The 72,089-nt window shown below is 47.2% G+C and overlaps 1 protein-coding gene across 3 annotated transcripts; it reads right to left on the bottom strand.

Annotated features, from left to right (window-relative positions):
- Positions 1-37,438: 37,438 nt before the first annotated feature.
- IVNS1ABP (influenza virus NS1A binding protein) lies at positions 37,439-63,621 on the bottom strand. 3 transcript variants are annotated; one of them, XM_075616920.1, is made up of 15 exons: positions 63,463-63,621; positions 56,570-56,753; positions 55,637-55,760; positions 54,949-55,118; positions 54,795-54,870; positions 52,796-52,969; positions 49,228-49,353; positions 47,087-47,194; positions 43,357-43,486; positions 42,594-42,818; positions 41,817-41,938; positions 40,894-41,020; positions 39,989-40,120; positions 39,707-39,880; positions 37,439-38,696 (listed from the first exon to the last, which is right to left on the bottom strand). In XM_075616920.1, the coding sequence occupies exons 3-15, from the start codon at positions 55,745-55,747 to the stop codon at positions 38,443-38,445; spliced, it is 1,929 nt and encodes a 642-aa protein (XP_075473035.1). In that variant the 5' UTR covers positions 55,748-55,760; positions 56,570-56,753; positions 63,463-63,621; the 3' UTR covers positions 37,439-38,442. The 3 variants fall into 3 exon arrangements, with proteins under 3 accessions (XP_075473035.1, XP_075473036.1, XP_075473037.1); XM_075616921.1 differs by lacking the exon at positions 63,463-63,621 and adding an exon at positions 63,287-63,408; XM_075616922.1 differs by lacking the exon at positions 63,463-63,621 and adding an exon at positions 58,639-58,805.
- Positions 63,622-72,089: the final 8,468 nt, after the last annotated feature.

Here is a 72,089-nt window from a genome sequence, read left to right as displayed (position 1 = left end):
TAGTCTGTCTGTGTTCCACTCTATATCCTCTATTGGTTTCAGGATTAATACTGTGTCCATGTTCCAAGGGCAGTTTAGTCCCGTTATTTTCCTTACTAACTTTTTAATTTCCCCCCAGAATTGTACAATCTTAGGACAGGTCCACCAAATGTGCTTAAACGAACTAATTAAATAGAATTAAACTACTTTTAATTGCATTAATCAGAGTGCCGCCCTGTAACATTATCCCTTAGGCTGACACAAGGCAGGCTGACTACCTGTGAGCCGCAGTTCTTGCCCAATGGAGGTGTACACAAATGTTATGTTGTGACTGTAAATTACCAAAGGCATTGAATATTTGTACTCTGGGTCAACAATAACAAAGGGTAAATCTAATCATTATATATATATATATATATATATATATATATATATATATATATATATATATATATATATATATATTTATATATATAATGGTTTTTGAAGCAAAAAGTGGCACTGTGTGCTCATTTGCATGTCATTTCCCAGAATCCCTTGCTGCAGTGGAAGTGCTGTGTGCTGGGCGATAATGGGGAAAGGCGGGGTTGCAGACCTGCCTAAGACATGCAGATGAGCATACAGTTGTATTTACATTTGCATGTATATATATATATATATATATATATATATATATATATATACACACACACACATTGAGGTTGTGAATATTTTTCTAGTGTACGCACTAACAACAGTTTCCAGCAGAGGGCAGCTTAGAACCATTCAACAGCAGCAGATGCATTTAACTGTTGACTGGGACATTTGGTCGGTTTTGCCGCGACCAAGACGCCCGCCGACATTTAGCTGCCACTCACCTCACCACAGGGTCATCTTTTCGCTGGCCGTTTCACCCCCAAGATAAGTCACTAACATTACCCCTCAAAACTCCTAATCTTAACCCAAAATATGAACGCCACGGCCTACCCTAAAAATCAAACGCTTTACCCTAAACCCCTATCCTTAACCCCCTTACCCCAACTGCTAAAAGCCCTTAATTGACCTTATTGGCGAAACGACCGGTGGCCGAGCGTCCAGCGTCTGCGGTGAAGGGTTCCTCGGTGGCCAAACGCCGGCTTAGTCGCAGCAAAATGACCGCAGCCAAATATCCAATTCCGTGCACTTAAGGGTTCAATAACAGTTGCAGTGCAAGCGCTATATGCTGTGTGATTCTGGGGTAACAGGTTATCACTAGACAGTCTCAGCGAGCTCAAAACCCAGACTAACAGCATTATATATGTATATATTTATTTGTGCCAACTGAAGCGCTGCTGGGAAAGTGACCTCAAATATACAAATATATCATCAAATATACATATAAACAGTAACAACAAAGCTCGAACACAACTAGTTATTTTATTCATTTCTATGGGGTTTTTTGTCTGATAAATGTGGGTCATGTAGTTCAATCTTTTGGCCAAAAATGTTTCAGCTACCGCCACGTCAAGGTAACCATCAGCAGGTGCCTACACTACTCATTGTATAGCACTGTATGTGGAGCTACAGCGCTGTTAAATAAAGTACTTCCGAGAGAGACTTCCTGTGACGTCGACCCGCATGGTTGCCTAAGGGGTTAGCTCCCGAGTTCCCCCACAAAAAGCTGTTAGAAGAGCACACTTGCCAAGCCTTGGAAACATCAAAAATAGCACCAACAGAAAGCGGTGCAAATGGAGATGGCCAACAAGTTAAATAAAAGGAACCCGCCGAGCGTTTCTACCTACTTCTCCCCGGGACCGCGGCTTCCCCCGCTCAGTGAGCACTCACAAGATGGCGCCGCTGCGAGCGCCCCGGAGTTGCTTGAAACAGAACTGACGCCGGAGCAGGGAGCAGAGAGGGGCTCCATAAACAAAGAGTATATGGAGCAGCTCTTTACCCGCATGCGGATGGGATTTCAAGAGGACCTCGCTGCAGCTCTGAGGGACCTGAAAGCTGAAACGCAATCCCTAACAGAACGAACAGATACCGTGGAGGGCAGGATGGAGGAGGTGGCGGGCGCGCAAGCCTTGATGGAAGATGAAATGAGCTCAGGACCCTTAAAGATCAAGTCGAGGACCAAGAAAACAGGGATAGGAGGCAAAACCTCCGTATTCGTAATATCCCTGAATCAATCCCTGCAGAGTCACTAGAGTCCTATCTGAAAGATCTTTTCATTGACCTGGTCCCCGAGCTGAAGGAAAAACCCATCGAAATTGACAGGGCACATAGGGCTCCGGGGCCAAAATCGTCGGACCCCAAAAGAATAAGGGACACCCTGGTAAAATTCCACTCATACCGCACTAAAGAAACAATATACACAGCTAGCCGGAAAAAAAACGATATTACCTTCCGTGGAGCTCAGATTCAGATTTACAGCGATCTCTCCAGGGTCACAATGGAACGCAGAAGAGAAATGAGGCCAATCACCGAAATTCTGAGAAGCAAGAACATCCGGTACAGATGGGGATTCCCCTTTAAACTTGTTGTAGTTTTAAACGGCAAATTCCTCTCAATCACATACCCAGAAGACACACCGAGATTCCTAAGAGACCTGGGCCTCTCCTTACCTGAAGAAGAGATGGAGGAGCAGGAGGAGGGAGGTCCCCGAGCACACAGCAGACAACGTCGTGCCTCTGAAAGAATCGCAGGCAAGAATACCTCCAGACTGGGAAGATAGAAGAACGGGGTCCAGCTGTGGAGGACCACCCCACGGGTGCTAGAGGAACCCGCAAGTACATTGGGGCTCAAATAAATCTTCTATTTAGGGGGGTGGGCTGTGGTTGCGCTCCAGGGGAGACCCTGGTGGAGGGCGTACCACTGTGGTTATCCGGTGTTCCCGGGGGGGGGCTGACTGCTGCATCCTCCTCGGATCAGTTCGCGACCGATGCTCGCCCCCGCTCTCGTTGATTTGTCTCAGATCTCTGGTCCTCCTGCAGGCTTGGATGTCATGCCCTGCCTGCGGGGTCTGGGGGATTGTTGTTGGTGGCCCCCCCCCCGGCGGGTGTGGAGGAAACTGCGGAGCTGGCTGAGCCCGTTTCGGGGGGGATTGAGATCCGGAGAGCTGGGACCTGCCTCGATTGCACTTAGCTCTGTTCTTGGTCCGGGAGCTGGGGGGTGGAGGCAGCCCGATAAGATGACTCACCTGCCTGCGAGCTGTTTTGTGGGGGGGGGGGAGATCCGGGGAGCTAGGACATGCCTCGCTTGTCCTGCACTTGGCTCTGTTCTTGGACCGGGGGCTCGGGGGTGGAGGCAGCCCGATAAGACGACTCACCTGCCTGCGAGCTGTTGTGGGGGGGGGAGTGGGAGGGGGGGGGTTTCAGAGAGAATTAAATAATTCGAGGAGATAACTAGCCTACACATCACCACCATAATAAGATAACAGCCAGAACAGAGCTGAGTTAATGAGTTAGGTAATAATATATAAACTCAGTTGGAGTATACAGAAGAAAAGGAACCTAATATATTAGCACTCAGTCAAACTAAATGTATAATGCTATTGATAATGATATTGTTAAAATACTTTATTGGCAAACAATGAATAAAAAAATGGGCTTTAAAATAAAAATGTGGAGGCTTCCGGTGACGTCATCGCACATACCAGCCTAAAAGCGGAGCTCCCGATACCCCTCCACTAAAAAGGTGATAAAACGAGCAAACCCCAACCCAAAAAACACCAGGGAAACGCTCAGACAGCACCAGCTACAAGCCAGGATGGCAAAGCAGCAGAAAAGAATAGCCACACAAAGCGTTTCAACCTACTTTACCCCCACAAAGCGCCAGACAGACCAGGAGGAGGAGAGCCAAGATGGCGCCGGCACCAGCGTGGTGAGCGCTCCCGCCCGCGAGCAGCCACTGCAGGAAAATATCAGCGCAAGCCACCTCATTACAAAAGATTTCCTCGAGGATTACACGAATCAGCTGTTTGCCAAAATGAGGAAAGGCTTCAATGAAGACCTAAATAGCGCGATCAACAAGCTAAAGATAGACCTCAATGGACTAACTGAGAGAACGGAGTCTCTGGAGGGCAGGGTGGAGGAAATTGAGGCGGTCCAATCCTCTGCTGAGGACGAAATTAACAGACTCAACCAAGAAATTGCACTGTTAAAAGACGGTCTTGAAGACCAAGAAAATCGAGACCGTCACCAAAATCTAAGGTTCAGAAACATACCTGAAACCATATCAGCAGAGGCCCTCACACCCTACCTACAAGACCTCTTCCACTACCTGGCCCCAGACATGAAGAAAGAGGACATGGAGCTAGATGGAGCCCATAGGGCCCTGGGTCCCAGACAAGAAGACCCCAAAAGGCGCAGGGACGTGATTGCACGTTTTCACTCTTATAACTCAAAAGAGAAAATCCTATCTAATAGCAGAGAGCTGAACCAGATACCATTCCAGGGAGAATAGATCCAGATATACATCGATCTGCCAAGAACAACTATCCTCCGCCGAAAAGACTTAAAGCCCCTCACCCAGCATCTACAAGATCGCAGCGTGCGCTATAGATGGGGATTTCCATTCAAGCTCAGCGACCACGCTAAAGGAAAGTTTTTCATGGTTACACATGTAACCATGCTGTAAAATGGTTGCAGTCATCTCTCCAGCTGACAGTAAGGCCTGGTAAGTTATGGGCATGCCAGCAGTAATCATGGAGGTTTGCCCTCACACCCTGGTGAGGTGCCCTATGTATGGATGGGAGTGGTCACAGGTTCTGACTCCATGGTTAGTGATGTCAGAGTTGTGCCAGCCCCCAGAGGATACATAAGGCACAGCACTGATCAAAAGTTAGTGGTAGAGGAGGAGTTGCCAAATTGTTAGAGGAGGAGAAGGAGTAGTTTGCGAAGTGGTTATGTTATAGTAGCTGAAGAAGGAGACTGTGACCAGGGACCTGGCACAGAATAGATATCCCTGCGGGGATAGGGAATCCCTAATCAAGGAGGACAATACCTTTCAAAGGGAAGTACGGTGAACAATGGAGGGCTAAATACACCCCATTGTGGAGGGCAACATGGCCCGCCATACCAATAAAGATGATTCTGATAAAAGATACCCTCGTGTGTAAGTGTGGAGTGATTACACAGGGGGCTGCACCAGAGAGGAGTTCCTCACCAGGACCATCCACAAGCTCACGCTGGGATCCTGATGAGGTGGAGGCGCTGCACTGGATCTAGGTAGGACTCAGCACACTACCTCAGCTGCCTGTCTGGGTTGGCAAATGCCCACACACCATCATGCGGGAGACTCAGGAGTCCTGTTGCCAACAGGTGCATCACCAGACACTACACCGTAATGGGGACTGGTTAGACCACAGGGGCCAATATGAGATTGGGGGGGGTCAGACCTGTTCAGAAAACCCGTTACACACATATGGAAGAAGCCCCCAGATTCCTGTGACTGCTGGGACTCCCTGCCTTACCGGGACAAAGACAAGAGGGGGAGGAAGAAGACACCAACTTACCCCAAAGACAACGAGGTCCCAGATCATCGGAACGCCTGGCCCAGCAGAGAACCACCAGAGCAGCCCCAGAAACCTAAGGACCCAGAAACCTAAGGACCCAGAAAAGAAAGCGTTGCGACGTTCCCTAGAAGGTTGAGATGCCCACCCTTCTCCCGCAGCGAAACCAACCCTCTCCCTCCCCCCCCCCTCACATACCTGAGTTGCACCAGCCGCTGAGACATCTACACCGAGACCTATGCCTACCTGCAAAGCCGCTCTCAGGGGTTCCCTACACCCCCCCTTTCCCTTACCTCCCCCCCAGCAGATACTCACACTGCAAGCACTCGCCCCCCGCATGTCTCACCCTTTTACACTGGCCCTCCCTCCGCCCGAGCACAAAGAGAGGAGTCCCAGACTGAGGGCAACTCTGGCCTTCCAACTTACCTGCGGGCGGCAGAGAGGGGGGTCGGGTGAGCGGAGCTGCGAGGAGATCCAGTGGAGCTGTGAGGAGATCCAGCGGAGCTGCGAGGAGATCCAGCGGAGCTGCGAGGAGATCCAGCGGAGCCAGTCAACAGACGCCACAACAGGAGGGTAGAGGTTAAAAAAAAAAAAAAAAAAACTGAAGGGGAAGAGATTTCCCAGAAACGGCCACAGGAGGTCGCTGTTCCATAGGAGATAGGAGCCATATTCTCCATTTAAAGGAAGGGATTGATTCTAGTTGTTTGCAATGGACAATGAACACCGATCACCTCAGTGACTGTAGATATTTCAGATGCCATAGATATATCCCCTGTCCCCCCATCCCCCCTCCCCCCCACCTCTGCCTCCCCCCCGCCCTCACACGTATAACCCCAGTCATTACCCTGTGCAACTGAAATGTATAGAATAAATTAGGAATGTGGAACAAATAAACGGTGATACCTCGCACCCCCCCCCTCCCACTTCCCTCCCTAGTCCCGTTCCCCAACCCCCTTCCCCCCTCTGAAAGATCTTACTTAGTTTAAACTTCTTCAGGTGAAAAATATATGATAGAGTACCCATGTTCAATTGAAATGTATTTGACAACCTATGAATGTGCAGCAAGTATGTGAGAATAAACTACCTTCCCCCCTTTCCCTGCCCTCCCCCCCCCTACCCCCCTCTATCCTCCCTTCCCCAGCCCCCATACCACCCCCCCTCTCTCAGGTCCCCTCCCTCAGGTCCCATCCCTAACCTCCCCCCCCGCCCCCTCCCCCCCCCCGTAAAAGACCTTATTTAGCACATATAGTTGAAATATATGCACTAGATTATTCATGTCCAATTGAAATGTAGTAGATAACCTAGGAATATGTAACAAACATGTGAGATTAAACTACCTTCCCCTGCCCCCTCCCCCCTCTCCATCTCCCCCCCCCCCCATACCTCTCCCTCCATCCTCCCTCCTCCTGTCCCGTCCCCCCCTCCTCCCTGTCCCTTCCCCCCACCCCTCCCCCCGTAAAATACCTTACTTAGCATACCTGGTACAGTTGAAATATACGCAATAGATTACTCATGTTCAATTGAAATGTATTAGACAACATAAGAATGTGTAACAAACATGTGAGATCAAGCTACCTTTCCCTGTCCCCCCTCCATAACATGGCTAATACATCGGCCATAAAGATAATATCACTACATGTAAAGGGCCTCAACTCTAACAAAAAAAGAAGATTAGCTCTCCAGGAGTTTAAAAAATCAGAAGGGGACATAGTGTTTCTTCAAGAAACTCACTTCAACACCAACTCCCCCCCCTAACACATTTAAGCAAACCTATCCCCAAGCATACTTTGCGTCCTCTAAAACAAAGAAAAGAGGAGTAGCTATTCTGTTTAAAAATAATACGCCATTTGCAGTAGACGAGGTTATCTCGGATTCAGAGGGCAGATATCTGTTGGTGAAAGGGTCTCTATTGGTAGTTAAAGTCTCCCTTCTCAATATCTATGCCCCCAATGAAGCTCAAGCCGAATTCTTGAAAGGGGTTTTAGAGACGCTAGATCAACAAACATTAGCCTCCTTGCTGATAGCAGGAGATATGAATGTGGTCTTCAACCCAGGCATAGACAAAACTACAATAGCAGGAAAAAAACCAATCTAGCCGAACCCGTGCAAGTTCCACAAAATTTAGAGAGACAATCAAAGAGTTTTCACTAACAGATATATGGAGGGCCCAACATCAGGGACAAAGAGATTATACATTCTACTCAGCCCCACATCAGACCTACTCGAGGATTGATTGTTTCTTGGGTACCAAAAATATTCACCAGGCATCCTCCCAGTCCAACATAGGGTCTATATCTTGGTCTGACCACGCTCCGGTTGAGTTGATGCTCTCTTTACCATTCGGGAAAAACAACAGCTACACGTGGAAACTGAACGACTCTCTACTAAATTCGAAAGAGATAGAGAGGACTGTTAAGCAAAAGCTGAGGGAATATTTCCAATTGAATAAAGGCTCTGTGTCATCCCCATCAATTCTGTGGGAGGCACATAAAGCAGCGATTAGAGGAGAATTGATCTCCATAGCATCTCACAAGAAAAAAGAGAAACTTAAAAGATACAAAGAATTATCCATCCAACTAGCCTCACTAGAAAGGCAACACAAAGATACCCCGTGTAAGAAAATTATTAAAAAACTGGAAAAAGCCAGAATGGATCTTAAGGAAACCCAAATTGATGAAGTGGAGAGAGCATTACGATGGACAAACCAAAGATATTATGATAAAGGAAATAAAGCAGATAGGTTGTTGGCCAGTAAATTAAGAGGTCTGAGAGTTAAATCTCAAATCCCAGTAATCCGCACACAAGCTGGGCCGACTACGTACAATGACAAAGAGATAGCTAAGGAATTCTCAAATTTCTACACTAAACTATATAATCTTCACCCCAATCAAGGGAATAGTACAGGGTCCGAGGCAATAACAGAGTACTTAAATAATTGTAAACTACCGAGCCTTACAGAGGAGGAATCCCAAATGTTAAACAAAAGCATCTCTAAAGAAGAACTGATAGAGGCCATAAGTTCATTAAAAACAAATAAAACCCCAGGCCCGGACGGTTTTTCCAACCTGTACTACAAAAAATTCCAAGAAGTGCTCTCCCCGTATATTCTCGAGACATTCAATTCTTTTCTGGAGGGGGAGCCCGTCCCGGCCTCGATGTCTATGGCCAATTTAGCCATCATCCATAAGGAGGGACGGGACCCTCTCCAATGTGGAAGCTATAGGCCCATCTCGCTATTGAATACAGACCTGAAAATATATAGTAAAATTTTAGCGGACAGGTTGTCTCCGATCCTACCGAGACTCATTCATATAGATCAGGTGGGCTTTATTCAGAACAGACAGGCCTCCGATAACACCCGAAAAGTCATAAATATAGTGGACTGCGTACACCTGACCGATACAAAGGCTATTCTATTAAGCTTAGACGCGGAAAAAGCGTTTGATAGAATCAAGTGGGCTTTTTTGGATAAAACATTGTTAAAGTTCGGATTCTCGGGACCGTACCTAGAGTGCGTTAGAGCCCTGTATAGGTCGCCCACTGCCTATGTCAAACTTCCGGGGGGGGATTCGACTCCTATCATAATTAAGAATGGCACCAGACAAGGATGCCCCCTGTCCCCACTCCTCTTTGCATTAACAATTGAGCCACTGGCATCTACAATTAGAGAAGATCAAAATATCCAAGGTATCAAGATAGGGGAGGTGGACTATAAGTTATCCCTCTTTGCAGATGACATTATACTATCTATAGCAAACCCATTGATATCCTTGCCCAATCTCCAGCTACAATTAAATCAATTTGGCAAAATATCCGGGTACAAAATTATCAACGATAAATCAGAAATATTAAACTTAAACTTACCAAACACAGAAATGGCAATCTTACAATCAAAATTATAATACAAATGGGCTGCTAATAATATTAAATACCTGGGAATCAAAATAACAAAATCATTCCGGGAACTCTATAAGAGTAACTACCCTGCGCTGTTTGATAAAATAAAAAAAGACTTACAGCGTTGGAACGGTCTACAGATCTCCTGGATGGGACGGATAGCTACAGTAAAAATAAATGTAGTCCCAAGATTACTGTACCTATTCCAAACAATCCCGGTAAAAGTCCCGTTGACGGAACTTAAAAATATCCAAAATAGAGTGTTCCAATTTATATGTAAAAATAAAAGACAGAGAGTGGCGAGATCAGTAATGCTGGCGCCCAAAGAGGGAGGAGGCATGGGGGTACCTGATATAACCAAATACTATCAAGCGTCCCAGTTAAAACAAGTGGTGTCATGGAATAACGACCCCCTCATCCGCAAACTGGTTGGAGATGGAGTCTGTCTTTGTGTCCCCTCGCTCCCTGACCTCGACCCTCTGGGGTGGGGCGGGAAGTGAGGGACCCACCGGAAAGTTTGAGTTGGGATCGATGAGGTGTACGTGGGAGATCTGGTCCAAAACCAAAAAAAAATACTCAATTCGAATCCCTCACTGTTAACTCCTATATATAATAACCCCGAGTTCCCCCCGGGGTGTATAAAAAACTCCTTTAAGAAATTAAGGGAGCTCAATATCGTAAGATTGGAGGACCTCGTGAACGGAGGCAAACCAATGACATTCCAAGAGGTGCAAGCAAAATACCAAGCACGGGATATCCCAATCTTTGGCTTCCTACAGATTAGACACTTTCTGCAGTCAGTATCGCAGAACAAGAGCTTTCCGAATTTAACAAAATTTGAAAGACTATGCACAGTAGGGGTGCACCAGAAGGGACTGATCTCGAGGATATACACGGGACTGGTTTCGACATCCGCCCCACAAAATCATAACTATATGTTGAAATGGGCCGAAGACCTCAAGATAGAAATAGATAGGGAAGACTGGGAGGATATCTGGGAATCGGCAGCTAAAACATCAATCTGTACGACCACGAAAGAAAATATATATAACATTCTATTCCAGTGGTACCTAACCCCGAGTAGGCTGAGCCAGATCTTCCCAGGCACACCTGACCTCTGCTGGAGAGGGTGTGACCCGAGAGGAGATATGGCACATATATGGTGGTTCTGCCCAAAAATACAACGATTTTGGACACATATCCAAAATATGCTGCAGGAAACCACGGAGCTGAGAATCCCTTTGGACCCGATGATATATTTACTAGGAAAGTCCATTGAGGAGGTCCCCTCCCCAGGGGGCAAAATGATAAGATTCATTCTCACGGCCGCGCGCTGCTCCATAGCAGCTGCCTGGAAGAACATCAATGCGCCTTCCAAACAAACGGTAAACAAAAGGCTGAAGGAAGTTAAAGTAATGGAACTTCTCTCGGCCCAACTCTCTCAAAAAGTGGAGAAATTCCACAAAGTTTGGGACATATGGTCTCCATCCTAGCCTAAAACCTAGACCAAATCCAGAGTAGGAGGAAAATAAAAATAAAAAGGGAACTAGCGAAAATAGGAAAACTAGTGGTCTACACGCTCAATTTCTCCCCTCCACCCCCTCCCCCCTCCTCTTTCTCTTTCTCTATTCTTCTCTCTTATTCTATCCCTCAACATCAAATTGACGAACCCTAAGCGTGGTCAAAACCATAGACATATATATGCCCGAGGTCACCCTCATTCAACCCACAAAGGTATGGGGAGCCATACAGTTAAAACGGATGTATAAATTACGACAAGTTAAATGTTATTAGTTATGTGACTTTATGTCACTACATGTGTGTTTGTATTTCCACTCTTACTGGAATAGACCGAAATGTACATTGTGATATTATATGTGAAAAAAACAATAAAAAAATTGAAACAAAAAAAATAAAAATGTGTCAAACAGCACGTGACTGTGATCATTTGTAACTTAACTAAAGGTAGTTAAGTAGTGTGTACATATGGAGATCCTTGATAGATATTTAGGATCTGATGCTATGTATATAGCCTCCTATAGGTATGGAGATAAGTCCGTGGTGTAACCACCACACATGAGATGTTAGTCCTAATGTAAATTCTCAGAGCGTGTGTTGATAAACGCTCTGAATCAAGGTGACATATATATGATGTATAGGTATAACATCTAAGCTAAGCAGGAATCTATGTGTAACCATCTGTTAATGTGTGACTGCCGTATAAGTCCCATTCAAACACTAGAAGCTGCTTAATATTGAGGAGGCAATCTATAAGTATAACCCCTAAATCCTGATGAAACAAGAGTCTATAGGGATGTACTCAGTATGAGAATTGATGCAAACCCCCTTGATAGGAAACCTAAGACAATGTTTTAGTCCTGGTAGTGTAGACAAAAAAGTGACTTGGCTACGGGACTAGTGACGGGAATACTGTGCATCCACAATGAGGTCATAGGCAGCTAATCGTGTATATCCTCTGTACAAGATATATATTGGCTGCAATGGTACAGAAAGTGTATACCATTAAGCAACACAGGGAAATGCTGGTAGGTAAATGCATACACCCATACGCAGCCAGACTGTGCTGGAGGAATGAACAGGTAATGATATAGATCTTTAACATGCGGTGGATATAGTTGCAGTGGTAAGTATAGTGTATACCAATACCCATATACACCCACCCAGTCAGGGAAGTGTTAAAGGGTAGTCTGCAATAGAAACACTCATGGATGGCTGATCCGTGAAGTTATTCACGGACAGAGATCCTTGAAAAGGGATGTAACCCCTTTAAATCCCGTCAGCCCAAATAGCACATAGAGATAATGTTTATCCAGTAGAACTTCCTCAATAGGATAATAGTTCCAAATGAAATGGGCTAATTGTGCTTAAGGGTCACTTAGAGGATCAGTAAACTAGTGCTTCTAACAAACCGGCATGCAACAGCTGATTGAGGCAGAGCCCCGGCAGCAGGTAGGTATCATATGGTGAGGTTTGGTGTAGACCGATAGCCCCCATGGACCCCCTAATCAGCAGGTAAGTGCTAGATCATACATTTAAAACAGATGGAACATATGTATAACATCTGACAATGCATTGTCCCCTACATCAGCGCTGATATGCTCGAGGACAAGCCTAACTGTGTGGTGGATCGATAATGGCCCCTGTTTTTCAGAGAGATCCTACAGTGTAATTCTCACACGTAGGAGCAAAGTTTCAAACCACGCGCGGGCGCTGAGAGTACCGCAGCTTAGAACAGTGCCAATAATGCTGCATTCAAATGAAAAGGCTTCCCGCGTGTTAGAATAGGTGAGTTGCTGACGCGCGCGTTTCACGAGTGAACGCTTCTTCAGGGCGCGTAGGGGGAGGTCCCTGTGTGTGACTGATAGATTATATAGTCACCGTAGGTATGGCTGTTATAACAGTTAACCCTACAGTTGCTGGATCAGAGCAGAGGGTATGTCCCATTGCAAGAAATGCACAAGTGGTGGTCTGATACATTTAGCAACTAATAGTAGCCAGACCCAGTTGCCCCCACTGCACTTGGTACTGTATATGTCAGTCAAAAGAGCATCAGGGACTGGGTATCATTGGAGGAGGTTTAATGATATGCAAATGAGCAGATGCAATAGCAAGTGCTCACATAGTCAGGGTTAAGCGTTTTTTTTTCCCCACAAAAAGGTTTTTATTGGGTTATGGTACAGCTCAAACATTGTCTAACAACCCACTGTCTTCCCTTAGTGTACACATTCCCCAATTTTTCCGTTTTTTCCTCCTTCATACAATTAAAGACATACAAGACAAACCGACTCACAGACCAGACGAACTACACCAACAAGCAGAGGGGGGTAGGGGCAGGGAGGGAGGGGGGGGTGGGAGGAAGCACAGAGCATTCCAATCATTCACATCTTCTGCACGTGTCACACCCTTCCAGTGCGGATCTACCCAGAGGAGCGCTAGCGCTGTTTACCGTCGTCCCTACCTGTGCCCCGTCGGCTTCTTGTCGGTACTGTCACTTCGAAGGAGAATGCATCTCGATTTATTAAGGCAGTATGGTGGCAACATTCACCCCGGGGATGTCTGATTGGTCTAGCCACGGGGCCCAGACTTTTAGGAAGTTTGTGCCGGTGTCGTTGACCAGACTCGTCAACTGTTCCATCCGGCAAATATACCAAATTCTGTTCCGAATTTTCGTAATTGTGGGCAAATCTGGTAGCTTCCACAGTGCTGCGATTTTGCACCTCATGGCTGTTGCAAAATGTGCAATTAATTTCTGTGCTGGTCTGCCTAACCCCCGGATGCGCCTGCCCAGCAGGAACAGCCAGGGGTCCAGGGGGACCGCCAGTCCGAGAATACTCTGTAGCCAATCTTGGAGTTTCTCCCACAAAGGAGCCACTTTGGTGCAACCCCACAGCATGTGAAGTAAGTCAGCATGTTCCCCACATTGTTTGGGGCACAATGGGGGGTAATCCTTTACAAACTTTGCCAATCTCTTTGGGGTAAGGTACTACCTCATTAGGACTTTATATGCATTCTCCTTCAAGGTGGTGCATATAGAGCTCTTAGCTGCTGCCAGTACTATTGTAGACCAGTCTTCGTCATCTAACGTCTCCCCTAAGTCCGATTGCCATTTGTTCCTGTAGCTAAGTTTGATATCGTCGTCAGTTCCCGGACAGACCACCTCCCTGTAAATCCTAGATGTAAGTCCCGTGGTGTCCGTACCTCTGGAATGCAGCTGCTCAAAATTTGTTCGCTGGGGGCGTTTTGGAATTTTTGTGTAGAATGCTCTTATCTGGAGGTATCTAAAAAATTCAGAGTTTGGCATCTCTGTTTCTGATTTAATTTGTTCAAAAGTTTTTATTGATTGGCTTCCCTCCAGGTGTAGTAGCCTCGTAAGGCCCTTTGTTTTCCAGACGGCTAGATTCTTGCTCAACAGGCCCAGAGCGAAATCAGGGTTCCCCATAACCGGGGTCATGAGGGTGTGCTGGGTTGTAAGGGCACACCTAATCCTAGTGTTCTCCCAAGTTGCCAACGAGCTACTCAATGCGGCCAGTTGCTCTCCCATGGTCTTATGTACCTTTTTTGGTAGCCAAATTAGATCTTGTAGATCCACTGGGGCGCAGAATGTTGTTTCTAGCTCCACCCATCTACGCAAGCTAGGATGCATGTGCACTGAATAATTTGGGTTAATTGTGCCGCTTTAAAATACGATATCAAGCAAGGTACCCCTAGTCCTCCTCTAACTGTTGGCCTGGTTAGAATGCTAGATTTGATGCGTGGTTTTTTATTACCCCAGACGAATTTCACCATGGAGGACTGTAAGCGGAGGATGTCGTCTCTGACCACTTGTATCGGAAGGGTCTGGAAGAGATACAAGATTCTGGGAAGGAAATTCATCTTAAGGCTCTGGATCCTGCCGATCCATGAAATTGCGTAGCCCGACCAAATCCGAAGATCCTCCCTCAGAGTCCTAATGAGTCTTGGGTAATTGGCTTTATATAGGGCGTTATAATCTTTGGTTATATTAACCCCTAGGTATTTAATGGAGGAGGCTTGCCATTTAAAGTTAAAATTTAGCTCAATTAGTTTTTCGGTGACCTTTGGCAGGTTTATATTTAAAGCTTCTGATTTGGTTTGATTAATCTTGAATCCCGAGATCTTGTTAAATTCACCCAGCAGGCTGAAAACATTCGGCAGGGAGGTAAGGGGCTTTGATAACATTAGGATAATGTCATCCGCATACAGGGCCACCTTGTGTGACTGTTCTTTTTTTTCAACTTATATTTTTTATTGTTTTGTTCAGTACATAATATGCATACAGTAAAAAGGCTCGTAAGAACAAACATTATCAGCTTACTGCATGTGTCATTCAACTTTGTAATTGGGTAGAAGGTTTTGGACATACGGGGTAGACAGACAGACAGGGGGGGGGACTCCGGCCAGCAGTCGGAGGGGAGAGACAGACAAAAAGAGGGGGAGAGAAAGGGAGGGAAGGAGGGGGGGGGGGGGAGTTCGGGGGGTCTCCTTCCATGATTCCGCCTCTGCCTCTCTCATGCTGGTTCTCTGCGTCTGAGGACTTTGTGCATACCCCGTAGGACCTCTAACTTTTGACTAGTGTGTCTCTCTCATTTTCTTTTAGGTCCCTCTTGGGGCCGGTGGGGTTTTGGAGTGGGGGGGGGGGGGGGGGGGGGGGCGGGGGCGCTGCTGCGTGTGTCTAAGTGTGGTGCGGGTTTTACCGTTAAGCACTTCCTCACGGGAGAACGCATTTGTTTCTATCAAAGCCAAATAGAGGTCCTCTCCACTCCCTGAATTTCTTTCTGGGCTAACCATGGTGCCCAGACTTTTTCAAAATTTTCGCCAGTGTCGTTGACCAGGCTTGTCAGCATCTCCAACTGGCATACCGTCCAAATTCTATGTCTAATATTTGGGAGTGAGGGAATTATGTTCTGTTTCCAGCGTGCTGCAGTCTCCCCCCTCATCGCCATAGCAAAGTGAGCTATCAACTTATTTTCTCCTTTAGTGAACCCAATTGCTGGTCTGTTCAGGAGGAACAGCCAAGGATCTAATGGGACGGGTTTACCCGTGATAATGTTTAACCAGTCCTTAATTGAGTCCCAGACTGGGACGATTTTGGGGCAGGACCACAGCATGTGCAACAAATCTGCCTGCTGTCCACACTGTCTTGGACACAATGGGGAGTAACTGGGCAGAAATTTAGCTAATTTTGTGGGAGTGTGATACCAGCGCATCATTACTTTATATGCGTTCTCCCTTAAGGTCGTGCACATAGAGCTTTTGGAGGTCGCCGTCACTATCCTTGTCCAGTCCTCTACCTCCAACTCCTCTCCTAGGTCTGTTTCCCATTGGGTCATATATCTGGTTTTGTCCTTTACTGTCGTGCTAGAACCGGTCACTTCTTTATACATCTGCGATGTGAGTCTCACCGTGGATGTCCCTGATCGACAGAGCTTTTCGAAATTTGTCATAGGGGATTTTGGCTGCACTTTTTGATAGAACGCCCTGATCTGGAGGTACCTAAAGATCTCGGCATTAGGGATATGGTAGTCTGATTTGACTATTTCGAAGATTTTTATTCCTTGTCTTCCCTCCAGATCAATCAATCGCTTTATGTTATTTTGTTTCCAGATAGAGAAATCTGTGCTGGACTGGCCCGGAGCAAAGAGGGGGTTATTCCAGATTGGTGTCATGCCCGATGCCCTGCTGGTCAGGCCATATTTGAGCCTTGTGCTTTCCCAGATTGACAGCGAGTTGGTCATTGAGGATAGCGGCAATTTGGTGCTATTGCGCACCTTCTTAGGGTACCAAATCAGGTGCTCTAGTTCCAATGGGGAGCAGGCCTCTCTTTCCAACGCGACCCACCTTTTAGAGTCGGGGTTAGTGTGCCATTGCACAATTTGACATAATTGGGCCGCTCGATAGTATGACATCAAACAAGGTACCGCTAGCCCTCCCGCCCCCGTTTGTGTGCGCATTATCTGTTTGCTCACCCTCGCCTTCTTACCTCCCCAGATAAACTTATCTATCTCAGTTTGGAGGGAGAGAGTTTCCTTCAAGCTTAGCGGCACTGGGAGTGTTTGAAAGAGATATAAGAGGCGAGGGAGCAAGTTCATCTTTACGCAGTGGATTTTGCCAATCCATGAAATTTTATTTTTGGCCCACCTATGGAGATCCTCTCTCAGGGTCCGTATCAGCCGCGGGTAGTTAGCTTGGCCAATTGTATTATATGTCCGCGTGATGTTGACCCCCAGATACTTAATTTGCTGTTTTTGCCAGCGGAAATTGAAGTTAAGGGCAATTAGTTTTTCTACATGTTTGGGGAGGTTTATATTAATAGCCTCCGATTTGCTCTGATTAATTTTGAACCCGGAGACCCTATTGAACCGTCCCAGCAGATCGAGCAGGTTTGGCAAGGAGGTGAGGGGCCTGGATACTGTCAGGAATACGTCATCCGCATAGAGTGCCACCTTATGCGTCTGGTTTCCGATGGCAATACCTGAGATGTCTTTGCTGTCTCGTATCTGAGCCGCCAGCGGCTCCATACACAGTGCAAAGAGGAGAGGAGAGAGCGGGCATCCCTGTCTCGTACCACTCTTAATTTGGAAGGGTTCTGAAGCGAATCCCTGGTGGGTAACCCTAGCCGACGGGGTCGAATATAGCGCCAATATAGCCTTTATTAATTTGTCGCCCATTCCGAACGCTCCAAGCGTGGCTTCTAAGTATGGCCAGTCTATCCTATCAAACGCTTTTTCCGCATCCAGACTGAGCGCCATAACTGGTATATCTTTACGATTGGCTATTTCTATCAGATCAATAATCCGTCGGGTGTTATCTGATGCTTGCCGACCCTGGATAAACCCGACTTGATCTGGGTGCACCAGTCTGGGTAGGATAAGACTCAATCTATTGGCCAACAATTTAGAGTAAATTTTGATGTCCGAATTAATTAGGGATATAGGTCTGTAACTTTTACAGTCCTTTGGGTCTTTCCCTGTCTTGTGTATTACTGAGATGGACGCTTGGAGCATTTGGCTAGGGAACTGGGAGCCGTTCAGCACTTGGTTGAACATACGAAGTAGATAGGGGGCTAGTTGTTTTCTAAATTTTTTGTAGTAAAGGTTCGAGTACCCGTCGGGGCCCGGGGCTTTAGAGGGTTTCAAGTTTTTCATAACCTCCGATAGTTCCTCCATTGTAAAGTCTCTACCCATCACCTCTCTGTCCACCCCGCTCAAACAGGGTATGCTCGAGCTATCTAGAAAATTCACCAGGGCCTCCTTGTTCGCTGGAGATCTAGCTACTTTATCTCCATCGTATAGCTTAGCGTAGAAGTCTTTGAATTCCCTTACGATTTGCTTGGGGTTGGCGGTAATTTCCCCTGTTTCTCGCCTTATCGCTTGGATATTATAATTGCGTGTTTTGGAATTAATCATATTGGCTAGTAAGGTATCTGGTTTGTTTGCTTTCTCGAAAAATCTTCTCTTTGACCAACTTAACGCTTTCTCAGCCTGGGAAGTGAGCAGAAGGTTTAGTTTAATCTGGGTGTCCTTTATTTGTTGCAGGGTCGCTGCATTGGGTAACCTTCTATGTTGTTCCCAGTGCTGTTTTAGCTCTGTTTGCACCTTAATAATTTTTGCGTTGCGTTCTTTTTTCTTGCGAGCTCCTATGCTAATCAAAACCCCCCTCAGTGTTGCTTTATGTGCCTCCCAGAGGGTTATATGTGAGTCAACGCTGTCTTTATTTTCCCTGAAGAAGTATTTAATCTCCTCTTTGATCTTTCTCTCAAGGTCTGGGATCTTTAGAAGGGAGTCGTTTAGTTTCCAGTTTGCTCTAGGTCTTTCCAGCCCTATCTGCTTGCACCTTAGCTCGATCGGTGCATGGTCTGACCATGAAATATCATGGATCTCCGTATGGGTGACCGTGGAGACCAGTCTACTAGACACAAAGAAGTAATCGATTCTACTAAATGAGTCGTGTGGGTGTGAGTAGAAGGTGTAAAGTTTGTCAAGTGGGTGGGTTTCTCGCCATGCATCCACTAATTGGAGGTCTTTTAATTCTTGCTCTAATGCGGAAGATCCGGGGTTGGCTCTGTGTTTGTGAGGCCCTGAACGATCCAGAGTTATGTTCATAGCCACGTTGAAGTCCCCTCCCAGGATTAGGGCTCCTTCGCTGAATTTTTTTATGACGCCGAATGTCTTCTTAAAGAATTCTGCCTCATGGGTATTAGGGGCATACAGCGTGGCTATTGTTATGGGTAGTGCATTTATGGATCCTACGAGCATCAGGAACCTGCCCTCTCGGTCCTTTTTTACATTATTTACTATTAGGCCTACCCTATTGTGAACTAGGATTGCTACACCCCGCTTCTTTTCTAGGGCGGAGGATAGGAATACTTGGTTATATTGTTTGTCAAAATATTTGGGGGCGCTAGTGGTACTGAAGTGTGTTTCCTGGAGAAGGATGAAATCTGCTCCCTTTTTTTTGTAATCAGTAAGAGCTATCTTTCGTTTGCATGGGGAGTTTAGTCCCTTAGTGTTGTGGGATATAAATGTTAGAGGCATGTTGGTGCGGAGTACTGACCTTGTATTCTTAGTGTTGCTCTTGGGTGTATCGAGCCGCTACGGTGCTGCTTCTGTACCTCTGCAGTACTCAGCTCTGTGCGGGGCTTCGGCGGTGGACCACTTGTGTGGGAGACAGTGTGGGGGGGGGTAGACACAGTAGGTACGGGGGATACATGAGGGCAGGAAAAAAACACATATAAAACACATATCAACTTGGGAGAGTGGTCAGCGGCATAGTACCACTTTCTCTCCCTTGCCTGTGGGTCGGTGGGTCTCTGGGGCACTCCCTCCCTCTCCTTTCTTCTCCAGAGGGCCGTGTCACCCCACCTCTTCCCCAGGACTTCCTCAGGTTCTAGGGCAGCTGCCCCAGCCCGAGGGTAGACACACATGGCGACTGTAGGACCGCCGTCCCAGCCGTCTAACCATCAACTTTATTAGTCCGAACTTGGATCTCGTCAAAGTTCGTATGTGAGATAGTCTGCGCAAAACCTCAAATGTGAGAATAACCTCAAAACTGGCCATTTAATCTTAACTTTCCACAACTTGACCCATTTTCCTCTGTATTTGTGACGCCCCTCATATTGCCTGCTGAACTCCAGCTATCTACTACATCTTGTAGATATGGTCTCTTCCCTTTTAGCCCCAAGCTTTGATTTAGCTCAATTTGGCTGCACCTAGCTTCATTGCCTTCCCCGGGGTACTTGTCAGTCTGGACCTATCTCTGACCCTCCCCATCTCCTCTCTCTTGCCTATGTTGTCACTCCCTTTGCAGGTTTCCTCATTAATATCTCCCCTTCCTAGCTTACAGGTATTTCTTTGAGTTCTGTTGCTGCTATGTGCACTCCAGCTTCTACCTCCCTCCCCCTCTGCCCCCTTCCTCCTCCTCCTCCTCCCCTCGGCATGCTCCTACCGCTTTCCCCTGCGGCCTTCCGCTCTTGTTCCCTGCTTTACCCCGTAAAGGAGCGGGGCCCCGTATCCTACTCCCCCTGCGCTGCTCTGTTAGTGTGTGCTATGTTATTACTGTTCGCAATCTCCCTTCGGTGCGTTGTGCTGCTGGATTGCTGGGCCGCTTCCGGGATCCTATTCGTGCTCCCGCCTCTTCCGGTTTGTCACGACCGCCGCCATCTTGGATGTGGCGCCTCGATCGCGTATCTGTCGCGTGTGGTGCCGCCTCCTTCCTGCTGACGTCATCTGCTGCCGCCCCTTCTCAGTCGGGCTCCGGAGCTGGTCCAAGATGGCCGCTATTCCTCTTCTGCTGCCGTCGGGGATACAGGTGAGTGGTGTAGTGATGCGATGGGAGATCAGGACCTTGTCTCTGCCGGGTGTCGATGTGATTGCCGGGGGGGGGGGGGGGGTGCCGCAGCCGTGAGAGGGCTCCTGGTGGGGTTTTCAAGGGCGTCTGTGGATAACGGAGAGGTAGGGTCAACTGTAACTGTGGAGGAACATTAATTCTTTGTTTGACCCTTTACCGTGGGCTGCGGGCTTGGTTGTTTTTGTTGGTTCTTCCTGCCTCCCGCCATGTTGGATCCGGGGCTGCTCTGTTTCCCGCCACTTCCTCCGTAATTTTATCTTGCAAGCCCAGTTTTGTAAGGAAGGCTCCTCCATCTTCAGCTTTCTTTATTGTGGTGGATGCCCCATTTCTGGACACCAGGAGCCCGAAAGGGAAGATCCAGCGGTATTTAACCCCTTCGTCCCTGAGGATCCTGGTGATTGGGGTAAGTTGCTTTCTTTTCAGCAACGTGGTGGGGGAGATGTCTTGGAAAACTTGAATCTTATGTGACTCAAAGGACGGGTTATTACGGGTCAGCTGGGCAAACAGTTCTTTTATTCTGAAGTAGTGGAAGCGGGCGATGATATCCCGCGGGGGGTCTCCCGGTTGTGGCCTGGATCTCAGGGCCCTATGGCAGCGATCTAAATGCATCTCCTGGGACGTTTTGTCTGGCATCAGCTGGGTCAGCCACCGGGCCATGAAATCCTCTGGGTCTGTCTCTTCTTCTGGGACCCCCCTTATCCTCATATTATTTCTTCTCTCCCGATTTTCGGAGTCTTCCTGCTTATCTAGGATGTCTTGAATAGTGTCCTTTACTTGGGCCAATTGTTTGTCTGTTCTATGAAGTGCTTTCACAGTAGTGTCCAGTTTCCTTTCCAAGGAGTCAGTTCTGGACCCTATACTGCTTATGTCTGCTCGTAGGGACGCCACTTCGGCTTGCAGGCATCTTTTAATGTCCGCGCAGAACTCCTGCATATCGCGTCTCCGCATGATTCTGTTGCCATTATCATTCTCCCCCTCTCCCTCTGATTCGGAGCAACTTAGCGGGAGGCCCTCTTGGCTGCGGGCGCGTGGCTGGTCCCCCTTACTATAATAGTCCGTCATCACTGTGGAGGGGCGCTTTGATCGCGTTCCTTTTGACATCTTGGGGGTATCTGCGGGCTATGTGGGCCGTTTTCAGTAGATTTGGTGAGGTTTTAGCGCATTTATTGATCTTTTAGTGCCGGCTGGGAACGGAGCTGAAGGTTCAAGCAGCCATTCAGTCCGTTGTCGCGCATGCGCCTTCGTGTGACTGTTCTTTAATTTGTATACCTGCTATGTTGGGGCTGTTGCGGATATGCGCCGCCAGGGGCTCTATACATAATGCGAAAATAAGTGGGGACAGGGGACATCCCTGCCTGGTGCCACTCCTTATCGGGAAGTCTTCCGAAGGGAAGCCCTGGTGTCTGACCCCCGCCCTCGGCTCCCGATAAAGAGCTAGAATGGCGCCCAACATTCTCCCCCCTATGCTAAACTCTCCCAGCGTCTCTTTAAGGTAGGGCCAATCAATTCGGTCAAAGGCCTTCTCAGCGTTCAGACTCAATGCCATAGCCGGAATATGTTTTCGTTGTGCCAAATTAATTAAGTCTATGATCCGTCTAGTATTGTCTGCCGCCTGCCTCCCGCATATGAACCCTACTTGATCGGGGTGGACCAGCTTAGGCATAACTGTGTTTAGGCGGTTAGCCAATAATTTGGAGAAAATGTTGGTGTCCGAGTTGATAAGGGATATCGGACGGTAGCTTTTGCAATCAGCTGGGTCCTTCCCAGGTTTGGGGATCACTGATATAGACGCTTAAAGCATCTGGCCAGGTATAGGGGCACCTTCTAGGAATGAGTTAAACAGTCGAACCAGGTGAGGCACTAGAATTTTTCGGAATTTTTTGTAATAGAGATTAGAGAAACCATCCGGGCCTGGGGCTTTGGATGGCTTCAGTGCTTTGATTACCTCCGTTATCTCCTCACCCGAGAAATCTTCCTGTAATGCCTCCCTTTCCAACCTGCCTAGTCTGGGTAGCTTTGCTCCCTTTAAAAATACCTTCAGCTGCCGATGAGTGTTCTCACAATGGGAGACCTTTGCCCCGTCGTAGAGGGTCTCATAGTAGTTTTTAAATTCTTCTACAATTTGTTTGGGATCAGAAGTGAGGTCACCTTTTTTGTTTCGAATTACCTGAATGTGAAAGTTACGGTTAATGTTCTTTAGTTTATTGGCAAGAGGGGTATCTGGCTTGTTCGCTTTTTCGTAAAATTGCCGCCTGGACCAGGTCAGCTCCTTCTCAGCTCGGGAGGACATCAGTAAATTTAGTTTTGTTTTGTTATCACGCCAGGCCTGAAGGGTCTGTGCGTGTTTGTTATTTTTATGGAGGGCAGATAGGGCTGTAAATTCGGATTGGAGAGTCTTAATCTTATGTTCCCTGTCTTTTTTCCGCCTGCTCGCTATCCCTATGAGCTCACCACGTAGAGTCGCCTTATGGGCCTCCCATAGGGTGGATTGAGATGCCACGCTACCAACATTCTCAGTGAAATAGTCCCTGATTTTATCCCCTACTGTTGTTTCAATCTCGGGGATTTTCAATAGTAACTCATTGAGTTTCCACGTCGCTCTTGGCCTGTCTAGTCTGAAGTCTGTGAACCGCAGCTCCACAGGTGCATGATCAGACCATGAAATATCATGGATACCCGTGTGGGAGATCTGCGAAACCATTCTATTGGACACAAAGAGGTAGTCTATCCTGCTGAATCGGTCGTGCGGGTGTGAGTAAAATGTATACTCTTTGTCTCCGGGGTGCTGCTCGCGCTATATGTCCACTAATCTATTTGCTTTAAGGCCACTGGTCCACGCTGCTCTGCTTTGTGGATGTTTCCCCCCGCTAGGCGGGCATCTATCGGCCTGAGGGTCCAGCGTTAGGTTAAAATCCCCTCCTAGCACTATGCCGCCCTGCGCTACTTTGTGGAGGGTCGTGAAGAATCTAACGAAAAAGGTGTCAGCACGCTCGTTAGGCGCGTAAACATTTGCTACTGTGAGAAGTTGCCCTCGGATGACACCCACCATTATTATAAATCGCCCATTTTTATCTCGCTTCGTAAGTTTTATGTCGAACGCAAGGCGGTTATGTAGCAGGATCGCAACCCCTCTTTTCTTTTTGTTAGCCGCCGCTGAGACCCAAGTTCTCTATCTACCGTCAATGTATTTTGGGGAACTGGACTTAGAGAAATGTGTCTCTGTGACAGGGTAAATAAAAGCCACCAGTTATATGCCTGGAAAACCTATGTCTAGTCTGCAGTGCAGCACTGACTAGGTTAAACTTCAGCTGGGAACCTCAGGACAATTAGTTGGATCCCAGCTGCCTAATCAAGGTGTGTTAAAACCCAGGTTGTAGACACATGGAGCTGGCTGTTGATGAGAGAGGAGTAAGCTGCTAAAGTGATTCCTGAAAACAAGGTCTGAGTAGCAAAGTAGTGAAACTGTGAACTGTCTGTCCCCTGCATAGAAAAAGGGAAGCTGCATATATATATAAACTGTCTGCTAAAGAGAAACTGTTTTGTTCGGTTTGCTGAAGGAAAAGCCATTTTTGTTTGTTGCTGAAAAAGAGCTATTTTTGTTTTGTGTGCTGTATATTTTTCAAGGCAAAATAAAACAGCCTTGTCAAGAAAACCACGTGTGTAGTTGCATGTACCCTGCAACATATGGTTGTCAAGAAGTGAGATTTGATTTTTTTTTCAAAAGGCTCCTGCAGTTAAAGGGCCACACACACACACACACACACAAGAATGGAAGAAATGTTGAAAGCGTTTCTGTGTGAGCAAACCAGACAGCAGGGACAGTTAATGCAGGAGCAGGCCCGGCTGCAAGCGGAGAGAGATGAAAGACTACAGACAGCACAGGATGAGCGGATTGCCAAGCTGCTGACCCAATTCCAAGGGTCTGCCGGTGCAGAACTGGCCAGCAGACCCCCGATACTCCTGAGGAAAATGGCTCCGAATGAGGATCCAGAGGCTTTTTTACTAACATTTGAAAGAGTCGCCGGAGCTCAGGGCTGGGCTGTAGATCGCTGGGCAACTGCTTTGGCCCCGCTCCTCATAGGTGAAGCCCAGGCCTCATATCAGGGCCTCCCTACAGATCAGGCAATGGACTACCGCCAAGTAAAAGCCGCCATACTGGATCGCTTAGGTCTGACCCCAAAGACCTACCGGCAGCAGTTCCGGAACATGAAGTACACCGCTAAGATGAGACCCCGGGTCCTCGCTCTATGATTATTGGACTTGTGTACGCGCTGGATACAACCCGAGGAGTGCAATAAGGAGGCAATTCTTGAGCAGGTGGTTTTGGAACAATTTCTACAAGTAATACCCCCTCCCGCACGCTCGTGGGTAAAACGCCACGCTGCTGAAACCCTAGCTTTGGTGGTCCGACTCGTGGAGAACTTCCTTGGGGCTGAGCAGCAGGAGAGTGTCCTGGACCCGACTCCACTGGCACTTGCGGATGCCCAAAGAGGGAGGTCGGATCAATGGGGAACCTACGGCCTGTCACGGAACCGCCAAGTCCAAAGGAAGGAGCAGTCGTTCCAGCAAGGACGGAGTCCAAATGCTGGTCCCCGCAGAGACCCTCATCTCCTTCCGGATGTCGGCTCGTCGCAAAGTGAGAGGAACTTCCGAGGACGTCGCCCACAGGACCCACCAGATGCCTGGTCTCCAGTAACCGGTCCAGCAGAGCGCTATCCACAGCCCCCTCCTGCGAGGGAACCCTCTCCATGTTCTGCCTGTGGAGAACAAGGCCACCGGTATGTGGACTGTCCACTGATGGATTGTTCATTCAGCAGAACCGTCGCCTCGGCTTTTTCTGGGGAAAATTACAAGCCCTGGCTACTTCCAGCCCTGATTGGGGGAAAAACCGTCCAGGCCCTTGTAGATTCAGGCTCTGGGAAAACTCTGGTCCTCCAGGAACTGTTACCGCTCAACGTGTGTTCTTTTGACTCCCCATGGAGCATAGAATGTATACACGGTGATGTAAAACCTTATCCGACGGCCAAAATCCGGCTACAGGTAAAAGGTCAGGAGGCTTACCTCAAAGTAGGAGTCGCTCCTTGGCTCCCTGCCCCCGTTGTGCTCGGTCGGGACTGGCCTTTCTTTGCGGACATAATGGCCCCAGTCTTTCACGAGGAACCTCCTTCTGGGGCTCAGGAGAACCCTGGCAAACTGTTCCCCTTCTCGGCAGACCTTTTTCCCAGTAGACACCGGGTTCAAAAGACTCGGAAGCAAAGACGCTTGGACAAACAGGACTGGTTGCAGAAATCTGGGTCTCAAGGTGACCATTCTAGTAGTCAGAGGTCACAAGTGATGGCTGGGGATGGCCAAAGGGAGGGGGATATGGGCCCTGGAGATTTACCAGACCTGTACCTCCCTGACTTTCGCCAGAAGCAAAGGGAAGATCCAGTCCTTGCGAGACAGTATGACAAGGTGGTGAAAATTGATGAACAGATTTTAGATGCACAGGGGGTTATAGTATTCCCCCATTTTGAGCTATCAAAGGATATCCTATATAGGGTGAATAGGCAGACACAAACAGGGGAGGTCACCAGACAGATATTGGTTCCCAAGGCGTTTGTTAAATCTGTGTTCACTCTAGCCCATACTGTCCCTTGGGGTGGTCACCTGGACAGGGATAAAACACTGGACCGTATTTCATCCCGATTCTATTGGCCAAGGATGCATAGTGATATTGCTAAGCTATGTGCAGCATGTCCGGAGTGCCAGCTATCTGGTCCAAAAGGACAAAAACCACAACTTTGGTTCCTCTACCCTTGGTGTCAGTTCCCTTTGAGAGGATTGGGGTAGACTTGGTAGGACCTCTAGAACCTTCTGCGAAAGGACAGAGGTTTATCCTTGTAATAGTGGACTATGCAACAAGATATCCTGAGGCGTTCCCCCTGAGAACAGCAACGGCGAAGCAAGTAGCCAACAAGTTGTTGGAACTGTTCTCACGGGTTGGACTTCCCCAGGTTATGTTGACAGACCAAGGTACAAATTTTATGGCTAAACTGATGCAGGATGTCTTAAAGTTACTAGAGGTCAAGTCTGTTCGGACATCGGTCTACCATCCACAGACTGACGGATTGGTGGAAAGATTTAACCGAACTCTAAAAGGGATGTTGAGGAAATTTGTAGACTCAGAAAAGAGAGCCTGGGATGAACTTCTCCCTTTTCTGCTGTTTGCAGTGTGGGAAGTTCCCCAGGCCTCCACGGGATTCTCTCCATTTGAATTGCTCTATGGCCGTCAACCCCGGGGTATCCTAGACCTCCTAAAGGAGTCCTGGGAGGAACAGCAGTCCCCTTCTAAAAATACCCTGCAATATGTACTAGACCTTAGGAAGCGCCTAGATGTGGTCGGCCATTTTGCCAAGGAGAATCTTAGATCAGCCCAGGACAGTCAGGAGAGACATTACAATCAGAATGCTCGCATGAGAGTGTTTCACCCAGGAGACCAGGTGATGTCATTGTTACCCAGTTGCGAGAGTAAACTCCTGGCCAAATGGCAGGGCCCATTTGAAGTACTCAGGGATGTGGATTACGAGATCGCTCAACCAGGGTCCAGGAAGGGTAAACAAATTTACCATGTGAACTTGCTGAAACCCTGGAAGATGCAGCGGTCTCTATTCATCCACCCGGTGGAGGAGGAAATGGACTTGGATCCTCAGCCTCCACGGGAGAACATCGTGAGTGACGATAAAATCCCAATGGGTAAATAGTTGTCCTCTGAACAAAAAGGGGACTTGTTAGCAATAATTACTCAATTCCAGGATGTTTTTTCTGACTTACCAGGACAAACGAACTTAATTTCCCATGCAATCGAGACAGCACCTGGGGTAAAAGTACGTTCCCGTCCTTATAGGTTGCCTGAAAGTCGTAGGGCTCTGGTAGAGAAGGAGGTACAAGAAATGTTACACTTAGGAGTGATTGAGGAATCATGCAGTGAGTGGTGTAGTCCACTAGTTATGGTCCCTAAACCCGATGGGAAGGTAAGATTTTGTGTGGACCTCCGAAAGGTCAATGTGGTATCCAAGTTTGACGCATATCCGATGCCAAGGGTGGACGAATTAATTGACGCCCTTGGTAACGCGGAATATATATCCACGTTGGACTTGACAAAAGGATACTGGCAAATACCCTTAGAGGAAAAGTCCAAATACAAAACAGCCTTTGCCACTCCCATGGGTTTATACCAGTTTGTGACAATGCCATTTGGACTGCATGGAGCCCCAGCCACATTTCAGAGACTCATGGATAAGGTACTGAGGCCCCATAGGACTTATGCCGCAGCCTACCTAGATGACATTGTCATTTATAGTAAACACTGGCGGGCTCATTTAAATAGGCTGAAAGCGGTCCTCAAATCTCTGAGGCAGGGCTCACAGCCAACCCTAAGAAATGTGCCTTGGGTAAAGCGGAAACCAAATATTTAGGGTATGCAGTGGGAGGTGGAAAAGTAAGGCCACTAGCTGAAAAGGTAGCTGCCCTGAAAGAAGTTCCGACCCCCCAAACAAAAATGCAGGTACGCTCTCTGCTGTGTTTAGCAGGGTACTACCGGCGGTTCATCCCCAACTATTCGGAAGTGGCAGCTCCTTTAACGGACCTCACAAAAAGTGTGCCCCTACACAAGTGGTGTGGTCAAGGGATTGTCAGAGAGCCTTTGAGGACATAAAAAGGTGTCTATCAAAGGGTCCCATCCTTAGAAGCCCAGACTTCAACAGTCCTTTTATAGTGCAAACAGATGCATCAGAGATAGGGCTAGGGGCAGTGTTGTCACAACAGTTTGAGGGAGTTGAACATCCTATCCTTTTCCTGAGTAGGAAATTGTTCCCAAGGGAAAAAAATGACTCAGTGATTGAGAAAGAGTGCCTCGCAGTAAAGTGGGCAATCGAGGCTTTGAGGCATTACCTGGCAGGAGTCCATTTTACATTGGTGACGATCATGCTCCACTGAAATGGTTAAATAGCATGAAGGATTCCAATGCTAGATTAACTAGGTGGTATATGGCCCTCCAACCCTTCTCATTTGAGATTCAGCATAGGCCGGGAAAAGAGAACGCAAATGCTGACTTATTTTCTAGAGAAGGGGTGGATGGTCGGGCTTCAACCGTGCATAGCCCCAGCCACACACTAACAGCCTACACAGGTTGTAATTTACACCAAATACTGGGTTTGAACTGAACGAGGCTTAGATATAATAAAGTATATTTATTCCTTTGGATAGGTGAACACACAATATAATACAGTAACAAACAAGAAGTACACTTACTTTGGGGATGGGGAATGAGAAGTATCTTGCATAGCAATTCTCTCAGCAATCAGGTAACAATTCAGATGATATCAGAAGACAAAGGATAAAGGGTGGACAACAGTTTATAAACCTTTTGTACCCTATCCTTAACATTGAGTACAGGTGATTGGTCTTCAATTACCTCTAGCCATTCACTAGCATGGGAATACATTTTGATACATGCCCCCCAGCTTGTTGGCACAGGCGCAGTTGGCCTCTGGGGTCTCATTTCTGTAGCCCCTCATCTGCATCAGGAATGCCAGCTAGTCTACCAAACGGAATTCCTGGCAGGATATTCTTTGCTGTGTGGTGTGAAATGGGACACTTAAAGACTGCTCTGGTTTGAGCTGTCTCCGCCCCCAGGTAAACAGTGAGGGTGACAAAATCCTTTGCACAATACTTAAGTCCTAGACATTGGGTCGCCTTTCTGGCCATATGCTACCCTGGTATGCAAAGGAATTTTCTCTGGGTTTTATCCATACCTTGGAACCCAGCATTAAAGATAAAACACAAACATATTAAAATATCCGGTTCCGTTGGGTCCAGCAGGTCCAAACTTCCCAGTTCTCAATGCCGGAACTGGGACACCCTAGGGTCCAATTTGCGACTTGCTACGACCCCTGGAACCGGAGTTACACAAAAACACCTTAAACCGTTTCTTATTTTAATACAAAAATCTCCACTGTAAATTAAATCACGTTTTTTCACTAAATCCCCATTGAAAACAACGGGCTTCGCCGCCATAGACTTTCAATGGCAAACCGCCGCCGTTGGCGGCTATGGGAATCCGCCGCCATAGACTTTCAACGGGGCTGCGCCGCCGTTGAAGTCAATGGGGGTTTTCCGCCATAGCCGGTCAATGGAGATTGGCCACCATTGGAGTCTATGGGAAAAGTCCCGAACTTTCAAGGGGGTCCATACTCCGTCGGGTTGGTCCAAGGGGGTCAAGGATGGTTCTGCAGCGATGCCGGAGCAGTGACTACAGATACCCCAAACCCTGATCCTCTGTACCCACCGAAGCTATGGATTCCTAAATTTCAGCTTTTTACACTTAGCCAGTTTCCTGAGCTGTTTCTGCCGCCGCCATTGGAACCTATGGCGCGACCCGCTCTTCTCGGTTCGACCCTTATCGGGGGTCCAGGATTCGGGGACCCGGTTGTGGTCGAGTGGGGGGAGGTCTAGGAACTAGGGGCAAAAAGAATTTTATTTCTATGTGCTCTAGAACTGTTTATTCCCATGCCACTTGTCGTTGAACTTGACTGCTAAGTGATCAAAGCTCTCTTATTGAAAATGTATCCGCTTTGCGGTTTTGCGGTTTGGACGGCAGCCAACTCGTTCCTGGAAAGCTCCTTCGAGGATTCTCCATTGAAGTCAATGGGCCCATTGACTTACAATGGGAAACCGCCGCTCCTCCTCTCGGACGCCATCTGCTGGTCTTCATGGGAAACAGGACCCAAACAGCAAGATTCGCCATTGAAACACATGAAGCCCCAATGGCGGCCTATGGAACCCTGCAAAATGGTGCCTGAAAAGGCGGGAAAATTACACAAAGGGCTATAATCATTAAAGAACTATTAACCCTTGTACTCCCGGATGGATTCTAGTGTGTGTGTGATGCAGACACTGATTAAACCAGATATTACAGTTAAACATGGGAACAGGGGAATACACATTTTCATGTCATAACAAGGGTTACATCACATTTCTGGACCTCAGCCCAGTTAACCCCTTGTCTCCCTGGTGAGGTCAGGGGATGGCCAAATGGGGTGCAACCCCTTTAATCCCGGGCCACCCCCTTTCTCCTTCTACACCGTCCAACTAGAAGAGGTAGAGTGGGCACTGAAATGGACAAAGCAAAGATATTACGACAAGGGTAACAAGGCAGACCGGATCTTGGCCAATAAATTAAGAGGTCTAAGAGTTAAATCCCAAATTATGGCAATTCGAACTAAAACCATCTCTAAAACATTTAAAGAAAACAAAATTGCCCAAGAATTCGCAGATTACTACACCAAACTTTACAATCTGAACCCCTCCCAAAACACTGAGCCTGGGTTGATGGCTATCTCAAAATATTTAGCAGAGTGCAGCCTACCGGCCCTCTCCGAAGAAACCGTCCTCAAACTAAATGAAAAAATAAATGCCGATGAATTACTTGAAGTTTTAAAGCAGCTAAAAATAAACAAGACACCAGGCCCGGATAGCTTCTCCAATCTTTATTACAAAAAGTTTAAGGCGGTGCTGGTCCCACATCTATTAGAAGTTTTCAACTCCTTCTTGGAAGGGGAAGATGTCCCTCCCTCTATGTCCTCAGCGAACCTGGCAATAATCCAGAAAGAGGGAAAAGACCCATTAAATTGTGGTAGCTACAGGCCGATTTCTCTCCTCAATTCGGACTTAAAAATTTACAGCAAAATATTATCGAATAGGCTAAACCCAATAATGCCGAGCTTGATCCACAGAGACCAGGTGGGATTCATTTCGGGCAGACAAGCTTCGGATAACACCCATAAAATTATCAAAACAAAAGAAAATGTGACTATAGCACTAAAGTGTATATATCAAAATCTAAACAATATCCTTTAAATAAAGGTAGGCTGCCTAGTACCTACTGTCTAGTACAAAGTTCGTATGGAAAGTCCTGTGATCTTCAAAGAATCTGCATAAATGCTTGACAGGCCATGAAACGAAAAGAGAGAAAACAAACACACATCATAGCGCACAACTGTTGGGTGACTCAGTATACACTATGTAACATAAATAAATAAATGAACTAACTGTAAAACATATATTTAATAAAAATAATGAACTCTGTCATAAACAACAACACAATCAATGGAGGGCAGCTCGTCATCCGGAGATGTGAAAAATCAAAACCCTACTTACAACAAGCAAGGTTTTGGCAAGCGATGAACAAGCAGAGTCCTCACAACACAGGAGAATGTCCTGGCAGTATGTAGGCTCTGCCGCCGGTACCAACGCCCAAAGTCCCTCCCAGTTTACACACAGGACACAGGCCGGTTAGTGGAGATGGTCTTTCAGGGGTTCACAGACCTGCAACTGAACGGCTGGTTCCCCTTCCTTCCTCCTGGCACTGGACGCGCGCCAGTGTGCATGTGTACTTAAAGGGACAGTGGATGGTTACCAAATGCCGGTAACTAGCAGGAAAAAACTGAAAGTCCTGGACAAGCTGCACACACAAATGATCAATGCGGTCCTCAGGATGACTGGTGGCACCCACCCTACGCGTTTCGTCTAACTGAATCAACTTCCTCAGGGGCTACAAACTAGCTGCACATGATGCTCTAATATACCCTATCAGTAAAAAAGTTAATTACTACTTAAAGCTATACAGCTTGAATTATCCAACTTATATGTCTGTCACTAGGTAATACTAACACAATACAGAACCCAATATAACAAACAATACAATATAACATAAAAAACCACTGTTACAAAAAACATATAAAACATATAAAGTATACATCACATATATTGTTTGTCACACATAACCTCAAAGTGACATCAGAATATCCATACTCCCACGACTGTCTTTGGTTAAACACAATGAAGAGCAACATTGCTCTCCATAGTACAATAAACAAAATGCAAGCACATGCTGACCCATGAGAACCTTAACAGTCCCCAGAGATCTTATAGACCAGTAGCACTTCAATTAACCAAAAATGGCCCCAGCTCAAAGTCAATATTGAGCCCATTGGGGGAAAGAGTTTTCAATTCATAAATCCAAAAGGCCTCTCGTCTGTTGATGTGTTTAAACTTATCCCCACCTCTCCAATTAGGTGTACATAATTCAATGGGTTGACAGATGAGGCCTTCTGGATTTTGATCATGGTGGACTAAAAAATGGTGTGATACGCTATGTGTGGTCAGACCTCTCTTTATATTGTAGACGTGCTCATAGATCTGTCTCTGAAAGGTGCGACCCGTGCGCCCCACATATTGCAGGCCGCATGGCATCATCGACCACTTGCACCTCTCTAAAATAAAAGCTTTTATCCTGAGCCTAGATGCCGAAAAAGCTTTTGATAGAATTCGATGGGACTTCTTAGATCAAACTCTGATAAATTTCGGCTTCGGAGGACCCTTCCTTGAGGGGACCAGAGCCCTTTACCAAAACCCATCAGCATTGGTGAAACTCCCGGTGGAGGCTCAAGCCTCGTAATAATAAGAAATGGTACGAGACAGGGTTGCTCCTTGTCCCCACTCCTCTTTGCCTTAACAATCGAGCCCCTCGCGGCAATAATTCGAAAAGACCAAAATATAAAGGGTATAGATATAGGTCAAGAGGAATATAAGATATCGCTATTTGCGGACGATGTGATCTTATCCTTGTCCTCCCCACTGACAACCCTCCCAAACCTTCAATCACAGCTAGAAAAATTTGGCCAGGTGACGGGATACATAATCAATAACGACAAATCTGAGGCCCTGAATATCTCCCTGACACCTTCCGAAGTTAAACTACTACAAGCTAATTTTAGCTACAAATGGAGCTCCTCCTAAGTATGTGGGAGTCAAAATTGCGAATACCTATGAAGCCCTATATAGACATAACTACCCCCCACTATTCTCAGAAATCAAAAAAGACCTCCAGAGTTGGAGTGAATACAATATATCATGGTTGGGTAGAGTTGCATCTGTAAAGATGAATATTCTTCCTAGACTATTGTATTTCTTCCAGACGTTAGAAAGAGGAAAAAAGGTGATGTAGAATAGCGCTAATGAAAAATGAACAATAATTCCTATTATGGGGGTGAACTCTAGTGACAAGCTAGGCAGCCAAGGAAAAAATCTGATAGTACAATCAGAAACAATAGCATAAAAACTAAGAGATACCGGCGCCTAATTAGTCCAATTAGGTGGAATATTGAAAGTCCAATGGAAGTGATTGGAGTCCCAAAGTGGTCTGCTGTCCCTTAATCTTCCAGACGGTGCCAATCCTTGTCCCAGGGTCTGACCTCAAAAACATCCAAAATAGAATTTTCCAATTTATTTGGAACAAAAAGCCCAGAGTAGCTAGGTCGGTTATGGTGGCACCGAGGGAGTGTGGAGGCCTAGGAGTACCAGATATAACCAAGTATTATTTAGCAGCCCACCTAAAACAAGCGGTGGTCTGGAAGAACAATCCAACATCCTGCTGCTGGTTGGAAATTGAGTCCTCCTGCGTCTCTCCACTCGCCCTCCCGGCTCTGATGTGGTCGGGGGGGGAGGGGAGATAGTGTCGGGCAAGACGAGTCTGGGAGCTATGAGGTGCACGTGGAAGATATGGTCGAAAGCAAAAATAAAATATAGCTTAACATCTTCCCCTTCAGAAGCTACTCTACTATTCGGCAACCCGGACTTCCCCCCAGGTTGTGACCCTAAATATTTTACACACTTTAAACAGGCCAACATAAGAAGAGCATCTGATCTGATAGACAAAGGGAGGCTTTTGACATTCCCCGAAATGCAAAAAAAATATACCCCTATGGGGTTTCCTCTGTTCAACTACCTCCTGATCAGACACTTATTAGTGGTCTCCCACAACTCCAAGTTCGACACCCCGTCCAAGTTTGAGAAGATATGCGCTGTGGGGGCATATCGAGGGAGTTTGATCTCTGAGATATACGTGGGACTAGCACGCACCTCTGCTCCCGTCAACCATAGATAGAGATGACTGGGAGGACATCTGGGAAGCAGCAGCCAGAACCTCAATTTGCACTACCATCAAGGAAAACATCTATAAAATCTTATTTCATTGGTACCTCACCCCAAGTAGGCTGAGCCAGGTCTTCCCTGGCGTGTCTGATCTCTGCTGGAGGGGGTGCGGCCAGCCGGGAGACCTGGTACATATAGGTTGGACGTGCCCCAGGATAAGACCGTTTTGGGGGATGATCCAGGCCATAGTGGAGGAGATGGTGGGAGAAGAAGTCCCGCTGGACCCAGTGTCTTTTCTGCTTGGAAAACCAATTGAAGACCTTCCCCACCAGATTAAAAAATTGGTGTCGTTCATCTTGACAGCAGCGCGCAGAACAATTACCGCAAACTGGAAGAGGATCAAACCGCCTAACAAGCAGATGGTGCTCAGCAGAATCAGTGAAATTAGACTAATGGAGCTATTGTCGGCAAAGCTAAACCAAAAAGTCAATAAATTCAACGCAGTTTGGGAGGTATGGCCCTATAACTAAAATCCAACCCAGCAAATTAGCCTTGGACTGAGACCTGCCCTGGCGCTGGATCGGGGGTAGGGCTTCGGGGGGGTCGGGGGGGGGAGAGGGGCAGAGGATTTCCTCCCCTCCTCTTCCCTACTCCCCGCCCACCCATTCCCCCTCCCTTCCCCCCATTCTCTCTCTGTACTCTATCCTTTTTCTCCTAAAACAAAAGGGAAACCAAGTATATTTCAAAGAAAGCGCTCGCTCTCCCGGCTGGAGGAGTGAGAGGGTCGAAATTGTAGAAGCCTGTCAGGGTTGGGTGGGACCATGCGGTGCCGCCTGTGTACCCAGGTCCATAACTACAATGCCGGTCGGGGAATCGAGGCGTGGTTTCCTGGGCTGCACTGAAACACCCCTGATATGGTATGATCAAAATACACGGTTTTGTACTCATTCCCTTATAAAAATCAATAAAAAAAATTGAAAAAAAAAAAAAAAGTACTTCCAATTGATCTCATTAAATAGACCATTTTGTACAGAAATATGTACAATTCTCCCATCAAATTTAAGCGATTCTACAGTTGGAATGTTTTAGACGTGATAACTTTGGGAGGATTATTTTGGCTACCTGCAATGTACGTGACAATATACACCTGTACTGATCCCACGCAAAGTTGCATGGCAACTAGAACACTTTTAAAGGATGGTCTGCAACCGAAAAGTTAACAAATATTTGTAATTCATAGTATAGCATTAACACGTATTTTTTGTTCAATGAGTATTTTAAATTTGCCAACGTGAGGAACTACCGACCACAGGTACCAGGTCAGCATCAAGTTACACCAATTTATCGGTATTTGAGAACAGAATTAAAAATACGCAGCAACAAACCCTACGGTGCAAACTGGTCCTATAATGCTGTTTAATAGATATCTTTCTTTTGGAGGCGATAGTGAGGATTTCATTACATTTTGTAAATGGAAACAATTTTAATTGGCATTTTACATCCAATTTTAGGAAAGAGAAAAGATATTTGTAAGTATATATAAAAAAAAAAATTTAAATTTTTTTTTAAAGGTGCCCACACAGTCATTTGAGAAGCAAATAAAAAACAAACACTTGTGAGCACATTAACATGTTTCAAAAATCTGCAACCCTGCTTTTCCCCATTAGCTCTTAGCATCCACTGCAGCCAGGGATTCTGGGTAATGATATGCACATGAGCAGTGCTTGTCACAATTTACTTCTTGTCCATTTTAACATCGACTCCTATAAGCGTATGCCTGACGCATTAGGCCTAGATTATACCGGCGGCAGCCGGGTGCACTCCCTCAGGGGGACGCGCACGCCCGAAACCACTGCAGACAGGAGACAGCAACTGAGGCGTGGCCATGACATCACGTGAGCGGTTCGCCTTCATTGGCTGAACCGCTCACGTGACGCGGCCGTCTCCTCTGAAAATCAATTTTACAGATCGGATCTAAATTTGCGCGCTTGGCCTCCTCGATCACGAGCACTTAGTGGGCGCTCATTGGAAAACCGATATTTGTTTTGGCGTCACGCGCTCCGCCGCTTTGGGTATAATCACAGCATTACACAGCTTTGCAGCACAGCCTGAGTTACAGATGTGCACTGTAAGTGTTCCTTCGCATGTGGTGAGGACTAAGTCCATACAGTTCAGATCTGGGAACACGTACGCAACAAAGGATTAACACACGACCGTATAACTATATACACTCCTAAGTGGCAGCTCAGGCCGTTTCTGCCTTAAATCCCACATTGGGATGTGTACAGGGATAACACCTAGCCTGGACGTAACATGGTGTCCACATGCTGGGGGCCATTGTAACAACCATTGCATATCACCACTTTTGGGCTCATTTCTAGGGTCGATCAGAATGGGAAAGGACTCTCTTAAATGCCTAATGGCAGAGGGAGAACCGGGAGGTCTGCGATGGTCACAGACATAGGCATTTATTTGAAAAGTATTGCTCTGTTCACTTACATTGCATCTCACACCCGTGCTTTGACCGTACTAGTGGTAATAAAGATCAGGAAACATCCGACGGGGAAAACTAGATCTAGACACAATGCCGGCATTCAGTGACTGGTCATTAACCCCCCCTTGTGTATCAGACACAAACTCATTTCCCAAATTATATTGTTGAAATTCTGAATGTATACACTATATACGCAGAGCAAATGAATAATTCTTAAAAACAAACAAAAACCAATGCAATTGTATTAACCGCCATGTTTATTTAAGGATTGTGTGTGCATTAATAGTTTATAGAAGGACAAGTTATTGATGGTTTTTAACGCTAGAACATTTTTTCTGGTTCATTTTGCAACGCAACATACAGAGTGTGTCTGTTTTGTAAAGAGACCCGGAAAACATATTTTTGCAGATAAATGTGCTTCTAAATTTCTAGATTCTACCACTGTACTTCAAGACACATCTTGGTTCAACATAGGAGTGAAAAACAAAAAAATGCAACTGAAAGTACTTCCAAAAAACAACAACTTCTACCGCTGTCTGAAATAAGCAAAAGCTTATTTTTAGCTAAATGGGAAAAAAATCACAACTGTTATAAGAATTTGCTGAAACCTAATCACATACCCAACTCTTACTGTGGTTGAAGTAAAAGCGTACAGGCTTATGGATAGCGGATAAATCAAACGTCATCGTGACAAAAACACATTGAACATTTTATCAGTATTAATATTATATAAAAACGGTCATAAAAAGGCAATCCAAAAAGATGTAACCATTGTGGCATACCTGCACTTTTTTTGTTTAATAAAAAATATCGATTTTATATTTAATAAGGCTTTTAGCACATTTTTATTTACCGAACCAAAAAAAATAAAAAATAATGCCACAAACATCACTTGTGTACGGTTAAAAAGTTTGAACTCTCGACAATTAAGCTGAATAATTGGAATTCCCCACGTCGAAAAGCAGCAACATACACCTGAAATATATACACAAAGATACTTTTAGGGAAAACAAAAACCAAATATTTCATAGAATTCCTTTTGTCGAAGTCATTTCAAAGTCTGCACAAAAATAATTGTACCTTCTTCCCGAGCAAAAGAAAACAAAAGTATTTACAGCATTTGGAAACTATGCAAACGTTTGCATTGCTGATGCAACATGAATATCTTCATTAATCTATATTGCTCTCTGCCTAACTATGAGCTCCATCGGTCAGTTAGTTCGTGTTTAATAATATACATTTGCTAAGATCTGAAAGTTTTGGTAAACTGGCTCCATTCGTTGGACTCCGGGTTGTAGGATTCAACGGTGTTTAAGAACTCGTTCCCATCAAAACCGCCCACAGCAAATATATTGCTTGCCACGGCCACGATGCCGGCATTGCTTCGTGGGGAGGTCATCCCGCCCATCATTTTCCATTCATTTCTAGCAGGGTCGTACGATTCCACGCAGCTTAGTGCGTGGGAGCCGTCAAAGCCCCCTCCCACAAACAGTTTGCCTGGGGAAGAGAAACACAAGGACCTTCAGTTTGCATGCATTTCAGTTTGACAATTACAAGATTTAATGCGTTTCCCCCACAGCAAAATAGGATACGTGGGGAAGAGATGACTGCTTCAGATGAGCCTCACAAATAGAGCAAGTAAAAAAAAGAAGTTCAACCTTTGTTAAATATTCAGTGGGAGAGATTCTTTGTCCTATATTTATAGTTCTGTTGATGCAGAGGAAAAGAAAATTCCTCCCTGACTCCAGTAATGGAAGATTTCTATCTGGAACACGCTATGCTCAACTTATTTGAGTATAGCCTCGTATAATTTTCCTTTAATATAAATCTTTGTCCGCACAGTCCCCATGGATAGTAAATTCCACATTTTCATTACCCTTAAAAAATGTTTTCCTTTGCCGCTGATGAAATTAAATTCCTTTCATCTGACGTGTCATTCGTGGGATGAAAAGGTCCCTTTCAATGTTCCTTGGATATATTTGTAAATAGTAACCACATCCCTTCAGCGCTTGTTCCCCCCCAAAGTACACAATCTTAATCGGGACATATACATTTTCTTTTAAAGAATGATCCAAATTCGTATCTGTGATTCAGTACGAGTTTAGTTGTAACATCTACTCCTGGGTTTACTTCCCTTATTCCCAGACTAACTTTGTAACCAAATAAAAACCATGGTAGAAAACGACTGAAAAAATCCTGGAAAATAACAGAATGGCGGGGAAAAAAAATAAAAATAACGTTTACAATTAACTCTCCATATGCTTCTTTACTGCACCGGGCTTGAAATGTAATACAAATCCCAGTATAACATGTACATACACTGTACACTGACTATGATGGGAGAAGAGTTGCTCCAGTTACCAGACTATGTAACCATCACAGCCCTCAATAGTAGGATTTAGTACGGAACGGCTCCGACATTAATGCACATTACAAATAATATCCAGGTAATACACAAGCATTACATTGAAAAAATAAATAATTTACCATACGAATTCAGGTTTTACCTTCATAAACAGCAACTCCTGCTCCTCGGCGAGCCACGTTCATGGGTGCCATCAATGTCCAGGTGTCATTTTCAGGATTATAACGCTCCATCGTATTGAGACAATTCCAGGACTCCGCTCCCCCAATCATGTACATGTAACCACCAAGCTCACAGACGGATGACTGATGCCTTCCTGCAGGGATAGGGAAACAAAATGGTCATACAGTAACACCCCGCACAGATTGCAAGAGATAGTTGGCTGTTCTTTACAAGGGAAGAATACCGAACACTGGGCACTTACTAATGTTTAGTGGCGCACAGCTCGTCCATGATCTTTCTATCGGCTCAAACACATCACAGTTTTTAAGTCCTTTCTGACAATACGGATCTGAGCCTCCAACAATGTACAACTTTCCATTGAGGGCACAAACACCTATTTACAAACAAAACACAGGCTGGTCAGCACACCAATTGCTGTCTGCATAGAGAAAATCTCCAAGATAAGTGGTTGCACAGGAGGAAAGGCAGCCCAGAAATAAAAACTGCCTGCTCCCCAAAGCACCGGTGCAAGAGAATAGAAATCCCCCGCACACACTAATTGGGAATAATAATAATAATAACCAAACACAGAAAGTGGGTGTGTGTGGGGGGGGGGGGAAGGGTGTCAGCTCAGGCATTTGGAGGGAGCGACTGCTCGGGTGTGGGGGATGACTGCTCAATTGTGTGCGGGGGCAACAGGGGATGGACATCACTACGCCTGGGAGCTTACATATTAGTGATTTCCTATATGAAAACAGTACAAATAATTAAATATTTCACTTCAAGAGTGACTAGGTCATCTTAAGGCAGCCAGTAATACTGAGATTATATTGTATTTATATAGAGCAGCAGTATTATATGAGCCAGGGAAGTGTAAAACCAATTGGGATTAGCGCTCAACACAAGTAATCATTGAGAGAAAGGAGAGTCTGCCACAAAGAGCTTACAATCCAAGTCAATGACACGGATAACGTTATCAATGCTACAGAGGTTTGAAAAGGGAACTCCCTCTTCACTTAAGTGAACAAGGCAATGGTTTCCAAACCCACCACACTGCCCCCCTTTCTATGTGCAGAGAAGCCTTTGCATGATACTACCACAATGAAGGAGGATTTCATGCACGGTTCGTGTGTGCACTTCTTAGGAAGGAAATCATAACCCCAGTACCTGCATTACACCGGTTTGTTCTCAACTCTGGAACTGGGGTCCACATATCCAATTTGGGGTCATATTTTTCCCCACCGCTGAGGTCATCGGAGTGACCATTTGAGCCTCCTACAACATACAGGTGACCCTAAAACAGGAAGAATAAAACCATATCTGTTTGGGGAAGAGGAATCTCTTTCCTCACTATTTTAAGTTGAAAATTTTCTTAGGTTTTGTCCTGTACTCAGCATAACGTACACAAGCTTTCTAGACTAAATTATTGGTATTATTGGATCAAGAATATCCAGCGATTTGAAATAGTACCATTAAAATAAGTTATTTCATTGTTAACCTTTTATTTTAAAAAACTTTAGTCTATAAAAAGGTAACTGTCCAAGGTGGGTTAACTCTTCTCTGCCAAAGGGGGTTACAAGCAGGCGCACATCAGCTCATGGTACCCGTTGAAATCCATGGCAGACCTGAGCATCATGTGGGTGCTCATGCTGGCCAAGTGTACCAGAAGACTGCCAAAGCCTTGGGTAGACTCTGGACATAGTTTGTGTGTGTGAGTGTGTGAGTGTCACATTGTGCACCCTTTATACACCGGTCTGACACTGCTCCTAGATATCAGGAAAGGTTCCATTACAAGGACCAAAGCTGATATTGCTACCATCAACTTCTAATTTAAGGCTGGTAAGAATTAATTACTAGAGAAATGGCCACAGAAACATTCCTACGGCTTAGGAAAACAAATGAGGATGACAAAAATAGCACGTCCAGCAGGCTCAATAGCTCTGAAGCGGAGGTTATAATCATCTTTAACAGGACAACCGAGCCAAGTGGCTTTTACACAAGTGGCAGGTGCAACAGCTACTGCACTATTCATCAGGGCGAGGTCACGGTGTTAGCGTCAGACAGGGTACCAGGTGTGTCGCCATACTCACCATCAGAGCGGCCATTTGGAATCTGGCTCTTGGCGTTTTCATTGGTGAAATAAATTTCCAAATGTCTTTAACTGGATCGTAACATTCGACCGTACGGAGACATTCTTCTCTGTTGTAACCGCCTGAGGAAGAGGGAAATAGGACTAGAGTTGAGAAAAAGTCCCTATTTATTTACATGCTTTGCACATACCAGTAACCTATAAAAAAGTGTTATGTGATTATTCAATATATTGGAGACCAATATGAAGGAGGGTTTAATGAGCAAATGTTTTTGAAAGAAGGGGGAAAAGGTTATAAACCCTTAAGTCAACCATCTATAATGTACGGTATTAATAATCTACGTCATGCTCTTAAACAGGTAAAGGTCTTTCATGTGGTCCTTGGACTCAGCACCTTAAGCAACTAGCATGAAATTAGCAAAGTGCAAAAAATCTATTGGCTGCTGGGGTCACCAATAAAAAGCAAAGATGTCATCTTGTGTCACAACTTTTCTAGAGGTCGCGGGTGCGAGCCCTGACCAACCGCCATTTTGGATCATACTGTTTGCCCGGCAGACTCCAGGCTCACGCTCCGGAAACACGGCGTCCCCCAGATGTAGGGACACCACCGATTAGCTTCGGAAAACCAACATTTTCAGGCAAGAGTTGAAAAACAAATAATGGATTGCGCTTTAAAAAATTAATAAAGAGTACAGAGATTTGGAGACCTTGCAGCTCTGAGTTTGATGCGAATGTATATATGAAAGGGTACATAAAACATTATTATGGTAACTCATACCTGCTGCAATGAGCTTTCCATTTAATTCCACCGTTCCCAGCCCAGAACGGGCGTAGTGCATGGGGGACATGACCTTCTCCACGGAATCATCAGGCGGCATTTCAAGACTCAAACTTTTTACCAGGCGTGGGGTACTGGAGGGGGAGTTCTGAGGAGTGTTGCGTCCGTGCAGAAAAATCACACACAGCGTGCCGTTCAGGACAGCGAGACATAAGTACGTTTTATCTGCAATGTGAAAACCATCAAGGACGCGAGAATTACTCTGCAGTGTATTACACTTCTACGTACATATTCGCCCCATCACTGCCAGGGGCGCCTGCAACAGGCCGACAAAGGGGTTCATTGAATAGTACACATTACTGTTTGGACAATCTGGAGAATCACTGTACATCACAGCAGTGACACATTGGTAAAGGATGGGAAGAGGAAATATAAAACTTTATTAAATTGCTGGCAGGTCCCATTTCGGTGGCAGAAAGACGTAGTGGTTGTGCACACAAGTATGTGTAATATGCAACAGAACGGTCATACAAAGCAAAACTGTAACCCCTCACGATGAATGTGCAGATGGCAAATTGCGTATTAATCCCACCCAAGACAATGCTAAATATTGTAACACAAGAAATTAAAGAGGTCAAGGACCCACATCTTGGATTATAACTGTCGAGTTTATACCCCCACCTCACCCCCTTTCCAGCCCAGAATTATAAACAGGGCTTGATTTCAACGACTATATATATATTTAAAAAAAAAGTTGGCTCACTTGTTTTCTTCTCCGATGCGATTATTTTCCATTCGTGTTTGGGGCGCAGTGGCATGGTAACTGGAGGGGAGAGCATCCCAGACAAGCTGCTACTTAGGTGCTTGTGGTCATTTTCACGGGGCGATTTTTTCTGTAAAATCAAAATACGGGCAGCTCCAGCAACTGCAACCATCTACAATCTCTACATGTAAAGTGGTAATGCTGCAAACCCAGAGCACCAATTATTAGAGGCTTCTCACAATGCTCAGAATTAGTCGTATTTTGCTATACGAAAATGGAATCCCGCGGGGGAAGAGATAGGCGGTGCACTGCTGAAAAATAAGCCCGGATTGCTCAGAGGTCTATTAAAAACGTATATTTATTGGGCCATAGGCAACATTATAAAATATAAAGAACTAGCAGAGAGAACTGACGCGTTTCGCACTTTATCATACTTCACAACAGGGCTGTTAACTTCGGGCCAGGGCCACAAATCTGGCCCCAAACTGCCTTGAAGCGACCCTTGGGATTGTGCCCCTGCTAATTTCACTGTTGCTCATCAGGCAACTAAGAAACAGACACTGAAATGAACTATTGCTTACATTAATTTGTACAAAAGGAAGTATGACACACACACACACACACACACACACACCTTTCTACATGTCGTTTTGTTCTTACCTTGGCCGTTGGGAAACCAATTGAAGAGTAATGATGCACTAAATGCAGTAACCGTCATAACAAATGCTAAATTGATGGAATTTGATCCGGATAAAGTACTCATAAATACGAAAATTGGGAGCCACACTTGCAACGCGTTAATTGGATTTGTGTTGTAACGGATCGCGTTATAAAGGGGTTAAACTGTATAAACTTTCAGTAAGTACTCATTGGGCCCTGGCATTCTTTTTTGCTAAATGTTTTACAACGAGAATCTATGCTATCAATACAAATGTCTTTATTTATATAGCGCCATTAATGTTCATTGCGTTTCACAGCAGTAATACACGTTACAAAATCATATCAATAACAAGTAATACAAATAACATAAAATGGGAAGAAGTGCTTCAGACATAAAACATTTAGAAGAAAAAGAGACAGAAATACCCAAAGCTATATCCAATGTGACAAAATACATACTGCAATACTTCAGTGCGGATATTCTCGTGAGCAAGGGTCCTTTAGTTAAATAGTATCTCTCGTTTTTGATAGAGATATATATATATATATATATATATCTCTATTATATATGCTTTATAAAGAATGTGGTGGGTTTTAGGGTTCTTGAGCTTGCTGGGATATTGTGTGTTTATTGATTTAGGAAAAGGAGTCCCTGCTCTGAGGAGCTTACAATCTAATTGGTGGGTAGGAAAACCGTACAGAGACAGTAGGAGGGCGTTCTGGTAAGTCTGCAAGGGGCCAAGGTTTATGTATGAGGTGTAAAGTATCAGCCACGGAGCTACTCATGATTCGTTAAGCAGATGTGTTTTAAAGGTGGATCTTAAGGGTGCTAATCGGCTATTGAGGGGATGGGCATTTCAGAGGTGTGGGTCAATCAGTGAGAAAGATTTAAGGTGGGAGATGGCTTTAGAAACAATGGGGTAGAGAGACGACATCCTTGAGCAGAACACAAGAGTCGTGGTCAACATACCCATCATGATGGACGCGCCGCTCTGAACTGCAGGGCGGTAGACTCCTGAAGAGATTTTCAAATTTGTTTCTGGCAGACGACTGCCGCATCACGTGAGCGGTTAAGCCAATGAGGGTGAACCACTCACGGCCAACGTCGTGATCAATATGCTGCTCTGCTGCAGTGAGGGTGACGTCACTGGATCGTGCTGCCACTCAGCGGCATCTGGTATAATCGTAACCACAGGCTACGATTGCACCAGCACGATTTGGTGACGTCACTGCTGTGATTCGGCCAAGCAGCATGTTTAACTGAAGTCAAGAGGCAGCTGGATAGGGAGGCGTCGCCGTGAGAGGTTCGCCCTCATTGGCTGAACCACTCGCATGACGCGGCTGTCGCCTGCCAAGAACAAATTCTCATGTCTGCTCTCCAGTCTGCTGCCCTGCAGTTCCAGGCGGCGCGCACGTCGCTCGAGCTATGTTTACCCTAAATGGATTGCAGTCATTTGTTTTTGAGCCGCGCGGCTGATGCCGCAGGCCGATTTTTGTACAATCACGGTCGAAAGCTTTAAAAGTTAGGCGGTGAATGGAGTGCGTGATACAGCATTTGATAGGAAGCCAGGAGAGGGATTTCAGCAGGGGACACGCTGAGACAGATTTAGGAAAGAATACAGTGATTCTGGTAGCAGTGTTTAGGAGAGAGACAGACGAGAGGCAGGAAGGCCGGACAGCAGGAGGTTACAGTAGTCGAGATGGGAGAGAATAAGGGTTTGTGTCAGAGTTTTTGCAGTCGAGCAACAGAGGAAAGGACGTATCTTTGTAATATTGCGGAGAAAAAAAACCGACAGTTTTTAGCTACCTTTTGAATGCGAGGAGTTGAGTGTGATCCTTTGGCAGCGTGCTTGTGCTAGTGGGTGTATGATAGTACTTCTAACAGTAATGCTATACTACAGTATAACCTCCTTTTTCACATTAGCTACTGCATATATAGCCTTTTTTTTTATATATATAAGTAAAGGACTGTCTTTAGATAAATCACCCTCCTGATTGCAGTATTTGGAGCACTCTCTGTGCTGAGAAACTTGGATACACTTATTAGGCAGGAGGAAATGAGGATACAGTTCTCTCCTAATCCACAACACCACATCCCTTGTGAATCTTCAGATTAAATTAGTCCAATTTAACATTTTAAGACCAGGAACTCAACATCGCATTGTAGGACAAAATGACCTGTGACAATTTTAAGCCCAGTCCTATTTGGGAATAAAAAGTTCTTTGTATCAGAAGATGGGTATTTTACTAAAATACCATGTAATTATAGCATTGTCCAAAGTGCAGACACAACATACACATGTACAATATGCATCAAAATTGGATGAAATGGCCCACTGCACTGGTAAATAAACTATTTTATTGTATGAAATGTTTGTCTCGATTTGCACTTTTTTCAGTACCCAAATATAAACCAGATGTGACCCCAAACAACTCAGTGGTTCAGCCTAGTGCTGTAAAGCCTGAAACAGGTTACAGCAAATACAACAATCAAAAGTGCTGAGGATATTTGTTTTTTGTAATGTTATTCAGCAGCTGGGGAGTCCTGCCGTCCCCGGGCACCGGACGGGTAGCGCGTATATATTTTTTCTTGAGTGGTGCCGTCTGGCCCGGACTGTAAACCAGCATGGAATGCAAAGTACTAAAACTTAAAATAGTACCTAAATAAATTAAGTTTACACTGGGAGATATTTATTGCTAAGGAATATAATCTTATAGCGGCTACAGCCAACTGGATTTTGACGCAGTATATTTTCTGGGCTCTTCCAAATGTCATCTGTTTTATCTTTTTAAACTAATTATGCAGCCAAACAATAAAACGTAAACACTTTGGATGAAGACCCTTTGATAGCAAGACGTCCCATGGAACAGAAAGCCATGTTTAATTTCCCAAGCTACATCTTTGCTCTGTGGATTAAGGAAACCAATTAGAAAATGTTTTGAAGTCTGCTGTTGGGGATTGACCCTCGCGCTGATGTGCATCTAAAGCAGATTTCCAGCAAGATGATCTTTTTAGCACGACATCTGTATCAGGAAAACGACTGACATTTTAACAATGTAGGTTTTATACCTGCACAAACTGAATGTGGTCTTCGTCACTGCCCAATGCCTTAACCCGTCCATCTTGCGGATGCCCATCACGCAGCTTGTGGTCAGCTGAGTAGTACAATGTTCTAACCTGCAAAACAGCAACAGAACACCCGTATGGATACCTTCTCCATAAACGGCAAATACTCAGTTCCAGGTCATCTTCACTGTGGGCATGGACTCCAATGTCTCTCAAAATTACAAAAAAAAAAAAAAAATTATATATTGGATGATGTCGATCTTCTAAACACTATGAAGAATCTTCGCTTCTTTGGGTTTAAAGAAATCTTCATTTTCCACAACAACAAAAAAGTAGATTTTCTAGTGCAGGATAAGAGATGACAGAAGCACAAATGTACATACAAAACCAAGAGCTTTACACATCGGTTAAATCATTTGTCTATACTTCTAAGTTAGAAAAAATAAATAAAAGTGTAATTTATACAAACAGGTAGTATCAAGTACTAGTAGGAACCAAAATGGATTAGTGCTAAACAATTTAAAACTATGGGGGGAAAAAAAAATTATATTCATATATAAAAACAAACAAACAGATATTCCACACAAACGTTTAGGTGGTTGACTTAAAACATCAGAATGCGAAGGTTATACAAAGCCTATGAAGTATGAGCACACAAGTGCTTTTAGAAAACGTACGTAGGATTTCTTTGTTTTACAAGTTGCATTATTATTATGAACAATCTGTACAGATAAGGAGCCTGTGGCCTAACAGATTTTCTTGTTTAGATGCATATGCAGACGCACAGGTTAAACACACATTAACAAAATGGTAAAAGTGCTTAGAACGGATCTCCAGTTACCCAACAGGAACAGAGTAGTAAGAAAGGTCTCCGTACACCAATACTTTAAATACAAAACTGTTCTCACCAACCTTTGTAGCCAGCTGCTCGTCATGACTAGACATTAGCCTGGGATACATGGAAATAACATTCTAGTAAATCACATTGGTCCTGGGGGGACATGTAAATTCATTGAATATTGCGATACCTTTTAGGAGACCACAAATAAGAGTTCTTCATAGGTCAAATTATAGTGGCAGAACCTCCCAAGTCTCGTCTTCAAGTGTATGCCTTCATGAAGAGTCATCATGTTAGGTTCGTAAATGGTATCGCAGCCCACAATGAATCTATACTTTAGCCTTACACAACGCAATTTTCGGAGTGCAAACATGATCGGGTGATGTTTTGGAAACGAGTTGCAATTATAAATGTGTCATCTTTAATTTAGCATAGAAATAAAATAGGGTTGAGATTTCGATTTGAGAATTAGGATTTTGTTCAGGATTTAATATCTTGCACCGAAACGTGCGCTCATAAATGAGCCGGCAAATTGAGAGCACTGACGAGTTATACGGCAATATTGGTGCATCTGGGATATTCTACTGTGTTCCTGCCGAGATGGAGCATTATATATACACTATATACACAGATAAAACGCTCACGCAGGTCCCCATAAAGATATAATCCTGAAAAAAATATTTTACCAAATTCTAATTTTTACCAATACCATTATTAGTACTCTTATCTATAAATCATTTTGGATAAGTACCAAATAAAAAAAAAATGAAAAAAGGTGTCAGACAGAACGTTTAAATGCTACAATTTACACAAACGTATTGAGATATCCTGTAAAAGGAGTAAACACCATTAAATCATCATCATGGTTGTCTGCCCACAGCGGATGTTCTTAGCTGGGCTAAGGAAGAGCGGTGCTTCATTACGGATCAATAAAACCTGGAGGTTTCTGCGGTGATCTTCTGTCTTGGGTGTCCTAGTTTTGTTAATAAACCTATGGGAAGATAAATCAATGTGGGGGAACAACCATTAGAAGGTTTTATCATGTCGCTGCAATCTCAAGCATTAATACCTGCAAGAATCAGTCATTTCAAGCAGGAAACACTTTAGCACTCGAGAATAAGAAAATAAAAAGTTTTGGGAAAATAAGGTAATTCATCTCACCTTTAAAACCTACCAGTTTTCAACTGAAAACAGATACTTTCTTTATTTTGGGCTCTGATTATCATAAAAGGACAATTTCAATTAGTTAAAAAATGACTTTTTGCTAGCATACTATGCTTTTCTGTGCATTTTTGTGAAGACTAACCTCTTCAATGAGGGCCTCCACACTTTCGCCATTCTCCCATATGCTTCGCTGAACCCAGTTGATTACCTTTGTGTACAATTTACCGTTGCTGGGGAGAGAGACATTTTCTTCCAGCATTATTTCCAACTACATAAATAAAAGAAAATACTTGCTGTCATTTCTCAGAAATACAAACTAGCAAATAGAGCAAAAGAGCAATTGGAATGTAATACAGACCCAATATACATTAAACACCCATTTAAAGATGCAAACCCACATAAATATGTTGCTAAGACTTGCAAAAAAAAAAAAAAAAACAAGCAAACAACCCCATAACCGCTCAACTACAAGAGACTCGATGTAAAGGGACATACAATAAGCATATTATTAGGTATCCGATCCCACAGGAATAATCCCCCAACAGCAGCCAGGCTAGATTTTATAAAGAACCCACTATAAGCACTCCATACCCCCTGATGTATGATGTGAAAATTAAAAATAACTTTTAATGCTATACTAATTAAAATAATGGGTGTTAAAATTCAACAAATGACACACATATATGATACCCATATGATATTCTGGGTAACTAAGTGGGCGACAATTTGAGGTTAATTGGATCAAACTGTCCCAGGGAGCCGGTATGCAGTAATCCCTATTAGTGGTTAATTAGATGTACGCTGGTATGAGTGACCCTCACACTTAGCGTTGAGAAAGAGTTTCTAATCGCGAAACGCGCGCGTCGGCATCTGTCACGTGCACGCGCACCGTCAGTACTCACGTGGCAGCATTATCGAGTTGCAGAGCAAACAGCTGCCAGACGGCTAACGTGTACTCCCTTCAATGTTGGGCAGGAGTCTTTGTGGTGACTCGGTGACGCATGGTGAGGCGAGGGCTGCTCGATTTCCCTTGTTATTTTGTTGCATTAGTGTAACCAGCACTCCTAACGGTGGTAGCACATTCATTAATATGTGCATAGGCATTCCAACAGCCACACAGTTTCTAGGGGTACATTAGCCACGGCGTGTGCATTTATGAGTGGTATTAGCTCTCTGTATTTATGGACTTCATGAGCTAGTACCCAGGTGATTTATATGTGAATTAATATGGTGCATATGTGACTGATTTACCTTCACTAGATCTGTATACCATATGCTCATTGAGCAGTTTACTAACAGTGTGTTCAGTGTTGCTTTGTGGCAGTATTATAACAGTGTCTCTTTCTCACTCAGCATCCACCAAGTAACCTTTTCCTGCACATTAGACAGGTTTCTTTCCACCATACACAGCGTTATAGCGGCATTAGCACTCCTGACAGTGGAAGCACATTCATTCATATGTGCACAGGTATACTAACAACCACACTGCCTATAGGAGTCTGTGAGCCTCTGCACATTGTGTTCAGTGTTTAACAGCCTACTCCTTTACTATTCTGGAGTTAACCAGTTGCTGTTAGGTGGCTACATGTTGGGTTGTAGAGAGAGAGTCTACACTTTCCATTTATGGATTTATGATTTGCAAAGTGAGCACACACTGGTTTGAAATACTGATGTTTTTGTCTGTACCTACCATATTATGATCCATTTCACATTTCACCTTTACCATCTGGGACCTGTCTGACACCTGAGACAGGTATTGAACAGCCCCTCACTGATACCAGCGTACATCTAATTAACCACTAATAGGGATTACTGCATACCGGCTCCCTGGGACAGTTTGATCCAATTAACCTCAAATTGTTGCCCACTTAGTTATCCGGAATATCATATATATTCATCATAGGGTATCATATATGTGTGTCATTTGTTGAATTTTAACACTTATTATTTTAATTAGTATAGCAGTAAAAATTATTTTTAATTTTCACATCATACATCAGGGGGTATTGAGTGCTTATAGTGGGTTCTTGCTTCTTTAATACTCACCTTATACGTCACCCATTAGCACCCTACCCCCACACTATTACTTTGTACTTGGCTGAAGCGGGGTTCTTCTATATTGATTTAACTAGATTTTATAAAGTGAGCATTTTAAAAAGGTAAATTAAAGGATATTAAGTATACCAATTGCTGTGACATGTTTAAAGGCTGCCATGGAGCCAATCATTGCAATGGCATCAGTTTAGGCTCCTGACAGCTGTATGAAGCTTGTTTTGTACATTTGAAGCAGAGGTTACAGACATCTAAGGGATTTCAGCGTGTAAAGCACTGTGATTATGTAACGCGGCCAGTGATGTCACATACATAGTTTAGTCGCATGGGAATTCTGTGCAGGGCTCCACGCTATGATTTGGCACGGGGTTAGGCGGCCATGAGCAAGGTTTTGTATTGACTTAAATGGTTAACCATTCCCAGACCAAAGTGTACCAGTGGCAGTAACACACATTTGGACGACTGTGGTCTCTTATTTTATTTACCAAAATCCGACCTCTAAGTATTTTGAAACATTTTTCTTTTTAGATTTGGTTCCTAAATACAGTGAGAGGAGACTTCTTCGCTTTTGTCGGTTGTCAGAGTAATCAAGAGTTTGCACATGCAAACCTGCCCATGAAATGTCTGTGAATTGTATGTATAACCTCTGTTCATTTAATGTAAACCATCCATTGTCACCGTAACTCAGTGCCCAGGACATACTTGAAAAAGTGAGGTAACTCTCAATGTATCACTTCCAGGTAAAACATTTTTATAAATAAATAAATCCCTCTTACCTGTATTGGCTCTTTGAAAAGGATAGGGGAGGTAAGAGTAAAGAGAAATCACTGACACATTCCCCTAATCAGAGCCCCCAGAGAAATGGGGTGTATGTTTTTCAAAGAAACAAAAACGTAGCCATAAAGTTGCTTCACAATTATTTACACGTTTCTACGGAAAGCAATTAGATTGTTAAATGAATGAAGCATAAGCAAGATATAAGTACAATATTTATTTGCAGAACTCCCCTAACATGACTCATTGCTTTGTTCAGCGACACCACTCTTCCACACCTAGTTTTACAGGTAAGCTCACTGCATGTGGGGAGCAGTGAAAATGTTAGGACTCCCTGAAACAGCCATGAGAGGCTCGATTAGGTCTCCTAGTGACTTGTGTAAAACAATAGAAAGCATAAATATTTATCTGAAAAAGAAGGTTTAGGCCCCCACTGAGAAGTGCATCTACTCAACACAACCTTCCCAAGACTGCTCTCATCTCAAACAGCAGTGTTCAAACTACAGATATTCAGAGTGTGTGCAAAGCATCAACTCTATTCACAAAGCTGCAAAATAGGTACAGCTCATTAACAGCTGCCATTGAATGGAACTTATGGATCGCGATCAGTGGCATTCATAATTTTGTAGCGAAGACAATAGAACAAATCGCTGTATTGTTAACTTTTTTTGAACAGGTATTTTAAAAAGGACCCCCAAAAAAGTTCAAATTAATGCAGGAAAATCAGTTTCTACCACCAAAGAAAAGGAAGCAAAAACCTCAAACCTAAGAATTATTTTATATGCGCAAAAAAGTTAAGGTACCATTAATATACCAATGCAAACTTACTCACTACTCTTAAAATCAATATGATCGTGTAATGAGTTGCTTGTGACATAACCCACCTTGAGCCGTGGAAGCTTAAGAAAGTCCTCCTGTTCTGAGATTTCCAAGAGATGCTCCTGAATATACCGGTCTATTTTACTTAACAAACGCCAGTCTTCCATGGCGTTTACAAAGTTACGATAAGAGATACAGCTTTGCACATCCATCTTGGACAGTAAATAATCTCCACACACCTTCACAAAACACAAGGAACATTAGGTTATTAGTTTTAGTCGTAAATCGCAACATGTAATATACTACATTTTTATCATTTGTACAGTAGCCACCTCTCCTCTGCAATTCACAGTAGCAACAGACAATTTATTGTACACGCAGCAATAAGAGGATTCAACAGGAGCCAAAACATAAGGAAAGCAAGATACTGTTAAAAAAAATTTAAAAAAAAGTTTATAATGCAAACTTTTCCAAACCATGGCCCATTTGTGTTAGCAAACACACACTTTAAGCTTTGTCCACCCGGCTCTCAGGGAAATAATTTTTTTTTTCACTTTCCCGCTCGCTCAACTATTCGGCAATGCCGCCCCCCTCTCCCTCCCCTCACACTAACACCCCCCCCCCCCCTCACCCCATGCGGGCGCACGAGCAGACGCAGGACACTCGGCTCGCATGTTTTGAGCGCCAGCGCGCTCAGCGCAAGCGGGGACTCAGCCTTAGGCGTGAAATACAGTCTGCAGGAGACCACATCCTGAAGTGAACTCTATGCGGCCACAGTTTGAGCCACGTGTAAATGTGCAGAATGTTCTCATGGTTTGGTTTCACCTAACCGGCTTTCAGGTTCCAGCATAGGTGGAAAGCAGGGGGTCTCCGGTGCTGAACTGCAACCATGTTTACATCTGCGAACCCCGTTTGAACAAATTTTTTTTTATTTTTAGATCTTCCATGGCATGCAGGCCAATAAGAAGTCGCAACATCCTCTGTCGCAGCTTTCTATTGGCCCAAATGCTGCTACCAGGACAGGCACCGTCTACATGGGTAACTACCTCTGGGAGCGGGTGTCCCAAGAGCCGACATTCATGCAGTTCAGCTCAGGAGACCCCTTGTTCCCCACCTATGCTGAAAAGAGGGGCAGTTACTTGTAATGCTCCTTTAAGTTTTCCTTCCGCTGCCAACTCAAATCTTCTGTTCATCAAAATAAATGTAAAATGATGTTATCTGTATGGTTGGTAGATGTGAAGATCGTGCCAAATGTGAGAAAATAATAAAAGCATTGGCTTCTGAAACACATTCAGCAGTAGCCTGTGAGCAGAAATAGCAGCCCGAGTCACGTGCTAAATAAACATGTTATGCACAGCAAGTGTTAATGACCATTGTGCAGCATAGGCACCTGATACGCTTCATCCTTAGTTCTAATAATGAGGTAAAGAAAACCTACAATGGGGCCCAAGTTTGAAAACAAGGTACATCAGTGATAAAACGTGCTATAGATTTCTACTCACAAAACGAGATTTAAAGGCCAGACATAAGTTACTTTATTCACAACGGTGTTACACATAAAACCCTCACGCAAAGCTGTATACTTTGCGTATTCTTTTTAACCATATGCAGTTTTTTTAAGCGATCCCTTAACAGAATAGATTTTCCTGCAGCACTTAAATTTAGTGTTGAAGGGACGGTGGCCCTGGTCATGTGACCCCCTATGGCACTCGCGGTCACATGACCACCATGTTACTTCGGACGGAAAGGAAGACGAGTCCATTTCCTGATAGCGACGGAAGACCAGAACGCAATCTCCCCTGCAGGAAGATTCGGTTGTATGAATGAATTTTAAAAAAAAGGGTAACAGATTTGAGTCCCATCCTCTCACCAGGCTATTCTCCAGAAAGGCCATTTTCAACTTTTGAAAATACAATCATTTCCACCCAAAAATCACATCTGTTTTAGTGGTTATATTACGTTAATCTGCCAAAAAGTTACTTTTTATGGTTTTTACAATTCAATGATCTCTGAAAGGTTGATATTATAGAAATTATGTATTTAGGAATCAGGAAAATATGTTACCTGCTTTACTCGATCTACCTTCAACTTCTTAGCTGCAGAGTAGACATCTTTCACGAGCTCGGTCTCAGCTTTAAGCCTACGAAAACAATTCCCATTTAGGAAGCTAGCATTTACACAACATTACAGAACAGAGGCGTGTGCCACATATACTTACTGGGAAGTATATGCATAGTTTAATAAGACTTCCATTGCCTCTGGGTTGAGGTCATCAAATTTGACGTGGGAAATGCCACGAGATTCACTGTCATTGTTGAAAATCTCAAACAAGAAGGGGCTACAGCAGGCGAGTACAGCCCGGTGAGCCAGCATCTCATGGCCACAAACCTGGGAAGAGGGAAAGAGACATTTAAACTGAAAGCTCACTACTGCATTCCAAAGCCAGAGCTCAAAGCAAGCAACAAAATAATGTGTTTTTGTATTAAACAATTTTGTAAAAACAAAACAAAAAAACCAACACATTTTTAACAAAAATGTACGATCTCATGTGTTTGACTGTCTGACTGTCCCCATAATGTACAACACGAGTGGTTACAAATTGTTTGGAAGCAGACCGTCGTGACAAGCTATTTACTCGGGACATCTTTACTGCAAACCACACAAACTCCCTAACCTACAATCAATATGGAAAGCAAACGTGCAAAAAATAGAATTTGTTAAAGCCGTATGTTCAGTGCTAATTATTCTGTATCGCAACTTGCACTGTGTCAGGAATATAAAACACAAACATTTCTATAAAAGTGTGTAACTATATGTATATAAAACACTATATATTCATGTCTGTATATACACACGAAAATATATACTGTATATAAAAAACACGAAATATATATAGGACAACTTACCTGAAGTTTGACATCACAAAACTGCCCGCTTTTTCGCAAAGCATTTAATTTGGCCACAGAGGACTCAATAAATTGTTCATCCTCAAAAACTAGACATCCGTTTGGAACCATTTTCAGTATGTACCTGTAGGGGGAAAAATAAATAAATATACACACACACACACACACACACACACACACACACACACACACACAGTATAGGGCAGCACATGCAGTGTATCCAACGCCAAATAACCTTTACTACCATCTGTACAATTATAGCTGAAGCTCTCAGCCTCCCGTGCTTCCAACCTGCCATATTCATGGCTAACACATGGCATTTTAGAGAATGTATAAGCAAGAAATCACTTATTTTTAAAAACAAACAACCGTGATTATTTGTTTAGATTTCGCCTGTAAATAGTTACCTGAAATGTGGGATGTTCCCCCTTTTCTAGTTACTGTGTGATGTCACTTTGTACAGAGAAGCACCTGTCCCTTCTCCCCATGTGGCTCTGATACAGAGGGCTGTATTAAATGTGGCATTCACAGCCAGACTCTCAGGCGTGCCATGGGGCACACATTTTGGTGCAGGCCAGTCCTACTAACACTTACATCTGGTTTAAATTAACAGCTAAAACTAAACTAAAACACAGAGGGGATGAGTTTGTATAAAGAGCTTATGTTAAGTCGTTGGGTACATGTAGTAAGACATACAGTGTCAGTGTACAACATTGAAAAAAGGCCGGCAAGAGGCGGGGGAATGAGATGAGAATATATGAAAATTATGGAGATTAAACAATTTCACAAAACAGACTTTTCAATCTCTCAGATTCCAGTAACAGAAAAACATTCATCTCATTACCCGGCGAGAGTGGGAATTAATATTCCTGCTAATGACCATCATACACTTGTTTAAAGCCAAGCTAAAGCGGACATTGGAAATGTACTTACCGAGCACAATGTACAGAGCAAAGATAATCCGTCCAAGGTCCTAGCACCACATCAACACTGTTTTCTTAACTTATTTTTTTTTTTTAACTGAACACTTCAAGATACAATAGCTCAGGAATCCTTGCAACGGTGCAGTCAAAGTCCTCACATACAGGACCGTGTGCGGTTAGTAATTCTGCAACGCCTGTAAATGAGGAAACTCACGGGTTAGAAGAGATTTTTACACCAAGAAAAAAAACAAACAAAAAAAAGCAGTATGGGTTAAAGCAACGGAGCGCAAACTGGGGGGCGAATTTGTATGTGGGGGGTGGGGGGGTTACAGAGGCCCCGCGATCTTCCACATGGAATTTAAATTAAATACCGGGAGAGGCGTGAGTGTAACTCACTTTCCTGCTCTCTGCAGGTCTTCGGCGACACATCGCCATTGCAAACGCTCATCAAATGACGCGGCGGGGTTACATGACATGATGTCACGTGACTTGCGACATAATTTGACAGTCATTGGGGGAGGGAGGGCGCAAACGCTGCAGGTCCCGGGCAGGGGAGGGCAGCTCAAGACGTTTGCGCACCCCTGGGTTAAAGGAACTCAGCCTGCTCATTTAGTACATCATTGGAACCAGGCGATCGTCCGACTCTGAGCCCCATTATTTTTAGCGCTGGGCCCTACCACCCCCAACGTTGGCATTTCAGTTATCTGTAACTGCTCCCTCCAGGGGAAACAAAATTGCGGTCAAATCTGGAGTCCTGCAGGTCAATAAGAAGCCACATCATTGCTTGCGGTTTCCTATGGGACAGCCACTCAAATCCCATTAGAAAAGACTGGTGACTAAACCAATCAGTATTTCGGGAACTGGGGCACGGGCCAATATGGAGTATTATGTGACAATTAATATGCTTTGGACAATATTTGAGAAACTATAAAGCTCGTTTAAACGAAAGACGCATTGGAGAACAGCATTGCAATCAAGTGAAACTGTTCATGCGTGCACTGTCGCTTACTGGTACCAAGGCTTCAATGGATACAGTTCACACGTGAAACTAGTTGAGGTCAGTTGAGATAAAATCTTTGTTTGCACTGTAAATTCCTTTATTTGGGGCAAAAGAAATAAAATCAGGTCTAAGGCTGTTCTGAGCCAGCTAGAGTAGGAACCGCGCTTTGGTGCGACCTTGAGACTGTCCTGCCTCTACTTGAGCTAGAAACAAACTGTGACCAAATACACACAATAGGCATGATGGCAGCTTTCCCCCCCAAAGCAGCCTATGTGAGGAGAACCAGACCGCACTAGCAAGCTGAAATGTGTACTAGCCCGTAAAATTGTATTGTTTAACCAATAACAAAACAATGTGACATACAATTTACCTTCTGTTCTCTCTTACTTTGGGGATTATTCGATGAATGAAGATAGTACCGATTGGGAGTTTCCATGCGAAAAGAGCCCCAATCAGCACCACTGCAGTTTAATGACTACCCCCCCTTGTCTCTCAATCTTTCCTCCTGTACCTCACACCTCTTCTCTACCTCTTTACTTCCCCTATCCACCTCAAAATCTCTCATCTCCCCACCTTTTTTTTTTTTTTTTTAAAGAGCTGGATTATATTTTATAATGATGTATAATTAATTGCCTGCGATATTGCCCTGATATACATGTACATTTTCTGCAAATGCCATTTTTAAAGGGATTTTTTTGTTTCAATTTTTTTTATTGCTTTGCATTCACAATTTCACAGTGTACATATCGTATTATATTCAACAGTTCAGCATTTACACATTTGTTCAGAAAAAAACCTTATCTTAACATAGCTTAATGTTTTATAGTAACTGTACACTTCTTCATACTGTGTATTACGATGAGATGGATTCTTAGGATAGAAAAGACAACTCCCCACCTTTGCTTAATGCATCCCCCGTTTTTCCCTCAACCCTCCTATTTACACCTGTACACTTTTTACCTCTTCCCTCTGCACCCATTGTTCATCTTTAGCTTCTACTTGCACATCATGCCCTTGCTCCTTTCACCCCTCAAAAGACTCTCCCTCCTCCACCCCACCACACTAGACAGCCAGTATACCTGGGAAGTGTCGTCCTCTGAAGTTGCAGCTGTCTGAAGCAGACTGTCACTGACACTCTGGACCTACTCTCCCTCCTCCCTCCCATCTCCATTTAGCTTCAGGTTATTCAGGAGGAGGAGATGGGTGTCTAGCAAGCTGAGTGATAGACAGCTACAACCATGTCCCCTGAGTCACCAGTATAAACTGGAGTGCCCTAGTCTGCCGAGAGTCTGGAAACTGTTGTAACTTGCCTAGTTGCAGTCCTGGAAAAAAAACAAAATTAGCAGACTACGTATGAACCCTTATGTAGGGAGGCATGTTTTATAGCTGGCTGCAGAGTTTTATGATGTTTGACAGCTTTATAAAAGCTCATGTCCTCAACGCACCATTAAGACTTCCAGCAAATACAATGCATGCTGGCTTGTTTGGGACTATTTAAGGGATCATACACATTGTAAATGAGATAAAAATACTGCAGTAGCACCAAAATTATAGCTACAGACACCGATTTACATCACCGGGTCCTCCAGCGCTAAACTGCACTATTTCCAGCGCTGGGGACACCCTTCCAGTTTACAAGATACTTATTGGTGAAGTTGCTGGTATTACTTCTGGCTTTTAGAGGGGATTTAAATGGCCATGCAACAGGAAGCCACAACCAATGATGTTGCAGCTTCCTATTGGCCTGTGATTTGGCAGTCATTTTGTTTCCCCCCCCGAGAGATTTACACCCTGTAACTTAATTTGTAGCTCTGGAACTGAATATAATGGTGTTTAACTCAGAAGGAGACCGGGCCCACATATTGTGAAAAAAAAAAAAAAATTAAGGAGAAGGAACGTCTCCATTAAATGATTTGGAGAGGTTGAGTCAATATGAGTCAATGCCTTTCCTAGCAAAATTATTTTGCAGAAAATAATTCAAAGCCGTCACTTCCTAATTTAGTCATGCCTGGAATGGTTTGTTCTTACCACATTCACACACACACACACACACACACAAAAAAAAGGGGGGTATCCTTTACAATGTTTTAAATACACAGACAACTGACATTTCCGTGGAGTCTACCTTAATAATACACATTTATATTCGCCATTGCTCAAGCCTGCAATGTGTTGCTGTGACCTCTCTGCAGCATTCGACACCGTGGACCACCCTCTTCTCCTTCACATTCTCCATACTCTTGGTATTCGGAATAAAGCTTTATCCTGGATCTCCTCTTACCTCTCCCATCGTACTTTCAGTGTCTCTTTTGCCAACACCTCCTCCTCCTCTATTGATCTCTCTGTGGGGGTACCCCAGGGCTCTGTCCTGGGACCTCTTCACTTTTCTCTTTACACACTCTCTCTAGGTGACCTAATCACATCTTTTGGGTTTAAATATCACCTCTATGCTGACACACAAATTTACCTTTCAACCCCTGACCTAACACCTGCTATACAGACCAAAGTTTCTGAATGCCTCTCTGGAATATCATCCTGGATGGCCATCCGCCGACTGAAACTTAACATGGCAAAAACAGAGATCCTTATACTTCCTCCCAAACCTGGCCCTACTACCTCCTTCCACATTGCTATTGGAAATACGATCATTCACCCAGTAGCCCAAGCACGCTGCCTAGGGGTTACACTTGATTCCCCTCTCTCATTCTCCTCTCATATTCAAAACGTTTCTAAAACTTGTCGCTTTTTCCTCCGCAATATCACAAAGATACGCCCTTTCCTCTGTTACTCGTCTGCTAAAACTCTGACTCAGGCCCTCATTCTCTCACGTCTCGATTACTGCAACCTCCTGCTGTCCGGCCTTCCTGACTCTCACCTGTCTCCCCTACAATCTATCCTAAACGCTGCTGCCAGAATCACTCTACTCTTTCCTAAATCTGTCTCCGCATCTCCCCTCCTGAAATCCCTCTCCTGGCTTCCGATCAAATCCCGCATCTCACACTCAATTCTCCTCCTCACTTTTAAAGCTTTACATTCTTCTGCTCCTCCTTACATCTCAGCCCTAATTTCTCGCTATGCACCATCCCGACTCTTGCGTTCTTTTCAAGGATGTCTTCTTTCTACACCCTTTGTATCTAAAGCTCTCTCCCGCCTTAAACCTTTCTCACTTTCTGCCCCACCCCTCTGGAATGCCCTTCCCCTCAATACCCGACTAGCACCCTCGCTATCCACCTTTAAGACCCACCTTAAGACACATCTGCTTAAAGAAGCATTTGAATAGCACTGGATAATTATGGACACATGATACATAAAGCTTGGCCCTCTGCAGACGCACTTACCAGAACTCCCTCCTACTGTCTCTGTACGTTCTCCCTACCTACCAATTAGATTGTAAGCTCCTCGGAGCAGGGACTCCTTCCTTAATGTTACTTTTACTGTATGTCTGAAGCACTTATTCCCATGATCTGTTATTTATATTATTTGTTATTTATATAATATGTATTACTACTGTGAAGCGCTATGTACATTTATGGCGCTATATAAATAAAGACATACAATACAATACCAAGACAACAGCCGTATATATACAGAACATTGTGGGTGTGCTTAAAGGTGGTAGAGGCGTCTGCTTTCACTTCATTGTAACTATAAATCTTGCATTGTGCTTAAACATAGAATTTGTCAGCCACAAGAGCACCTCTGCTCCGATGAGCTTACAGTCTAAAAGTTATTTATTACAAGAAGATCCGACAATTGGAAGTCTGTACATGCAGGGGGTGGCTCTGCGAGCAAAGGCTCAAGGGAGCGGCTCTGCGAGCAAAGGCTCAAGGGAGCGGCTCTGCGAGCAAAGGCTCAAGGGAGCAGCTCCGCGAGCAAAGGCTCAAGGGAGCAGCTCCGCGAGCAAAGGCTCAAGGGAGCAGCTCCGCGAGCAAAGGCTCAAGGGAGCAGCTCCGCGAGCAAAGGCTCAAGGGAGCAGCTCCGCGAGCAAAGGCTCAAGGGAGCAGCTCCGCGAGCAAAGGCTCAAGGGAGCAGCTCCGCGAGCAAAGGCTCAAGGGAGCAGCTCCGCGAGCAAAGGCTCAAGGGAGCAGCTCCGCGAGCAAAGGCTCAAGGGAGCAGCTCCGCGAGCAAAGGCTCAAGGGAGCAGCTCCGCGAGCAAAGGCTCAAGGGAGCAGCTCCGCGAGTAAAGGCTCAAGGGAGCAGCTCCGCGAGCAAAGGCTCAAGGGAGCAGCTCCGCGAGTAAAAGCTCAAAGGAGCAGCTCCGCGAGCAAAGGCTCAAGGGAGCAGCTCCGCGAGTAAAAACACTGATTGAAAATAACACTGGTTCAAATCCAGATGTCGGATCCTTGTGACCTTGGCCAAGTCATTTTAAGCCCCTGTGCCTCATATCAAAATTAGATTATAAGCTCATCTGGGTCGGGACCGTGTCTGTAAAAAGCCTATGTACAGCAGTGCGCAAAATTTTGACCCTGCGCCCCCTCTGCCTTCTCACCTCCCGGCTCGCAGTAAAGGCTCCGGTATCAAATTACATCGCAGGTTCATGTGACGCCACGTTGCCATGGCACCGTGATGGTACGTAACCGCGGCATCATTTGACGCCGGTTACCATGGCATCAAAGATCAGATAGGCGAAGCTGCAGATGCTTTGAGCGGTCTGCGGTTCCATCACCCCCCACCCCTTTTTTTTAAAGCTTCAATGCACATAAGCACACTTACATTGCCTTTTTAACCACTGAGTGTTTGTCCCCTCTAACACTCAAAGGCAAGCGAAAGATCCAAATGACCTGCACATAAGGTCTCACTTCCTTAAATACATGGACATTTGAGGAAATATAAAGTCTCACTATACACTTAACCCCCAGTGGTTCGTGACATTCTGCAGATCGCCGTCACAAAGAGCGCTGAGGGAGCCATCTCAATGGAAAAGGAAGCAGCTAGGGGGGGAAAAAAATCCTAATACATGTGACAAACTGCATATACAGATGTACTCCAATAAATACTCAGTATAACGTCCCTTCCCCCACCTATCATACACACATCCTTCATCAGGACAACTCCATACACTGATTCACTCCATTACTCTGCATACTGCGCCCCCCCACCCCTCACGTATACACAAATCCTTCATCAGGGCCATTATATATTGCACAACGATACTGTGCTGGAGAGGCCTGAAATCACAGCAAAACACCCATCCTCCTCCTCCCCAAAGACACACAGTGACACACACGAGGGGGGGGGGGGGGGGGGGGGGGGGTATAGCAGGGGCCCCTCGCGCACTCACACTATAAGTACACACACGGGGGGGGGTATAGCAGGGGCCCCTCGCGCACTCACACTATAAGTACACACACGGGGGGGGGGGGGGGTATAGCAGAGGCCCCTCGCGCACTCACACTATAAGTACACACACGGGGGGGGGGGGGGTATAGCAGGGGCCCCTCGCGCACTCACACTATAAGTACACACACGGGGGGGGGGGTATAGCAGGGGCCCCTCGCGCACTCACACTATAAGTACACACACGGGGGGGGGGGGTATAGCAGGGGGCCCTCGCGCACTCACACTATAAGTACACACACGGGGGGGGGGTATAGCAGGGGCCCCTCGCGCACTCACACTATAAGTACACACACGGGGGGGTATAGCAGAGGCCCGTCGCGCACTCACACTATAAGTACACACACGGGGGGGGGGGGGGGGTATAGCAGAGGCCCGTCGCGCACTCACACTATAAGTGCGCACTCCTTGCTCATTGAGGCCCCTCCGTCCCTTGCCGGTCCCGCAGCACGCACCTATGACGTAACGTGCAGCGAGCACCCAGGCCAATGACGCAATACCGCACACGCACCACATTCACCGCCGGCCAACACAATAACGTGACGTCATCACCCCCTCACGCTTACCTAACAGGCCTGAGCCACGTCACTGTATGAGGGGACCGGGGAGCTCCACACCACGCCGCGGCCCACGTGAGGAGAGCGCAAGGCAGAGCGGTGGCGCGCGAACCCGGCGCTGCTCGGCAACGGGTGACGACACTGGCGCAGCTCCCGCGCGAGTACACTGATTGGAGCAGGATGCGGTCACGAGCTGCTGGGAGGGAAATGGTGCGCACGCAGTGAGAGGAGCCAGACACTGAACGCATTGATTGGTCGAGGGGATGACGCGACAAACCAGTCAGCACCAAATGTCTCACTCCCCGCTGACGGGCACTATAGAGAAGGGCACTTGCCCTTTTCCAAGATGTCCGCCGCGCAGATTTCTCGCCTGCTTGACGTCACACAGGTCACTCGGTCATTTTAAGTTCCCTAACCACTCTAGTAAATTTAAAGGAGAATAAAGGGTTTATGGTAGAAAACTCCATATTGCCGTTTTTTTTGGGGGGGGGGTCACTGAGAAACCGCACATTGTAGTTTCACCAATAAAACATTTTTTTTCCCCAGAGTAAATAAATAGGAGAAGGGTGTAAGTACTGGTGGGGGGAAGGGGGTGTAAGTACTGGTGGGGGGAGGGGGGTGTAAGTACTGGTGGGGGGGAGGGGGGTGTAAGTACTGGTGGGAACTGGTGGGGGGGAGGGGGGTGTAAGAACTGGTGGGGGGAGGGGGGTGTAAGAACTGGTGGGGGGAGGGGGGTGTAAGAACTGGTGGGGGGAGGGGGGTGTAAGAACTGGTGGGGGAGGGGGGTGTAAGAACTGGTGGGGGGAGGGGGGGTGTAAGAACTGGTGGGGGGAGGGGGGTGTGTAAGTACTGGTGGGGGAGAGGGGGTGTAAGTACTGGTGGGGGGAGGGGGTGTAAGTACTGGTGGGGGGAGGGGGTGTAAGAACTGGTGGGGGGAGGGGGGTGTAAGAACTGGAGGGGGGAGGGGGGTGTAAGAACTGGTGGGGGGAGGGGGGTGTAAGAACTGGTGGGGGGAGGGGGGTGTAAGAACTGGTGGGGGGAGGGGGATGTAAGAACTGGTGGGGGGAGGGGGTGTAAGAACTGGTGGGGGGAGGGGGTGTAAGAACTGGTGGGGGGAGGGGTGTAAGAACTGGTGGGGGGAGGGGGTGTAAGAACTGGTGGGGGGAGGGGGTGTAAGAACTGGTGGGGGGAGGGGGTGTAAGAACTGGTGGGGGGAGGGGTGTAAGAACTGGTGGGGGGAGGGGGTAAGACTGGTGGGGGGAGGGGGGGTAAGAACTGGTGGGGGGAGGGGGTGTAAGAACTGGTGGGGGGAGGGGGGTAAGAACTGGTGGGGGGAGGGGGGTAAGAACTGGTGGGGGGAGGGGGTGTAAGAACTGGTGGGGGGAGGGGGGTGTAAGAACTGGTGGGGGGGAGGGGGGTGTAAGTACTGGTTGGGGGGAGGGGGGTGTAAGTACTGGTGGGGGGAGGGGGGTGTAAGTACTGGTGGGGGGAGGGGGTGTAAGAACTGGTGGGGGGAGGGGGGTGTAAGAACTGGTGGGGGGAGGGGGGTGTAAGAACTGGTGGGGGGAGGGGGTGTAAGAACTGGTGGGGGAGGGGGGTGTAAGAACTGGTGGGGGAGGGGGGTGTAAGAACTGGTGGGGGGAGGGGGGTGTAAGTACTGGTGGGGGGGAGGGGGTGTAAGAACTGGTGGGGGGAGGGGGGTGTAAGTACTGGTGGGGGGAGGGGGTGTAAGAACTGGTGGGGGGAGGGGGGTGTAAGAACTGGTGGGGGGAGGGGGGTGTAAGAACTGGTGGGGGGAGGGGGGTGTAAGAACTGGTGGGGGGAGGGGGGTGTAAGAACTGGTGGGGGGAGGGGGGTGTAAGAACTGGTGGGGGGAGGGGGGTGTAAGAACTGGTGGGCGGAGGGGGATGTAAGTACTGGTGGGGGGAGGGGTTGTAAGAACTGGTGGGGGGAGGGGGGTGTAAGTACTGGTGGGGGGAGGGGGTGTAAGAACTGGTGGGGGGAGGGGGTGTAAGAACTGGTGGGGGGAGGGGGTGTAAGAACTGGTGGGGGGAGGGGGGTGTAAGAACTGGTGGGGGGAGGGGGGTGTAAGAACTGGTGGGGGAGGGGGGTGTAAGAACTGGTGGGGGGAGGGGGGTGTAAGAACTGGTGGGGGGAGGGGGGTGTAAGTACTGGTGGGGGGAGGGGGTGTAAGTACTGGTGGGGGGAGGGGGGTGTAAGAACTGGTGGGGGGAGGGGGGTGTAAGAACTGGAGGGTGGGAGGGGGGTGTAAGAACTGGTGGGGGGAGGGGGTGTAAGAACTGGTGGGGGGAGGGGGTGTAAGAACTGGTGGGGGGAGGGGGTGTAAGAACTGGTGGGGGGAGGGGCTGTAAGTACTGGTGGGGGAGGGGAGTGTAAGAACTGGTGGGGGGAGGGGGGTGTAAGAACTGGTGGGGGGAGGGGGTGTAAGAACTGGTGGGGGGAGGGGGGTGTAAGTACTGGTGGGGGGAGGGGGGTGTAAGAACTGGATGGGGGAGGGGGGGTGTAAGTACTGGTGGGGGGAGGGGGGGTGTAAGTACTGGTGGGGGGAGGGGGGGTGTAAGTACTGGTGGGAGGAGGGGGGTGTAAGTACTGGTGGGGGGAGGGGGGGTGTAAGTACTGGTGGGGGGAGGGGGGGGTGTAAGAACTGGTGGGGGGAGGGGGGTGTAAGTACTGGTGGGGGGCGGGGTGTAAGAACTGGTGGGGGGAGGGGGGTGTAAGTACTGGTGGGGGGGGGGGGTGTAAGTACTGGTGGGGGGAGGGGGGTGTAAGAACTGGTGGGGGGAGGGGGGTGTAAGAACTGGTGGGGGGAGGGGGGTGTAAGAACTGGAGGGGGGTGTAAGAACTGGAGGGGGGGAGGGGGGTGTAAGTACTGGTGGGGGGAGGGGGGTGTAAGAACTGGAGGGGGGAAGGGGTGTAAGAACTGGAGGGGGTGTAAGTACTGGTGGGGGGAGGGGGTGTAAGTACTGGTGGGGGGAGGGGGGTGTAAGAACTGGTGGGGGGAGGGGGGTGTAAGAACTGGAGGGGGGAGGGGGGTGTAAGAACTGGAGGGGGGTGTAAGAACTGGTGGGGGGAGGGGGGTGTAAGTACTGGTGGGGGGAGGGGGTTGTAAGAACTGGAGGGGGGAGGGGGGTGTAAGAACTGGAGGGGGAGGGGGGTGTAAGAACTGGAGGGGGGAGGGGGTGTAAGTACTGGTGGGGGGAGGGGGTTGTAAGTACTGGTGGGGGGAGGGGGGTGTAAGAACTGGTGGGGGGAGGGGGGTGTAAGAACTGAAGGGGGAGGGGGGTGTAGAACTGGAGGGGGGAGGGGGGTGTAAGAAACTGGTGGGGGGAGGGGGGTGTAAGAACTGGTGGGGGGAGGGGGGTGTAAGAACTGTTGGGGGGAAGGGGGTGTAAGTACTGGTGGGGGGAGGGGGGTGTAAGAACTGGAGGGGGGAGGGGGGTGTAAGAACTGGTGGGGGGAGGGGGGTGTAAGAACTGGTGGGGGGAGGGGGGTGTAAGAACTGTTGGGGGGAAGGGGGTGTAAGTACTGGTGGGGGGGAGGGGGGGTGTAAGAACTGGAGGGGGGAGGGGGGTGTTAGAACTGGAGGGGGGAGGGGGGTGTAAGAACTGGAGGGGGGAGGGGGGTGTAAGAACTGAGGGGGGAGGGGGGTGTAAGAACTGGAGGGGGGAGGGGGTGTAAGTACTGGTGGGGGGAGGGGGTTGTAAGTACTGGTGGGGGGAGGGGGTGTAAGTACTGGTGGGGGAGGGTGGGTGTAAGTACTGGTGGGGGGGAGGGGTTTAAGTACTGGTGGGGGGAGGGGGGGTGTAAGAACTGGTGGGGGGAGGGGGGTGTAAGAACTGGTGGGGGGAGGGGGGTGTAAGTACTGGTGGGGGGAGGGGGGTGTAAGAACTGGTGGGGGGAGGGGGGTGTAAGAACTGGAGGGGGGGAGGGGGGTGTAAGAACTGGTGGGGGGAGGGGGTGTAAGAACTGGTGGGGGGAGGGGGTGTAAGAACTGGTGGGGGGAGGGGGTGTAAGAACTGGTGGGGGGAGGGGCTGTAAGTACTGGTGGGGGAGGGGAGTGTAAGAACTGTGGGGGGAGGGGGGTGTAAGAACTGGTGGGGGGAGGGGGTGTAAGAACTGGTGGGGGGAGGGGGGTGTAAGTACTGGTGGGGGGAGGGGGGTGTAAGAACTGGATGGGGGAGGGGGGGTGTAAGTACTGGTGGGGGGAGGGGGGGTGTAAGTACTGGTGGGGGGAGGGGGGGTGTAAGTACTGGTGGGAGGAGGGGGGTGTAAGTACTGGTGGGGGGAGGGGGGGTGTAAGTACTGGTGGGGGGAGGGGGGGTGTAAGAACTGGTGGGGGGAGGGGGGTGTAAGTACTGGTGGGGGGAGGGGGGTGTAAGAACTGGAGGGGGGAGGGGGGGTGTAAGAACTGGTGGGGGAGGAGGGGGTGTAAGAACTGGTGGGGGGAGGGGGTGTAAGAACTGGTGGGGGGAGGGGGTGTAAGAACTGGTGGGGGGAGGGGCTGTAAGTACTGGTGGGGGAGGGGAGTGTAAGAACTGGTGGGGGAAGGGGGGTGTAAGAACTGGTGGGGGGAGGGGGTGTAAGAACTGGTGGGGGGAGGGGGGTGGTAAGTACTGGTGGGGGGAGGGGGGTTGTAAGAACTGGATGGGGGAGGGGGGGTGTAAGTACTGGTGGGGGGAGGGGGGGTGTAAGTACTGGTGGGAGGAGGGGGGTGTAAGTACTGGTGGGGGGAGGGGGGGTGTAAGTACTGGTGGGGGGAGGGGGGGTGTAAGAACTGGTGGGGGGAGGGGGGGTGTAAGTACTGGTGGGGGGCGGGGTGTAAGAACTGGTGGGGGGAGGGGGGTGTAAGTACTGGTGGGGGGGGGGGGTGTAAGTACTGGTGGGGGGAGGGGGTGTAAGAACTGGTGGGGGGAGGGGGGTGTAAGAACTGGTGGGGGAGAGGGGGGTGTAAGAACTGGAGGGGGGTGTAAGAACTGGAGGGGGGAGGGGGGTGTAAGTACTGGTGGGGGGAGGGGGGTGTAAGAACTGGAGGGGGGAAGGGGTGTAAGAACTGGAGGGGGTGTAAGTACTGGTGGGGGGAGGGGGTGTAAGTACTGGTGGGGGGAGGGGGTGTAAGAACTGGTGGGGGGAGGGGGGTGTAAGAACTGGAGGGGGGAGGGGGGTGTAAGAACTGGAGGGGGGTGTAAGAACTGGTGGGGGAGGGGGGTGTAAGTACTGGTGGGGGGAGGGGGGTGTAAGAACTGGAGGGGGGAGGGGGGGTGTAAGAACTGGAGGGGGAGGGGGGTGTAAGAACTGGAGGGGGGAGGGGGTGTAAGTACTGGTGGGGGGAGGGGGTGTAAGTACTGGTGGGGGGAGGGGGGGTGTAAGAACTGGTGGGGGGAGGGGGGTGTAAGAACTGAAGGGGGGAGGGGGGTGTAAGAACTGGAGGGGGGAGGGGGGTGTAAGAACTGGTGGGGGGAGGGGGGTGTAAGAACTGGTGGGGGGAGGGGGGTGTAAGAACTGTTGGGGGGAAGGGGGTGTAAGTACTGGTGGGGGAGGGGAGGGGTGTAAGAACTGGAGGGGGGGAGGGGGGGTGTAAGAACTGGTGGGGGGGAGGGGGGTGTAAGAACTGGTGGGGGGAGGGGGGTGTAAGAACCTGTTGGGGGGAAGGGGGTTGTAAGTACTGGTGGGGGGAGGGGGGTGTAAGAACTGGAGGGGGGAGGGGGGTGTAAGAACTGGAGGGGGGAGGGGGGTGTAAGAACTGGAGGGGGAGGGGGGTAAGAACTGGAGGGGGAGGGGGGTGTAAGAACTGGAGGGGGGAGGGGTGTAAGTACTGGTGGGGGAAGGGGGTGTAAGTACTGGTGGGGGAGGGGGTGTAAAGTACTGGTGGGGGAGGGTGGGTGTAAGTACTGGTGGGGGGGAGGGGTTTAAGTACTGGTGGGGGGAGGGGGTGTAAGAACTGGTGGGGGGAGGGGGGTGTAAGAACTGGTGGGGGAGGGGGTGTAAGTAATGGTGGGGGGAGGGGGGTGTGTAAGTACTGGTGGGGGGGGAGGGGGGTGAAAGTACTGGTGGGGGGGAGGGGGTGTAAGTACTGGTGGGGGGAAGGGGGTGTAAGTACTGGTGGGGGAGGGGGGGTGTAAGTACTGTGGGGGAGGGGGGGTGTAAGTACTGGTGGGGGGAGGGGGGTGTAAGTACTGGTGGGGGGAGGGGGGGTGTAAGTACTGGTGGGGGAGGGGGGGTGTAAGTACTGGTGGGGGGAGGGGGGGTGTAAGTACTGGTGGGGGGAGGCGTGTGTAAGTACTGGTGGGGGGAGGGGGGTGTAAGTACTGGTGGGGGGAGGGGGTGTAAGTACTGGTGGGGGAGGGGGTGTAAGAAGAACTGGTGGGGGGAGGGGGGTGTAAGAACTGGTGGGGGGAGGGGGGTGTAAGTACTGGTAGGGGGGAGGGGGGTGTACAGTACTGGTGGTGGGGGAGGGGGGTGTAAGAACTGGTGGGGGGAGGGGGGGGTGTAAGTACTGGTGGGGGGAGGGGGGTGTAAGTACTGGTGGGGGGAGGGGGGTGTAAGTACTGGTGGGGGAGGGGGGTGTAAGTACTGGTGGGGGGAGGGGGTTGTAAGTACTGGTGGGGGGGAGGGGGTGTAAGTACTGGTGGGGGGAGGGGGGGTGTAAGTACTGGTGGGGTGAGGGGGGGTGTAAGTACTGGTGGGGGGAGGGGGTGTAAGTACTGGTGGGGGGAGGGGGTGTAAGAACTGGTGGGGGGAGGGGGGTTGTAAGTACTGGTGGGGGGAGGGGGGTGTAAGTACTGTTGTAAGTACTGGTGGGGGGAGGGGGGTGTAAGTACTGGTGGGGGGGAGGGGGGTGTAAGTACTGGTGGGGGGGAGGGTGGGTGTAAGTACTGGTGGGGGGGAGGGGGTTTAAGTACTGGTGGGGGGAGGGGGGTGTAAGAACTGGTGGGGGAGGGGGGTTGTAAGAACTGGTGGGGGGAGGGGGTGTAAGTACTGGTGGGGGGAGGGGGGTGTAAGAACTGGTGGGGGGAGGGGGGTGTAAGAACTGGTGGGGGAGGGGGGTGTAAGAACTGGTGGGGGGTGTAAGTACTGGTGGGGGGAGGGGGGTGTAAGAACTGGTGGGGGGGAGGGGGGTGTAAGTACTGGTGGGGGGAGGGGGGTGTAAGAACTGGTGGGGGGAGGGGGGTGTAAGAACTGGTGGGGGGGAGGGTGTGTAAGAACTGGTGGGGGGAGGGGGGTGTAAGAACTGGTGGGGGGAGGGGGGTGTAAGTACTGGTGGGGGGAGGGGGGTGTAAGAACTGGTGGGGGGAGGGGGGTGTAAGAACTGGTGGGGGGAGGGGGGTGTAAGTACTGGTGGGGGGAGGGGGTGTAAGTACTGGTGGGGGGAGGGGGGTGTAAGAACTGGTGGGGGGAGGGGGGTGTAAGAACTGGTGGGGGGAGGGGGTGTAAGTACTGGTGGGGGGAGGGGGGTGTAAGAACTGGTGGGGGGAGGGGGTGTAAGAACTGGTGGGGGGGAGGGGGTGTAAGAACTGGTGGGGGGAGGGGCTGTAAGTACTGGTGGGGGGAGGGGAGTGTAAGAACTGGTGGGGGGAGGGGGTGTAAGAACTGGTGGGGGGAGGGGGTGTAAGAACTGGTGGGGGGAGGGGGTGTAAGAACTGGTGGGGGGGAGGGGGGGTGTAAGTACTGGTGGAGGGAGGGGGGTGTAAGTACTGGTGGGGGGAGGGGGTGTAAGAACTGGTGGGGGGAGGGGGGTGTAAGAACTGGTGGGGGGGAGGGGGGTGTAAGAACAGGTGGGGGGAGGGGGGGTGTAAGAACTGGTGGGGGGAGGGGGGTGTAAGTACTGGTGGGGGGAGGGGGGTGTAAGAACTGGTGGGGGGAGGGGGGTGTAAGTACTGGTGGGGGGAGGGGGGTGTAAGTACTGGTGGGGGGAGGGGGGTGTAAGAACTGGAGGGGGGAGGGGGGTGTAAGAACTGGAGGGGGGAGGGGGGGTGTAAGTACTGGTGGGGGGAGGGGGGGTGTAAGTACTGGTGGGGGGAGGGGGGTGTAAGTACTGGTGGGGGGAGGGGGGGTGTAAGTACTGGTGGGGGGAGGGGGGGTGTAAGTACTGGTGGGGGGAGGGGGGGTGTAAGAACTGGAGGGGGGAGGGGGTGTAAGAACTGGTGGGGCGAGGGGGGTGTAAGTACTGGTAGGGGGAGGGGGGTGTAAGTACTGGTGGGGGGAGGGGGTGTAAGAACTGGTGGGGGGAGGGGAGTGTAAGAACTGGTGGGGGGAGGGGGGTGTAAGAACTGGTGGGGGGAGGGGGGTGTAAGTACTGGTGGGGGGAGGGGGGTGTAAGTACTGGTGGGGGGAGGGGGGGTGTAAGAACTGGTGAGGGGAGGGGGGTGTAAGTACTGGTGGGGGGGCGGGGTGTAAGAACTGGTGGGGGGAGGGGGGTGTAAGTACTGGTGGGGGGGGTGTAAGTACTGGTGGGGGGAGGGGGTGTAAGAACTGGTGGGGGGAGGGGGGTGTAAGAACTGGTGGGGGGAGGGGGGTGTAAGAACTGGAGGGGGGTGTAAGAACTGGAGGGGGAGGGGGGTGTAAGTACTGGTGGGGGGAGGGGGGTGTAAGAACTGGAGGGGGGAGGGGGTGTAAGT

The sequence above is a fragment of the Ascaphus truei genome, chromosome 10 (assembly GCF_040206685.1).
Source record: "Ascaphus truei isolate aAscTru1 chromosome 10, aAscTru1.hap1, whole genome shotgun sequence".
NCBI classification, from domain to species: domain Eukaryota; kingdom Metazoa; phylum Chordata; class Amphibia; order Anura; family Ascaphidae; genus Ascaphus; species Ascaphus truei.
This window is presented reverse-complemented; position numbering and strand designations above follow the sequence as displayed.

What these genes read in the sequence shown, in the direction of transcription:
- IVNS1ABP (XM_075616920.1), bottom strand. Translation starts at nt 55,747, where the DNA reads ATGGTTCCAAACGGATGTCTAGTTTTTGAGGATGAACAATTTATTGAG. An exon ending in TGGAGGCCCTCATTGAAGAG is followed by an intron (nt 47,195 to 49,227) that starts GTTAGTCTTCAC and finishes GCTGTTTTGCAG; the next exon opens with GTTAGAACATTGTACTACTC. An exon ending in AACAAACCGGTGTAATGCAG is followed by an intron (nt 40,121 to 40,893) that starts GTACTGGGGTTA and finishes GTTTGTAAATAG; the next exon opens with GTGTTTGTGCCCTCAATGGA.